The sequence below is a fragment of the Mauremys reevesii genome, linkage group 1, assembly GCF_016161935.1.
Source record: "Mauremys reevesii isolate NIE-2019 linkage group 1, ASM1616193v1, whole genome shotgun sequence".
Lineage (NCBI taxonomy): Eukaryota > Metazoa > Chordata > Testudines > Geoemydidae > Mauremys > Mauremys reevesii.
The window spans coordinates 311,874,266-311,946,354 of NC_052623.1; the positions used below are offsets into that span (position 1 = coordinate 311,874,266).

At 41.6% G+C, this 72,089-nt stretch overlaps 1 protein-coding gene across 1 annotated transcript; it reads right to left on the minus strand.

The window, feature by feature from the left end:
• Window positions 1–6,618: 6,618 nt before the first annotated feature.
• Window positions 6,619–45,196, minus strand: PPP1R3A (protein phosphatase 1 regulatory subunit 3A). The gene is made up of 4 exons (XM_039512658.1): window positions 44,376–45,196; window positions 12,904–12,962; window positions 12,658–12,794; window positions 6,619–10,403 (listed from the first exon to the last, which is right to left on the minus strand). Exons 1-4 carry the CDS (start codon window positions 45,167–45,169, stop codon window positions 7,476–7,478), a joined length of 3,918 nt encoding a protein of 1,305 aa, XP_039368592.1. The 5' UTR covers window positions 45,170–45,196; the 3' UTR covers window positions 6,619–7,475.
• Window positions 45,197–72,089: the final 26,893 nt, after the last annotated feature.

Consider the following 72,089-nt stretch of genomic DNA (forward strand, 5'->3'; position numbering starts at 1 on the left):
AAAATATTTGCATAATTTTTATTAATACTCGTTAGCTCTATTAGGACAGTCACTTAGGAGAGGTGGTTCGTTTTCCAGCTCTGTCACAGACTTGCTATGTAACCTTCATCAAGTCGCTTAATCCATCTGTGCCTCAGATTCCCTTTAATAAAATGGGGATAATAATACTTCCTTTCTCACATCCTTAATGTGTGGTTTTGATATAGATTGTAAATTCTTAGTGCAGGAACGGTCTCTTAGTATGTGTTTGTATAGCACTTAGCACAATGGGGCTGTCAATGTGTTGGGCCCTCTAATTGTTAATGTAAGACAAATAACAACAACAATAATAATACATTTGAAGGCCGTTAGCGCTGAACTGAGTCCTTACTACTGTTACGCCACAAGATTGATTTTTCTTGGAGTTTGCATTAAAAATACATAAGAAAATTTGGGCAAGATCCTCCCCTGGTGTAACTCAGCATGGCTCCATTAAAGTCAACTAAACTCATCTGAATTACACCAACTGAAGACCAGGCATCCCCACCCTCAACGCTTTTTCCTTTGCATTGCAATTTTGATTCTTAAAAAACATCTTATTGGATAAGGATAGTGGGAAGGACTTTCCCATGACAATAAGATCATTGTACACATTTGAAAGCTATAATAAAAAATAATCTTCATAAAGGATCAGATGAATGCCAAATTTTATTGCCATCTATTAGTCAAAAGTACAGCCATATTCCCAGGCAATGCAACATGGTTAAACTGTGTTTTTTAAAATTAGAATTAATGACATAGTTTTCATTCATTGCATTTATAATTGGTATATGCTGAATTTTTAGAATCTTGAGTTTTGTAGGATTAAAAGGAAGTTACAGTCATTACATGACAAGCCACAATATCACCGTATGCAGTATCAGACAAGAAAAAATCATTCTGGTTGCTTCCTACATGATATGTCTGCATTAAAAGTTGATGTACAGCTACAGGTGTAAGTTTGACCAGATCAGCTAGTCTTAAAGGTCATGGCAGCAGTTGCTAGTGTTGAATTTCTTGCACTTTATGCCTTGTAATGTTTGATCATTTCATGCTAATGTGTTGATTTATCTAAACATGTCTTTGCACCACGAACTTCCACATTATTGAAAGAATGAAACAGTATGCTACTATACTTGCAGTTTACTGTATATCTTAGCATGGGATTTAAGGTAAAGGTCAGTGCTTCAGCACAGATGTGGTAGAGTGGTTAATAACTGTCACATGAATTGGATATGTGAAGTATGGAAGTAATATCCCAATCTAAAGCTGGCTTTTAGCATGAAGTGCCACAGACTCTGTTGTGTTTACAGCAGTGCACCTACTGTAGATGTTGTAGGGGCTTGTCTACACAGTGCATTAGTCTCCGCTAAAGGGGTGTAAATTCTAGTGCACACTAGCATATTGTGCACTAGTTGGTCCCTTATAGATCCTGCTGGCATGGACTAAAAGTTTCTTAGTGCGTTTTCATGTAGCATTAATGCATGCAATGGACCTTTTACACTAGGTACTTCTTCACTACATACTCCTTTTGGAGGCATGTAGAGTGCATACAGTATCAGGGCCGGTTCCAGGGGTTTTGCCGCCCCAAGCCGAATTGCCGCCGAAGAGCCGGACCTGCTGCCCCTTCCCCTTGGCTGCCCCAAGCACCTGCTTGCTGCGTTGGTGCCTGGAGCCAGCCCTGTACACTACATGCACCTCTAGCACAGGTACAAATAGCAGTGTAGGTGGTGAGGCATTGCACAGGTGAGTAGACTAGAAACATGCCTGAACTCTTTGGGTATGTACCCCACACAGCTCTTTACTTGCCCATGCAGTGCCTCCCCTGTCTACACAGCTATTTTTAATAATGTAGTGTCCTGCTGCCTCCACTTTGCTGTAGTCTTTTCTCACTGCAAGGAAAGGATCCAGCAGCCAGGAAAGGAGCCTTTCACTGATTCATGTAACTATGCATTTCAGTGTAGCTTCAGACTGCGTTTCACTGCAGTGTGTAGCTACACAAGCCCTACATGCTGCCACAAGAGGTGGGCAGTGTAGATGAACCCTTAGTGCACGCCAGTAGGATTCACAACACACTACTGCACACTAGAATTTACCCTCCTGTAGTGAAGACTAAAGCACCATGTAAACAAGCCCTAAGAGAAAGTGAAGCATATCTTTTACCCCAGAGACTACAGTCCTTCATCACCTGCTTTCTGCTACTGGTGCTTTTATTGTTGTTAATAACATCAGTGGGGAAAAATAAAAGTCCTGGTTGGTGTTGTGCCCTGTTCTGGAGTGGGGTGTGTTTTAGAGAGCTGTGATGTGTTGATCACAAGATCAACCTGAATTTGGAGTAAGATAATACTCCCTTTTAGCCACTATTTAAGTTCTAACACACACATATACACATCCATGCTGCTCTTGCTCTTCCTCCCTCTCTTTCTCTCTCTGTTTTAAGGAACTTTCTAAAAATTCTGCTAAAATTCAACATAAACACAATATAAAAAGGATTCTGCTCTAAAAATACATCACATCACTATGTGACAGAGCATTTTGCATTTTAGAGGCTCCGTTCGTATTCTTTTATTAATCGGGACAGACATATATACTGGATAAAGCTTTATAGATATAAAGTGACAGACATATTAAATAACACTCATTAATCAACCAGTATGGTCTCCTAACTAAAGCAGCTCATTAAACTCAAAGGGCCAGATCCTGACCCCGTTCCATGAAACTAAGAGGTGTGTAAGCCACTTGCTCCTGTGATTGTTGACTGGCTTCATGGAGGCATAGCAGAGGATGCCAAGCAGCTCCTTAGCCACACAATATAGTAGAGCCTCAGAAGAGGATTACCCTGAGAGTGGAGCCGTACTTGTCCCTTAGCTGAGAAGTTCTCAGTCCCCCATGGCCATATATAGCAGTGAGGGGCAGAGTATCTTATCCTGATCTTCCTCTGCATTAGGGTACTTCTAGCAGTGCAAAGTTGATGTAGAACCAGTCACAAAAGGATCCCCCCAGGGGAGAGGGAATCTTCAGGTGATACAGAGCCACCATAGTTGCTTCTTGTGGCAGGTGCTCCCCAGTAGTCCCTGGGAGCCATAATGACCTCCTGCAGCCACTGACAGTTGGCACAAATTGGAGCAGCCCTCAGACTGCTCTAAGTGATTTGAGGGAACCAAATAACCCAGAATGACTTCAGAAAGCACACATACACCATGTGCTTCTTGGTTACAGCTGAGAATTATGGCCTCTGGTTTCATCTCTGTAGCACAGGCCTGGATAGCCAGCCACTGAAGTAAACTCATGGCCACTGAAAGATGGGGGCCCCTCAGGAATTTTGTAGTGTTCTGTGAGTACTGGCTGGGCCACAGAGTTATTGCTGGGTTCCCTACCTATAAAACATTAAGGTCAGGATGTTAACTGAGAGGATCTGTACAGTAATTCCACTAGCTGGAAACTGATAAAAGTGTTCAGGTGCATTAGTGTCTCTCTTAATTTCTGCTCTTTTAATCTATATATATAATCTTGTCTGAACCATTAAATGGTCATGTAATTAGATAAGGGTGTTCAGAAGTCTTGCAAATGACTATTTTCTTGGTACCAATATGCTCCTCCTATCACCCCTCTCTCACACTGCTGCAACACAACACATACCACCAATTCACACATAACCTTGTTCATCAGTTGATTCCATGTCCCTCTTCACTCAGCCCATTCCATCCCCCTCTCAGCTCAGAACTTTTCCAATCCCCACAACTGTCTCCAACCCAACCGACTCAGAACCAACCCCATTCAGCAGACACGCACATACTCACTTGTGTCTTAGGCTGAAAATCCCCCTCTTTCGATATAAACATCTCCTTTGCTCTGAACTAACTGCCTCCCCCGCGCAATACTCCAAAGCACAGAACACCATCCTGATTCCCCTCCCTCCCTATTGCCACCTTTCACTTCCCCTACCCCAATACTCCAGGCTCAGCAAGCCATTGTTAACCTTAGAACCCACCGTCCCAACATACACCACAACCAGATTCAGAACCCTGCTGCCCATCCACCCATGCAGAAGCTCCTCACTTGTTTCTGGGTTTGGAAAAGCAAGGGCAGAGGCAGGAGGGCACATCTGTAGACACTCCTAGCTCTACCTCTAGTGATGAACAAAAAGAGCCCCCCAGAAGCCTGCCATCTCTGCTCTGTCCCTCCTTTCTCTGCTGCCTGTGGTCTGTATGCTGCACAGACAGAAGGCCAACAGTGGCAACCAGCAATACATCAGCCACATAGCACATGTTTGTGACCTTACTGGTGGTTTTAAGCCTCACTGTCATCTAATAACCATTTGCCCAGACACAAACCTTCCTTGAGTCTCTTCAGAATTTTAGTTGAAAGTTACATGTAGACAGGAGGAAATGCTGAAATACAAAAACTGTATAGCTCAGACAGCAGCCATGCGATATTCCCTGATTTGTACCCTTGATATAGTAAAGAAAGACTTTCTTTTAAATTAAATGTGATTTAGTCTCTATGTTAGATTAGTTCTGGGCTTCTCATAGTGACAGGCCTGCAAGCTGTATAGAACCATGCCATCCGTTTTGCTTAGTATGCAGAAGTGGCTATTACTGGCTAACTAGATTCATACTGTGAGAACTACTGAACAGGTTAAATGTGATTTTTTAAAAAAATGCTTAAGCCAATAAACCATTTCTTCTTGAAAATAACTAAAAACACAAAGATGAATATTTTCCCAATGTTATAAGAGTAGCATTTTCAGACTACAAAGAAAGGTAAGAGGATTTTAAAAAGGTATATCAAATGTTAAATAAAAAAAGATAAAATGAGTAGCTTTGTTGTTTTAAGCACATAAGTAAAAGTTCAGGCACCTGTGTTCACAGATCAATCTAGAGCTATGTTTTGCAATCATAAGATATGATATGCTGACTAAACATCGTAAATATAGAATACAGAAATCCCATTTCAAATCTGAGAAATGCTAACAGTATTCCACTTGTATTTGGATTAAACTATGCCCACTCTAACATTCAAATATTTACTCTAAATTTCAACTCAGAATATTTGTACATGTTAAAATGGCAAAGTTTGAGATTCCTAACCTACTGGACACAGGGATGAATGGAACACAGCTATTGGGAGCTAGCTTACAGCAGTGTATATTTACTATATGAAGGGACAGAAAAAAATTAGATATAATTTAGATGATCTTCAGCTATTTGTTTAAATTACATTATAACACAGAACAGATTAGAAGGATGCTGATTTTTTTCTTTTGAATGCATATTCATAAAAAAATTATCATTCCGGTGTAGCTCAAATACATACATATTTATTTGGCTCATCTGTAGTTCGCGTGTACCTATACTCTCCCATGGGCTTTCCCTAGTTTTGCCTGGCTATTGCTCAAAGACTGATCTAGATGAAGTCTCCTGATGTTCTTCCACCCTTAATCCTGGGCCCACCATTTACCCTTCCCTTCCTTTCTCACTGTGACAGGACAGATGAATCAAGACCAAGCGAAGAACACAAAGCAAAGTTTTGAGTTCAAATAAATGAAGGAAGCAACATGTGACCACTAAATTAAATACATATGGCTTCCCAGACCAAAGTGTCCCTATTGTTCTAGCATGGACCTGTTGCTAGTTCAATCCAACAAATAGCAAGAGATTCCTCCAGGTCTCATGCCTCTTGCACTCCCTCAAGATTCAGGGATCGCCTTACCGGAGCTAGCCACATTTCCTTTCATGACTGGATTCCCTGGCTGTCCTTCCAGTAAGGACTGTGTTACTACAAGTTCCCCTGGCAACTGTTCGAAGCCTCTAGGCACCTACTAACATCACCCAGTTCAGGACTGCAGTCAACAGTAGTCCATATATTCAACCACTAGTAGATACATCAGCAGTAGGTCATCAACACCATTCCATACCCACAGAATAGATCACCTCCATGATGCTCCAAAGGTTCACCCTCCTGGAGAACAGGAAAGTCAAGGTCACTCTTGTAGCAAGGTCTCCTAACATTCTGTTACTAGTAAGTGAGCTTTTAAAAAATTGTTTCAGTGCTTAACTAATGATTGAAACAAGTGATTAACCTGACCATTATTTAGCTTCAGCCACATTTTGCTCTGAAGCCTTTTGCAGCCTCCACAATGGCTCAGGTCTTCAGCTATGCAGAGCTGAGGGGAGAGGAACCTATGTGTCTCAAAGCCACTTTTGCCCTTTCTCAATCTCTGAGGTCCCTGTAACATTATACAGCCTCAGGGCTATTCCACAGTACACTTGGTTGCAATGACTCCCCACAGGCTTTTCTGCAGCTAGAAATTACTGGATTGCTGCATGCTCTGGCCACTCCCTTTCCTCCCTTGACATGCTCCTGGCATGCCTGTACACTGGACAAGAGTGTCTTTGAAGCAGTGAATCTCCCAGCCCACCCCCTATGGAGGCAAGGATCATGTCCCATGTTTTCCTTCTAGGTTTATTTTATTGTGCTCTAATGAGACCTAGTTAGCTTATAAAAAAAGGCCACTAAACCCAATTCTGAACACGCCACACACAATCAAATCATTCACTCTTTTTTATTTATTTAATGCTTTGAAGATACGAATGCCTTTCTTAAACAACACTGGTGAAAAACATCATTCAAAAGGTCTATCTGGAATAATTTTGAATTCAATTAAATTTTTCAGTCATGTTACACAGTCTTCATTTACAAAAAATATATAAATATTGTTTGAAGACAACCCATCTATAAATGTTTGTGCACGTGAATGATAACAGTCTCATAGCTGTATTCTTCAGCTCGGTAGTATGAAAGCCACTAATACATTCTGCTGAAGTATTACGTACACAAAGTTACATAATGTTATGGGAGTCTGAGCTTGACATTTTCAGATATGAATATTATTATTGCACTAACTTAAAACAATGAAATAAAAAACCGAAAGAACTATTCAATCTACCAACAGATTTCATCTCCCAAAATGTGTTGGTTAATTACAGTAGTAGATCACCAGTTGCAAGATCAATATTAAAGTCATATTACTTAGTCATAATGCCATTCCCCTGTTATCTACTGTATAAAACCTTAGAAAAACTCAGAAAAAAACATGAAGCTTTACTGCAAGAGAAATTAATGCAAGAAACGGTGTTTGTAAGTACTGGAGAGATATGAAGCATTGCAACCTCACAGCCTGCTAAGGAGCAACATCTGCACTTAATTTTAACTTGACGTGCTTCAGATCTCATATTCATATAGGTATTTAATGATCCAGACATAATGGTCCTATATAGAATAATTATATGAAGGAGCAAACTTCAGCTGTATTCCTTTTAGACAGATGCTTCAAGAGAAAACTTGTTCTGGTTCTAACAATGCATATTTCCTTTTAACAATTAAAATGTTTTAGGGTGGGGGGAAGTAATCAACCTCAAACCTTAAGTACAGTATGTAGACAATGAAACTTAATGTTACTCCTTTTTGACAGACTCCTTGTGTCTTCCTCCCTCCCAATATAGCCAATACAAGGAAAAGAGATAGAGTGCAACGCAAACCATTAAATCATAGTGGTAGATTGTTACAACAAATACAACAAACAAGAGGAAATAAAAGATTCTGTAACTGATATGCTTTAAAACTAGAGACTCGCTAGGTAAACTATGTGCTTCGCTTTTCTGGTCAGAAATATCTGAAGAATCAGAAATGTGCTGGTTTTCGTGCTCTGAGTCATCAGGCCAGTTTAATATTTTTCCTTCAGTTATTAAACCTTCAGATTCAGATCTTGTCTCTTCTATTTCTTCAGTAGGCTCACTAATTAAAATTATTGGCCCTAATGACTCCTCTTGTCTGAACTCTGTTTGATGGAAACACTGGCCTATATTCCTTTCTCTTTCATCACTTGAAGTCAACATGTTTTTATTAATACATGTCATTTCGCTTGGTAGGTTGAAATAATATCCTGACTCAGCAGAAATATTGGCAATGGAGTTGAATGCAGGGGCTGTATATGGATACTCTGTATTTTCTACCTCAGCAGTAACCACCTCAATAGACTTTTCAGAAGTTGTCGCTGGAGAGCTTTCATAATGACAACTGGGCACAATATTTGTATCAGAGGGTGGTGGTTTTGTTTCACCTTTGGCACCTGAATGGGAAAGTGTTCCAAAAATGGTTTTTTCCTTATGTTCTTCAGCTTCGTCACTGTAGAGACACTGCTCGGGATTTGGGGGAGCTTTCAGTGATTCTTCTGAATATAAATCCTGCTCCAAACCTGCTTTTCCTTCTATAGCAGAAGCCCGTAATGTTTCCTCTACAGGTGGATTATTTCCAATGTCATGTTCTGCTTTGGAAACTTTTTCCTTGGTATTGCATACAGACATCATTTCGCCTTGCAGTGTTTCACGTACATGTGCATTATAAATATCTAAAACTGATTCCTTTTCAAATTCGGTGTCATATAATACACCCACTGTATTGCGTTGACAAAGAGTATAATGTGAACCATCATTTCTCCCTTCATGTGTATCAAACGCTGTTTCCTTTTCCTCTGTGGGCATGTCACTTACTGCAGTCTCTTGAGGTAGCTTAGCAATTACTGCTTTTTCACTAGCAGACATTTTTTCTGAAGCACGTTCTGATGTTGTTTTAATTATATAAGCTGTACCTGCTTCTGCTTCCTCTGTATTACCATGTTCAGCTACAGAAGACTTTTCACACCTCACTGTCTCTTGGCAGGTAAACAATTCTTCTGTGGGAGTAACATTTAAATACCTTGTCTTATCCCTCATTCCAAACATGATTTCACCATCTGTTTGCTCTTTAATCTGTTCTGTTCTATTTATCTCACTCTCTCTTTCTACTGGTTGACTTACTGAAACACTCCACCTTTGATTTTCACACACTACCCTACTCTGATCATCTGTAACCATGCTGGCTGATTTCTCAATTTGAAGTTGACAAGCATCTGTCTCCAAAATATTTTTATTTGTTGGGAAATTATCTTGGCTGTACATTCGTTCCTCAAAAAGCTTGTGATCATTCTCCTTAGTATCAGGCATATCCTCTGGGTTCAGTGACATAATACTTGTAGCTCTTGCTTTGTCAGTTGCCACTGCAAAGACTGGGTAACCAGTGGGGAAAGTAGTCATTTTACTCTGAGTGGCATCAGTGTATCTACTGTCTGTTTTCCTCAAGTTGTCACTTAACTCACTATATTCCTCTTTCTCTTGTTTGCCTTCAACAGAGCTTGTGATTTCTTTTCCTGGACTTCTATTGTCGGAGCTTCCCCTATCTTTTAGCCAAGTAAACTCTTTGAATTCATGAGTGTCTTCAGCTCTTCTTTCATCAGCTACATGGGAAATCATCCGGTCTTCTGCTTGTGAAGGCTTGGCTTCATGTTTATTATCTGACGCTGATGGCAATGTTGTGGTTTTTGTTTCAGTAATATATTTTCCCTGAACACTGAAAAGTTTCGGAGCTACGGTATCAACACTCTCCTGCTCTTTAGTTAGTCCAAACTCATTTAACTTGATTTCTTCCTCCTCTTTTCCTATATCAGTGTTATAGTCTTTCTTTGATACTTTCACCACAACTTCTTTTTCTGTATACGGGCTTTTTGAGCAATCTATTGAGATATCAGAATGTGCAAAAGCCTCAGCATATATATCTCCTCTTAAATGTACCTGATCTTTGCTTAAAATCATCCCCCCCTTTTCTTCATGTTTGTCGCTGTCTGACAATACTGATGCTAGCATTAGGTGAGATGTTTGCAGAATGTGTCGCTCTGGAGCTGGATTAGCATTGTCATCCAGTGCTTCGGTTACGCATGTATTTAATTGCATTGATTCATCATACTCTGAAGAAATTGTTTCTGGTCTCATTTCACAGGCCTCTTTGTAGATATCAGCATCATCGTCACTGATGAATAACCGCTCCATCATTTCGCTTCCTGAGGCACTATCTGTTTCACCTTTTGAAATATCTACATGGCTCGTTCCTTGTCTGCTTAAGACAGTATCTTTAATATGGATAGTCACATTTTGTATTGTTCCAGGCAAATATTCCTGTGATAAAAGCATTTCACTGGTATCAATGCATTCCAAAGGCTGCTCACTATTGTTTACAGTGCCTGCAGTAAGTTCCTCTGCTAATGGCTGACTATAATCATATTGTATGGAATACTTTTTGTTATCATGTAATTCTTCTCCTAGCTCTTGTAAAGTATTTTCTGAAGGGGAACTGATAGGCACAGGCTGCCTGAGCAAGTCAGTGCCTGTTTCCATAAGTGTTAGCTTATTCTCCAGTCCTTGGGCTTCATTTGGAAAATTAACTGGCTCTGTTGTGTATAAATTCCTTTCATCTCTGGAAGTACTTCTAGTTCTTGTGAACTGCTGACTTAGCTGAAACAACAGAATAGAAAAGAATGATCAGAATGAGCTCTATAAAAATATTCAAAATGAATGAGGCAGGCTTTCATTATGGAAAATTTTGTTTTCAGTTTCAAAGCTTTTATGGAAACATGTTCTGAACAATTTGCAAAATTTGCATTGTATGTAGTTTTTAACATATGTAATGAGCTTTATAGTGAGTCTGAAAGGAGCAGGACATCAATAGTATTCAGAATGCTGTTTCTTTATTCATGAATTCAGTAAGCTGCAAGTGTATTTTATACAAATGAAACCTAAAAAGAATATTCTCTAAATGGGAGGCTAATCAATTCTTTGCACATTCAGTTCTAAGGTTGTGGGGTTTTGTTTGTTTGTTTGCTTGTTTGGGTTGTTTTGTTTTGTTTTGTTTTGTTTGTAGCAAGAGCATTGATACAGCACATCAAAGCCTGGTTACATTCAGTATTGTCCAGTAAAACAAAGACATGTTGCACACTGACAAATACAGTTAGAATTATCTTTGCTTCATTTCTCTTAGGAACCATTTTGCAGGATTCAAACCAGAATGTTTTTAGACAATTTGGTAAGGCTGACGTTGGAAATGAGATTAGTGAAGTAAAAGGCCAGAAACTAATCATTCTCCTTCCCCCACCTCCCAAATATCATATTGTATTATTCAACTGTGCCTGCTTGTCATTGCATTCTCTCCTCACTTTCGGATACTCACACTGATAGCTCCATGCTGATCAATTAGAGGATAGCTTCTTGGGTACCCCTTGTTACATTTACACTTGCTGTAGATATCCCCATTACAATTTCTCTTATTAATATGTTTTCTGCAAAGCCACTGCAAACTATTAATAGTAAAACGTCACTCAAAGAAAAGTGAGGGAGCTAATGTCTCTGCAAATTCTGTTTTAATGACCCTCTGCCAACTGGTGCTCAAATGTATTTGAGCTCTTCGGTGATGCCAACTGTCAGGATTTAACAGTGAGATGCCTGTGGTTTTTTTTTGCTTCTCATAACTGACATTTGCATGATCTCAATAATTATATGCAAATCTTACGATTTCCCCTTCTTCTCACATAAGGCTCATGTTACTTGTCAACTGCACAGCTGTCTTGTGAGCCAATGCCTGTGGGTTTCAAAGATTTGGTTGTATTTCCATCTATTATAGATATTCATTGTTTATTTCATTAATGAGTGCATAGTACAAATTAACATATAAATTACAGCTTCCCTCTTCATTTATTGTATGAACAATCTCTGTAATTTATAAACAAACTGTTATATTTGAACCTGCTCATTGTAATAGGATAAATTGAGAAAAAGTATGTGATTTTTAGGCCTTTTAAAAAAATTATTTTTTTAAAAAATAAATAAATAAGGAGATGTTGATTTTTCAGGCAGTAAGAGCTCCCACAATAGGTGACAACTTTGAACTTTCTTAAAGTTAGAGCTAAGAAAATTTCATACTTAAGTGTGAGGAAATAATTCTCCTCCCTATCAAAAAGACTGAGTGGCACTCCTCTTCCTCTCTGGTCTGATTCAGCATTCTCATTTTCACAGGCAATAGCCATTTTAAATTATGATTATGAATCTATGTCCCAAAAAACATAAGCTCAGAACAGACACTGAAAATAATAGATGGCTATATATGTCTCATTTACTGCCATTTCTTCCTTCATGGTGCAAAATGCAAGCCAAACCATAAAAATCCCCAAACAGATTGAATATTCACTGAATGTGAAATTTATGATAACAAATTTAATACTAAATACAAGTCTAAAAGAGTCTACTGTAGTAGTTACATAATTTTTCCTTTTAAAATTATAGAAATTGGAATTTTGTTCATGTAGTGTATTATATAGTTAATCTCTGAAACATCTGTAAGGCTCACAGTACCATAAATACAGGAATTTTACCAAACGTTAAGTGTTTATGTTAAGTGTATACTCATCACAGAGACTAGGAAGTGAGATCTTTGAAAAGTCACTGTTCTAATTCTTTGAAACTGTCACTTAGATCCTCTGGTAAGGAAGTAAGAGAGAGAAGTCATTAATTTAAGACCACAAGAACTTAATGAAATTTACTGAAATCACCTTCTATTGTTGATTCAGAGGGAGATACCATGAAAATACAGACCATGGTTTTACATTTGTAAATTAGTACATCAGTCAGTTCTTTTAAAAGGGGCTTTTTCACCACCTTTGATGTGTAAATGGATTCATCTCATCTAACACTGTGGATATAATTGTATAACACTTACCAGCAACTCTAATTCTTTTTCATTATCTTCCTTATTATCTTCATTGCATTCAACATTTATATCTTTTTCATTTTCACGACGCGGTTCAATGTCTTTGTCCTTCTCATGTGAATAAACAATTTGGGGGATGTTTGCCTCTGAAGAGTTAACAAAAATATACTTTAACAGCCATTGGACTGTTTGTTACATTATCTATTTTAATTAACATGTGCAATAAGGAAGAACTAATTAAAGTAGCTGTTGTACCTGAAGTCCTTGAATTATTCCATATGTCTTCATCAGATAGTGCCAATATTTCTTCTTTGCTGTTAAATGCAAAAGAAACTTAATGTGTTATTCTGCAACAATTATTGTTCCAAATCCTTTTAGACCTAAACCTAAAGACAGCTAGTTAATGATGCAAAATCTTTTATGTGATTTGAAATTCAGCAGAAATATAACCTTGCTGGTCACAATTTTATAAAAGAATTTTTTTTGTGATGATGTGACATTAACCCTTGATGAGAGAAGGAATTGATTGAGACATGCTAGTGAATGAAATTTACTGAAATCACTTCTATTGTTGATTCAGAGAGAGATACAATGAAAGCACATAAAGATAAATGCCAAGTGCCCACTTCAATGGGTGTTGATGGCACTTAGGATCAGGCCCTTGTAGGGATGTAATCTCACTAAAAAAACCAGACAGGACTAATGTAAATTATTATAGCAGTTGTGGATTCCATTTCCATGAGACAGAATATTTTTATGTTGGTCTCAGTGATTAAGTTTTGTGAATTGAAAGACCAGTTGTGGGTACTGGAAATGGCTTTCTAATATTTTTCAATTAACTTTTTTTCTGTTCCATTTTATTCAAACTTCATTCAGTTGAACTGATATAACATTACTTTTGTCACCAAAAATTCCTTATTTCAGAAGGAGGATGATACATTTATACTATGTTAAAAGAATTTAGACATCTACTGTCATCACCTTTTCACAAAATCCTGCCTTTACTCCTCTAGGAACATAGGAATTAACATAATAGAAATGTAGGATTGGAAGAGGCCTTGATAGGTGATCTAGTCTAGTCCCCTGCACTGAGGGAGGACTAAGTAGCATCTAGACAATCCATGAGAGGAGTTTGTCTAATATGTGCTTAAAAATCTCCAATGATGGACATTCCACAATCTCCCTAGCTAATTTGTTTCAGTGCTTAACTTCCTTTACTGTTAGAAAGTTTTTCCTAATGTCTAACCTGAATCTTCCTTTCTGCAATTTAAATCCATTACTTCTTGTCAGTGGTTAAGCCCATTACTTCCTGTCCTCAGTGGTTAAGAACAATTAATTTATCACCCTCTTCTTTATAACAACCTTTTATGTACTTGAAGACTATCATCATGTCTCCCCTCATTCTTCTTTTCTCCAAACTAAACAAACCTGTTTTTTTCTATCTTTCCTCAGAGATCATGTTTTCTAGATCTTTAATCATTTTTATTGCTCTTCTCTGGACTTTCTCCAATTTGTCCAAGTCTTTCCCGAAGTGTGGCACCAAGAACTGGACACAATACTCTAGCTGAGGCCTAATCAGTGCTGAGTAGAATGGAAGAATTGCTTCTCATGTCTTTTCTTACAACACTCCTGCTAATACAACCTGGAATGATGTTCCCTTGTTTTGCAACAGCATTACTTTCTTGACTCATATTTAGTCTGTGATCCACTATAATCCCAGATCCTTTTCTGCAGTACTTCTTCCTAGGCAGTCTTTTCCCATTTTGTATATGTGCAACTGATTAGTCCCTCCTAAGTGTATGACTTTGCATTTGTCCTAATTGAATTTCATGCTATTTACTTCAAACCATTTCTTCAGCTTGTCCAGATCATTTTTAATTTTTTAATCCTATCCTCCAAAGCACTTACAACTCCTCCAAGCTTGGTATCATCTGCAACCTTTATAAGTATACTCTCTCTGCCATTATCTAAATCATTGATCAAGATATTAAACTGAACCAGACCCAGGACCGATTCCTGCAGGATCTCACTCGATATGCCCTTCCAGCTTGACTGTGAACCACTGATAGCTACAATCTGAGTATTGTTTTCCAACCAGTTGTTCACCCACCTTATAGTAGGTTCATCTAGGCTATATTTCCCTATTTGATTTATAGGGTCATGTGAGGCAAGTTGAGGTATATCACATCTACTACTTCCTCCCTTTCACAAGGCTTGTTACACTGTCAAAGAAGGATATTAGGTTGGTTTGACATGATTTCTTTTTGATAAATCTATGTTGACTGTTATTTATCACCTTTTTTTCTTCAAGGTGCTTACAAATTGATTGTTTGATTATTTGTTCCATTGTCTTTCCGGTTACTGAAGTTAAGATGACTGGTCTATAATTCCTTGGGTTGCCTTGAGTCCCCATTTTATAGATAAGTACTATATTTGCCCTTTTCCAGTTCTCCACAAGTTCTCAAAGATAATTGCTAGCAGTTTAGTGGTGTTTTCAGTCAGTTCCTTAAGTATTATAGGATGTATTTCATCAGGTGTTGCCAACCTAAAGACATCTAATTTGTCTAAATAATTCTTAATTTGTTCTTTCTCTACTTTAGCCTCAGAACCTACCCCAGTTACACTGATGTTCATGTGCCATTTTGGATTGTATGAAGGATCAGAGCATTTAACATATTAATAATCTGGAGACAACCCTGTTAAATAAGAAACTGAATCACAGAGAGTTTAATGGCCATGTTTTCAGCCATCCCTCTACTGAGCCTCCACTTATGTACAATCCACAAGTACACACACACAGACAGACTGCCGCACTTTGCAGGATGAAACACCTCAAAACACATTCAAACATTTCTAATACTGTGCCTGCAAATGTTAAGGTGCACAACCACAAACTACATAAATAGTGTTTGTGGAGGGCAAATTCTAATACCTGCATGTATTCACAGAACCCAAAATAATAAAAAAAAAAAACTTTCAAGAAATAGAAATGTTTCATTTTGAAATGGTGGAAACAAAACATTTCAACTTTTTCAAACCATATTTCCTCCTTGGGGTGGGGGGCACAAAACTATATGCTGAATTCGACCCTAATTTGCAAATAGTTTTGGTGCTGCAAAAAAAATAATTTTTCAGCAAATGTACTGATATCTGTGACAAACCTGAGGAAAGAACCAAGATATTCTGTCTTTTTCTCCTATGCCTTATCCACAAGAACCTATCATACAAATGATATGTTTTTAAAATGTCAATTTTCCAAAGTCAGACGGCTGGGACAACCTGAAAATCTGGCATTTCCTAACTTTTGAGTGCTTGACTTTCAACCTTAATGTTGAAGCAATGTTTTGAAGTAGTTTTGTATGTAATTTTCTAGGTTTAAAAGCAATCTGAAAAAAACAAAAATTCCATTGTGTGAAGTATTATGATATGGGTCATCAAATGGGTTTGAAACCAAGCTCTTTAGATTCACAACACAGACCTCCCCACTTGAATTAAAAGAACAACCCATAGCAGTAACAGGCTGTTATACTCTTTGTGGCTATAAGGGATCAGAGGAAACATAACACACACTTTGTTTACATGTTTAACAGGAGAAAACTACCTATTCTTCCTAACTTTCTTCTGAGAAATGGATGGATTGCTTTTGCTGAAATTTATTTTAAAAATTCAACCTAAGGCAGAGAGCAAACATGGAAATCTTCAGACAAAATGGTTAAAGATTGGCAAAGTTATAAGCAGCTGAAAACAGGAGCTTATAATGGAAAGTGTTAGGCAACATTACTCTAGGATCGCTACAAACTTCACATATAGTATATATTTAAAAAAACTTTAAATTCCCCAGTTATTCACTGAATATATACAAACTTAAATGATAAATAAGTACATTGGAAAACTAAACTACTTAAAATCCAAACCCTAGTCTTCCTTCCTTTACATGTGACAACTTAATTCGGGGTTCTATGTTTCTTCTGCGATACATATAAGGACTTCAGTTAATACCTAAAGCATATAAATCATTACTTAGGTAACATCTACACTACAGCCCCGTCGATTTAGTGGGTCTAGTGAAGACCTGCCAAATTGACAGCAGATCGCTCTCCAGTCGACCCCTGCACTCTACCCTCAATGAGAAGAGTAAGGTAAGTCAATGGGAGAGTTTCTCCCTCGATCCCCACGGTGTAGACCTTGCGGTAAGTCGACCTAAGGTACGTTGACTCCAGCTACATTATTCACGTAGCTGGAGTTGCATAGCATGGGTCGACTTACCGCGGTATTGTAGACATAGCCTGAGTCTTCCATGCCTCCAGCCTTCTTTCAAGTTCATCCTTAAACTATACTTCTTCTAAAAAGCCTACAAATATTAGTCATCTCCAGGGGGAAATGGTAATTAGATGGGAGAAAATGTCTATTACCAAGAAGAGATATTAAACATCGCCATTTGGTCTCACTGCTTTTCATTGCATCCATTTCCCATTCCACTGTTTGTACATTATTTATCTAGACTGTAAGCCCATCAGGCTATCAACCAATACTTCATACTCACCTGGAAAGTGCCTAGCTCTCTTTGGGGTTATATAAACAATATAAAATATAAATAAAATAAATAAAAAATGCAGCTCCTGTTTTATGTATTAATGATCTCATTGGTATTGCAGGAGACTCACAGGACTCTACATGCATCTCCCCTGTCTTGGCAGCCACAAAGCCTCTGTTTACTTTCAAAATAGACTCATAGACTCTAAGGCCAGAAGGGACCATCATGATTATCTAGTCGGACTCCTGCACATTTCAGGCCACAGACCCTCACCCACCCACTCCTGTAATAGACCCACAACCTCTGGCTGAGTTCCTGAAGTCCTCAAATCACAATGTAAAGACTTCAAGTTACAGAACACTCACCATTTACACTACTTTAAACCTGCAAATGAACCATGTCCCATGCTGCAGAGGAAGGTGGGAAAAAACCTCTACCAATCTGACTCGGGGAAAAATTCCATCCTGATCCCAAATATGATGGTAAATTGAACCCTGAGCATTCCAGCAAGACCCAACAGCCAGACACCTGGGGAAGAATTCTCTGTAGTAACTCAGAGCCTCCCACTTGTTCTCTCCTTGTTTTCTTCTTATTTATAAGGTTATAGAACCTTTTATTGTTGTTTTTAATTTCCTTTTCAAGGTCCAACTCTGCATGGCTTTTGGCAGTTCTCAATTTTCCCCTACAGTCTCTGATTTCCAAGAGGTAACTTTCCTTTCTGATCCATGTGATCTCCCATTCCTTGTAGGCTTTCTGCTTTCTCTTAACAACCTGTTTGAGGTGCTTGCTCATCCAGCTTGGCCTGCAACCCTGCCCTACGATTTCCCCCCCTTGCTTGAGACGCAGGCTTCAGATAGTTTCTGCAACTTTGACTTAAATAATTCCAAGCCTGCTCCACATTCAGATCCGTGAGTTCTTTGGTCCAGTCCACTTTACTAACTAATTCCCTTAATTTTTAAAAAATTGCCCTCTTGAAATCAAGGACACTAGTTGCAGATCTATTTTTGTTTATCCTTCTATTTAGTTTAAACTGAATTATCTCATGATCACTTGAACCAAGGTTGTCCCCACAACCAGTTCTTCTATGAGGTCCTTATCACTCACCAATCCCAAATCTAAAATGGCATAATTTCTTGTAGGTTCAGTGACTATTTGGTATTCCTTTTAATCAACACATGTTTAGATAATGATATGGAGCCAGAAAAGGCCAGGAGAATACCCACGTGGAGTTGCCACTCAGATGGGAAGTCTTTGGGGCAGCATGGAAGGGTAGGTGTCTTGGAGTATGTCTACACTGAATTTTAGAACATGCAGCAGCGTGTCTCAGAGCCCCATGGGCTTGCACTATGGTGCTAAAAGCAGCTGAGTAGGCTGTTCAGGCTTGGGCTCTGAAACCTACCCTCCTCCCCAGGGTTCAGAGCCTGGCCTCCAGCCTGAACATCTATACAGCTGTTTTTAGAGCCATAACCTGAGCCCCACAAGCCCAAGTCAGTAGCCCTGGGCAATAAGACTCACTGTCACAGGTTTTAAAAAGCAGTGTAAATGTACTCCACAGATCTTGGGTATCTACGTGGGTAGGTTGTCTCAGTCAGGTGAATGCAGATGCATTCTGTGTTGGGGAGTGTATCCTACACAAGCTCCAAAAGGGTGATGTGGGCCTGAGACAGCAATTAACATACCAGGCTTCACCTGGACCAAGAGCCAGGCTTAACTGAGGATGAAGCCCAGCTGGGGAGGGGCAGGGAGAGAACTACAAACAGAGGAAGTTGAGAGCAGAAGAGATCTGGAACTTCACAGGAGAGTGTCATTAGCCCAACCCTTTATAACAGCATCATAAACGACCTTCCAAAGATAATGAATACAGGCACAGACATCACATTATTTGCTGATGATTCTGCTATAGAGACCAAAAGCAGAAACCTTGAAATGTCACCAAAAGAATCAATAAGGCATTTCAGAGGAGGACAGAATGAGGAAACAAGTGGGGCTGCAAGTTCCCCATTGACAAAACTAAGGGAATGATCTTCACCACATGGAAGATTAAAAAAAAGTAAAATTATAAATACAGCAAAGTATAGTGAAAAAGAAACAAACTCGTAGGTGTGATATTTGATAACAAGCTCATCTGGAGGGACCATACTGAAAATATCACAGATAAGTGAAAAGGAAGAATCAGCTTACTTATAAGCAAATATGGAAGCTCCAGGGGAGCAGATAAGAAAATAGTGATAATACTATTTGGAGGGCTAATCAGATCTATTACTGAGTATAGCTGGCAGGTCTTTAGGTCAGCATAGAAAACAAATCTGAGAAAACTAGACTGTATCCAAGCACTGGCATTGCAGATAGCATGTGGTGCCTTCATTATTGTGACTCTGTGTGTGATGAAGTTAGTCACCAGAGAAATGCTTATCACTCTTAGAATGAAGTCCCTAGACTTAACCTTTTGGGCCAAACCACTAGGTAACAGTGAAGATGATAAAACTAAGCTAATATATGCTGATTGTTGCATATTAAGTGGAAACCAAGTAGGACAGAAACTCAAAATTCCTCATGTAAGTAAGGTAAAGAAGTGGATAAAGGATCTCAGTGAAAAGAAAGGCTTAAAAGAAGCCAAAATCTATAGTTATGGGAACATACTCTATCACTGGAAAACAATCCCCTCAAGACAGATATGAAATTATATAATAAACAAATGCAAAAGAATGATAAATCAATATACCTGTGAGAAGTGGGGATGCTATTGCCAAATGTATTCTGAGAGCTCCAAAGAGGAAGGAATGGGTAGAGTGGGAACAGCTTTCTGTGTGCCCACATTTAGGGTTAACAAAACCGTAAGACTAACTATCTTTATCTCTGTCTTTACAGCTGAGCTAACAGGGACATTGCTAGCACTAACTTGGTTTTTAGATGTGCAGCCAGCTGCCATGGCCATCCTGTCTGATTCCTTATCAATGTTGCAGGTACTATACAATGGCAAGTCTGACAGCAGAAATTATATACTTAATGAAATATTACTGCTAACAACCGAATTAGCACAACTGGATATGACCATAGCAATAGAATGAATCCCTGCACATGTAGGGATAGCCGGCAACAAATTGGCAGACAAAGAGGCTAAAAATGCTATTAAGCATGAACAAGTTGACCTAGAGATCCCCTTAAGCAAACTGGAATTTAAACACTTAATCAAAAATAAGCTAAGGAAGAAATGGCAAGAACTGTGGGCACATGAAACAAAGGGGAAAAAATTTCATGAAGTATGCCCAGTAGTTGAAATAGTTGATATAATCCAAGACCCTGAGAGAAAGAGTAAAATACCTCTATTTGGAATTGTAACAGGTCATTGTAGATTAAATAGTAATCTATTTCTAATAAACAAACAAGGATGGACTATACGAAACATGAAAGATCCAGGAATTGACAGATCATCTGTTATGGAATTGTAAAGATTGTACCAGTGAAAGGAGATACTTATGAGCAGGGGGTTGGACTAGATGACCTCTAAGGTCCCTTCCAACCCTGATATTCTGTGAACATGGCTATATGGAAAACTCAGAAACCTCAGAAACACAATTTTCTTTGCAACACCTTTCCAGTGTACCAGTGAAAGGAGATACTTATATGGAAAACTCAGAAGCCTCAGAAACACAATTTTCTTTGCAACACCTATCCAGAATATAAGAAAAATGGGGCACAATTAAAAAAGCAATTCTGCAATTCTGTGAATGGAGACAGGTTATGACTTAAAGTCTAACTACAAAGTCCAGTGAATGGCAGTCATAGACTCAGGAATTGAGTATGCTGTGCCACAAAACCCAGGAAAAAGAAGAAGGGGGATGCAGGGAGAATAGCTGCAGTCACTTTCTTGGATGACAGAGAGACACCGAGAGGGACTAGGAGGAAGCCCGGGGGCACACTAAACTCTGTGATCGTCTCCTGAGTATGGAAGCCTGGAAGGAGGCCAGAAGAGAGGTGAAGCAGCTACTGGGTGCAATGCAGGCTCCAGTGGTACACCCTGGAAAAAGGGCCTTGTCCAGACTTCCAGGGAGAGAGCTCTGGGGAATGTTCAGTGGAAGACCAGCAAGAGGAATTGAAGAAGCATGAAAGGCCAAGCCCAAGGAAAATGGCTTGAGTTTGTACATTTTGTTTTGTTAAGAGATTCAATGAGAGGGCCCTGAGAGTCCCAGCCCTGACAGAAGGGTGAGCCTAGAGAGGTTGTGGGGCAAAAAGTTCTGAGAAAGACTGAATAGGAAGACTCCTAGGGAGGCAGCAGTGAGGAGTTGGATGGAGCAGCCCATGGCTGCTAGTTGTATGGTCTCTGGACTGTAACCCAGTGTAGTGGAAGGGCCCATCCCCTTCCCCCATTTCATTTTAAGAGCTTGGCTACTTGAAGAGACACACTATCAATGGCTGACTAACTCCTTCCATGGTTACTACTCTAAATAGCATTAAATCCTATTTGATTATAGGATATAATGCAACAGAGAGCAGCTGCTCCCTCCTCCCCTTCTCCTGCCCCTTGCCTACCCGCAAATTCCATGGAGTTCTGGCAGATGAGCTCTCCTGGGGTCATAGAAAAGATGCCAATGATGGTGTAGAATTAGCACTCTCTCATAGAGTACATCTCGGTCCCCTCTGCTGGTATAAGGGGAAGGGACAATCTAGCTCTTAAACAGCAAAACACAACTTAGTTTCCAATGGAGATACACATTTGGAATGCAAATCTTGGATTTTCAAAGAGTTTCATCCTGACTATCCTTGGGTTTTGAATTTTCATTGAGAGTACTTAGCACTACCCCTATGGGAAACCCCCTGAATTTTTTAGCCACTATAACAAATAGCTAAACATCTCAAGGAGTATGGGTTACAGAAAATTCTGCCTTTGTGAGTTCAGCCTTTTTTCCTTCTTAAAATGAATGAAGTACCGGTACATCTCTAATGACGTATATCAGGATCTTAAGGCACACCACTGTATATACAAAAGATGCTTATGAGCATATGATTCATCCCTCAATTGGCTCTTCTAAAGTTGTGTTGAAAGGATTTTCAGGGGTACACACTCACTTAATTTACAATAAGATTAACAATAACAAAATATGACTATGCAAAATGTTAATGTCCCTGAACGGAGATGACACCTGACTATATCTGAAGATTTACATGTCGTGCAATACCTGCAGGGAGATTAGAGTGCAAAATTCTCTATTCTTTGGTTTTCATCTTGATTTCTGGATCACAGAATAATCCAGTACTTGATTTCTGATCTCTGCTGCCATTTCCCCATATAGTTATGTATATATCTGAATGGATAGCTATGCTTTCTGTGAGTTCTAATGTAACTCCTTTAATACAATCTATTAGCGTTACCTTCAAAGACCATCCAGAAGGTTCAGCTAGTGCAACATGTGGTTGCCTGCCTCTTAAATGGTGCAGGTCAATATGAACATATAATGCTTGTGATTTGTTTGTTGCACTGTCACATATCTGCTTCCAGGTACAATTCAATATTTAATATCTATAATATCCTGACTGTCTTAAGAACTAGATATTTCAGAGGCCCTCCCTTTACTAGCCTCTAATAGAAATTTTATTCTTCTAGGATGCTGTAGGGCACTCCTAAGGTCTAGGATTGGGAACAGCTGGCAGTGTGTTCTTTATAAATATGCTACTAGTAACTCCCAGGATAAATTTTCTCCAGTGCACAGTTCACCATGGCCCAACACCTGAAAACTTTAGAAAGCAGTGCCAGTTGCATTTGTTTGCTCTGATTTCTTAGGTTTGGGCCTACAGCCAGAGGCTGCTAATCTCTGCAATGGGTAGTATTGGTAGAGGTTGTAGTGGTTTTAATTTACACAAATAGTTGGCAGAAGTTTGTAGTGGTTTTAATGTATACAAATAGTTGGCAGAAGTTGTGTCTGTATGCTCGTATGCCATGCTCCCACCAATCACAATGAGAAGTGTGATAGTCATAAATGTTATATCTTATACCTTTCTAAATTTAGATTTGTTTTATGGAACTCAGAGGCCAGGCTCCAGCTTGAGCTCAGACATCTACAATGCAATTCGATAGCCCTGCAGCCTGAGCTGCACAAGCCCAAGTCATTGGCTATAGGCCAGCCACAGGTTTTTATTGCAGGGTAGACATATGCTTTGACACAAACATTAGGAGAGCCCATTGAAAGACTCTATAGAGTAGCTGTTAACTTGTTTTAGTAACGGTTTAATATTCCTAAAAAAACCCTCTAATTACTAGGTAAAGTAAAAGAAGTGAAGAAAATCTTTAGATTTGGCTGGTATACTACTTAAGAAAACAACCACAGTTTCAGATGGTATGTATACTCCTGAACAAAAATGGGAACCAGGAAGACAAGAAGTAAACCGGCATAGCTAAATGGCAAGAATCAAGAGGTTATTTGAGCCAAACAGAAATCCTTCAAAATTTGGAAACCCTACCTGAGTGCAACCAGCAAAAGCGGCATATATTACAGTAGGCAATATGTCGGAAGGAATTTGAGAGCTACAATGGAATTTGAAGCACAAATAGCTAAAGGTATTAAAACAAACAAGAAATTACTTAAGTATGTCAGAAGCAGGAAGCCTGCAAAAGAAATGGTGGGTGTTCCAGGGGCTGGAAGTTAAGGACATTGCTGAGAAACTAAATGATCTCATTGCATCAGTCTTTACCACAGAGGGCACTGGGGAGATGCTTACCCCGACGTGCTTTTCTCATTAACTAGTAGCGCTAGAACAAGGATTTTCTGAGGGGGACATATACCCCCTGCAGGGTTTCTTGCACCTTCCTCTGAAGCTTTCTATCCACACTGAGAGACTGAGTTCCCAGTGGGGGGGTCCTTTTGGGGGGTTTCAGGCTCCTGGGGGCTCTTGGTGGGGGGAACCCTTTGGGTAATGTAATGCCAATATTTAAAAAAGGCTCTCGAGGTGATCCCGGAAATTACAGACAGTAAGTCTAATGTCAGTACCAGGCAAATTAGTCAAAACAATAGTAAAGAATAAAATTGTCAGACACACAGAAAAACATAAATTGTTGGGCAAAAGTCAACATGGTTTCTGTAAAGTGAAATCATGTCTTACTAATCTTTTAGAGTTCTTTGAAGGGGTCAACAAATGTGGACAAGGGGGATCCAGTGGACATAGTGTACTTAGATTTCTGGAAAGCCTTTGACAAGGTCCCTCACCAAAGGCTCTTACAAAAATTAAGTTGACATGGGATAAGAGGGAAGATCCTTTAATGGATTAAGGACTGGTTAAAAGACAGGGAACAAAGAATAGGAATAAATGGTAAATTCTCAGAATGGAGAGGGGTAACTAGTGGTGTTCCCCAAAGGTCAGTCCTAGGACCAATCCTATTCAATTTATTCATAAATGACCTGGAGAAAGGGGTAAACAGTGAAGTTGCAATGTTTGCAGATGATATTAAGCTGCTCAAGATAGTTAAGACCAAAGCAGACTGTGAAGAACTTCAAAAAGATCTCACAAAACTAAGTGATTGGGCAACAAAATGGCAAATGAAATTTAATGTGGATAAATGTAAAGTAATGCACATTGGAAAAAATAACCCCAACTACACATACAATATGATAGGGGCTAATTTAGCTACAACGAGTCAGGAAAAAGATCTTGGAGTCATCGTGAATAGTTCTCTGAAGACATCCATGCAGTGTGAAGCGGGAGTCAAAAAAGCAAACAGCAAGCGGGTGGTGAAGCTCTGCAGTGGGTTACCTAGGGAGGTGGTGGAATCTCCTTCCCTAGAGGTTTTTAAGGTCAAACTTGAGAAAGCCCTGGCTGGGATGATTTAGCTGGGAATTGGTTCTGCTTTGAGCAGGGGGTTGGACTAGATGACCTCCTGAGATCCCTTCCAACCCTGAGATTCTATGATTCTATGGTGCTGGCCACTGACAAAGACAGTATAATGACAAGACTCAGAATTGTCAATTTGCTGACGGCAATTAAGCACTAAATTAAAAGTAGATTTCACTGATTAATTTTTCCTGGTCTAATTTTTAGGCCCTGTCCTCCAAGTGGGTCCCCAAGTAAGCAAACACCAGTGCTTGTATAGAACCCTGTTGAGTTCAGTGGGGCTGCAACCAGGTGCTGGGATCTGTCCATGCAAGATTGGGGCCTGCTGGTCTGCGTTAAATGGATGCCGTTTTTCTTTAATAAGGAATTGCTATGTTAACTGCTACTGTTAACTAATGCAATCTTAAACATCTGCACTGACCACAAAATTCAGGAATAGGAATTTTAAACAGAAGTATCTTTACTTTCACTAAGCACTTTGCAGATGTGGGACTTTTTCCAGCTCCCACTGAAGTTAGTGAGAATCTTTCCATTGGCGTCAGTGGGCTTGGAATAAGGCTTATAGTCTGCAACATACTTGATCCTGGAGTGATAGCAGAGGAAAACACAAAATGCTAAAACAATAGATTTGTGAGACTTAAAGGTCACTTTTAGAGGGGGCTTAGCAGATCCCCCCACTCCAAATGTTTCTCCTAGACTTCCTGTATCGATCATACCATTAGATTTAACTGAGAGGTATTAGCTGATGAAAGGAGCATCATAGTTAGAAGATGCCACTGAAACAAGATTAGAACAAATAAAACCTCTCCTAGATCTAGAAACCAAGATCTAGAGAGGCTGGATAAAACAGAGATCAAATCTCACTCACCACCCAAAACAGGAGGAGTCAGCCAGTTTCCCCATCCTGGAATTTCTCTCTCTATATAAATATATACTTAAAATTGTAATTAATGTACATGAAGCTGTAAATGTATACGTAATTAAGGCCCTACTTAACTTGTGATATTGCAGAAATTGCGGATTCCGCAATATTATGCTTCCACTGTAATTTTGACATCGGGATCCCTGCCATGCGTGGGGCTGACAGTAGGAGCCCCATGCAGCCGACAGTGTGAGCTCCTGCTGCCAGCCGCAGGCCCCTGCTCTCAGCCTCAGGCAACCAACAGCAGAAAATCGTTGAAAAGTAATCATGGACTTTATTACCACAATTAATAAGGTCCATTATTACTTTTCCACAATTTTTCTTGGCTTCTCTGCACCTCAGCTGCAAACAGCTCACAATTCAAGTAGGGCCTCATGTATAATTACAATTGTACAGCATCCACTTTTCACTACAACTCTTATACGGTGCACCTTGTAGGGTGCATAGAGGGTGAACCAATGGTACTAATGCTTCAATAAAAATATAGAACATTCATTAATCTATCCCGCTGTTACGGCTTTCAAAATATCACATCATTCAACTCCCACATCAGTACCAGCAAATAGGTTGTATTAAAGAAATTCAGAATCCACAAATAGGAAAAAAATTCCCATGAAAATATACAACAACAGTAGTACTGTAGGAAGACACAAAGTATACATACAATTCCAAAGAGAACCCCAGTATATATGAACATAAGTATGATCTCTCAGACAAAAAGGCCAAATTCAGTTTTATCAACATTTCTTGAAACAGAGTCAGTTTACTTGAAAATCTCTGATTAATTTTTAAATTATTTTCATATTTTTAAATTAGTATAACATTTCAGTAAACTTGGGCCTAACATAGTGAAAGAAACTAAGGGAAAAAAACAGAAATATTAGGTAAAACTAATCTTAAAGCAAGCAAGAAAGAAGTGGTCTAGGAGTAGTATTATATGAATGGCAATATACAGGGACCAGGGGTTTGATTCTGATCTCATTTACCTTGGTGTAACACTACTGCTTACACCTAATTTACACCAATGTAATTTACATCAGAATCATGTCTCCTGTCTTCCTCCCTTTGTACAGCACCTAGCACAATGGGATCCTGACTGTAACTGGGGCATTTGAGTGTCCTTGAAGAACACATATATATACTTTAATTCCCTTACTGTAATGGGATTCCTCATATATCAGATTATTTTTTGTTATTTGTAATCCTTATAGTATGTTATGATAATATGGATTTAGCCTGGAACGACTAAAAATAAATGGATTCCTTGCATGCGCTCTGCCTTCATAGGGCCCTAATCCAATATTCCTTCCACCGACAAATCTCCCATTGATTTAAAAAGAGGTTTTGCTTGAGCAAGGAGTCTGGGATCAATGTAATAGTTTATATAGTCGACTATATAGACTTTTAATTCAATGGGTTGCACAGAGTGGATCTCATTTTTGAGCACCATTGAACTCTTGGAGGTTTTCTCCACTTGGTGTGCTACAGCTCCACAGCGTAGATATCTCCCCCTCATCTTAAGTAACCCATCTCCACAAGAGGGGGTAGCTAGCTCAAAGGAAGAATTATTCCATTGACCTAGTACTGTCTATACAGAGGGTTTCGTCATACCCCTGGGTGACATAGTTTGGTCGACCTAACTTTTTAGTGTAGACCATCCCTATACCGGCATACTTGAAAATTAGTTATTTGGGGGAGGGGAGTCATTAACTCCTGGGATTAGTAATGGGTATTGTGCCTTTCATCTATTGGTTGTTGGCACTGTTATCTTCCACTACCAACTCCCAAATACACTCCAGGTCAGAAGTCACCAGGAATAGTTGTCATTTGATGGCTGATCAGTGACTTGTGTAAAACAAAGGATATTTACAAAGCCAAGTTATAAAGTGTTGAGGACACAGATTTACAATCCACACGCTGCAAGATGTCTTATCATGTATGGACCCAACACTCCTATAAATATTGGCCCACATACTTTTGGCAGCCACAGAGTGCACAACTCAGGAAGGGGAAGTGCAATGCTGGCTTTAAGCCAAGGCTGGTTGTGCCCTGGGCATAAGTTAGAGCAGTCTGAATGCTACCCTGACTTGTGTCAGCTGCCATTGGTCCCAAGGAGATGATAGAGAAGCTGAGAATAACCCGGGCACAGGGAAGCCCTGTCCATGCCCCTTTAACTCCTCCTATACTGGTAGCCAGGGTACAGCATAGGAAACAGTATGCCACAAGCTGTTCTGGAGCGTTCCTGACATGGTCAGCACAAGGTGACTGCCCCACAGTGCAGCATTTGGCCCATTACGTATTGATGCTTGAAAACACCTCCTAGAGGGATCCAGAACAGCTGTAAGGTAGCATAACCCCATCGTTCTACCATAAGGGGATATCCCTATGGAGAAAGTTTGGCTGGGGAACTTTGCAGCCATCTGTGTGTCTTGTAGCTGAGCTCTGCAGCATTCTAGTCATCAGGAGCATGGAGGGATGGGGTGTGACTAGTGGGCCAATGAACTGCATGGATCACAAACATGGATATATGGAAGCACTGGTCTATAGCTTCTGCATTTGACCATTCCATGTGGTACTGCCCACACAGCAGAGGCATAGAGGCTACTGCAGGATGGGGTTGTAGAGCCTATTCGGCAGTTCTACCCACAAAATCCCCTTCCCCAAGCAATGGGTTCTTTTCAAACATTGCACCCCAGTAAGGGGAAAGGTGGACATTCAGTATAAAGGTAAAGAGGGAAATAATTGTTACTGCAGGAATCAATGTATATTTCTGATTTACTTACCTCTAAATTTTGCCTAAAATAAAACTGAACATTGCTTGTATGAACCGTATGCTCCCATTTGGAGCTGACATTAATGAATGCAAGGCCCTTTTCTCTCTGTTTGCAACATCAAATTAATTAGCTCCATTCTGACATTGGTATTTTTTTCCCATGCAGTTCAGGGCTTTAGCATTTTTCTTCCTTTTTCCAAAGGGCATCTTTAGTGCTTTTTATCTACCATAAGAAGAATGCATCACTTCTGTGTTTCAAGACTAAGACTATCTATTATAAAAATGGATTGTGATGTGATGACTTGGGCCTGTGCTGGCAAAATGCTTTTCAATTGTTATACTACATGACAAATTGCCCAAACAATTGCTGTAAATGCATGAGCCATAAACTCTACTGCCAAGGACACTGGTAGGTTAGCTCCAATAAAAGAAACAATTAGAGTCTTGAGGTGAAAACAACAGAGATGAGGTGACAGTTATTGAAAAGGCAGAATATCTAATTTAATTATGTAAATATAGGTTTGTGGATAACACTGATACTTTTAATGTGTTCGGGATTTATCAAGTGGAATAGAATATTTTATAGTTTCAAAATGGGACCATATTTTTTGGGGGTGGGTGGGTTATGTGATGTCTGATTAGGCTGACCATATTTCCCTATGCTGAATATGGGATACCTGGTAAAATTACTCGTATTCGAGCAAGTTCAATGGCAATCAATCAGAACTATGTTGCACAAACATTCAAATTAACATCAAGTTGACTGAGCCCCTGTTAAAAAGAAATGCTACGTAGTTGGATTCTTTTTCTTTACCTTCTTAGCTTTAAGGCTTTAGGGTTCACATGGGAAAGGGGTGACATAAAACCACTACCCCTCACACACACACAGGGAGAGATGACACACACACACACACTCCCATACCCCTCTCTCAAACGGGGAGGGTGACTGACCACACTCCCTGCCCGACTCTCTCAGCCCTCCATGCCTGGCTGGGCCCCTGGAACATACCCACCTCTCCTGGTACCCGGCACCGTGTCTTAGCAAGGCAACACGTGAGGGGCACACATGGTCACATTCCCCCCTCCCCAGATTTCTGCCAGGGTTCACACCAGAATGTGGCCAGCAGCAGCCTTTTGGCACTGTGCAGGAGGGAAGGGACAGGAGATGCTTCCAGCCATAGCAGAGGATGTGGGGGGAGGGGGATGAACTCTGTCTTTGCAGAGTTCATCTCTTCTCTCCCCCATCCCCCTGTGTGACTGGAAGCAGCTTCCTTCCTGCCTCCACAGTGTCAAAAGCAGGGGCTGCTCCCGGCACCAGCACGCCAAGCGCGTGCTTGGGGTGGCAAGCCACTGGGGGCGCTCTGCCGGTCGCCGCGAGAGTGGCAGGCAGGCTGCCTTCGGCAGCTTGCCTGCGGAGGGTCCGCTGGTCCCGTGGCTTCGGCGGACCTCCCGCAGGCATGCCTGCAGAGGGTCCGCTGGTCCCGCGGCTTCAGTGGACCTCCCACAGGCACGCCTGCAGGAGGTCCGCCAAAGCCGCAGGACCAGCGGACCCTCCGCAGGCAAGTCACCGAAGGCAGCCTGCCTGCCATTCTTGGGGAGGCAAAATGCCTAAAGCCGCCCCTGGTCAAAAGGCTGCTGCTGGCCACCGACATAACCAAGCCACCTCCGTCTACAGCACAGGCAGGATGCATTGTTCACCAGGGTCCAGGGAACCTGACTGCAGGGGCTTCAGTGAACCCAGCCAGAGAGGTGGCTTAGCAAGGGAGAATGCCTATAGGATGAAGCAGCCCTGCGCTCCCTGGGGCAGAACCCAGGGTAGATGGGGATGGGTGAAGAGGGCACTAAGCCGCCCCGGGGGCTGTGATGGAGCCTGCAGGTTCAGGACACTAACAGGCTGGGAATCTCTCTCCCCACTCCTACCCCGGCCACTTCAGAGCTTAGCTGAGAGGCAGAGAGGCTTCCCAGGGGCTTGGCTCCTCCTGGCCAGCACCCCAGGCCAGAGGGTCTTGGGCTTTCCTAGTGCGTCAGCCCAGCCAGAGGCAGTGGGAGAAGGAAGGAGCCTGCCGGCCAGGCTGTTGGTGAGCTGGGTGCTCCGACCAGGGGCTGGTTCTCTGCACAGCATTGGGAGTGGAAGACAGAAAATGCAGGACAATTTGTCTGTTTTTTAGAAAAAGTCGGGACACCTGCAAGAGGGCTTAAATACAGGACAGTCCCTTGAAAAATGGGACTCTGGGCACCCTATGTCTGATGCATTTGTGAACAACTCTTGAAAACGTGCTCCCATTATACTAACTCTGCCCCAATTATTAACCTCCTATTCATTTTTTATCTTTTTTAGTGTTTTGTTGTTCTGGGTCTGATTTGACCAAAATATTTTCTCTTGAGAACCTTGTAAATGCTTAGGCCTGGTCTACACTGGACAGGGAGGAATACGCAACTTCAGCTATGGGAATAGCACAGTTGAAGTCGACGTATCTTATTTCGACTTACCTCCCATCCTCACGGCGTGGGATCAATGGCCGTGGCTCCCCCATCGACTCCGCTTCCACCTGTCACCCTGGTGGAGTTCCAGAGTCGACGGGAGCGCGTTCGAAGATCGATTTATCGCATCTAGATGAGACACGATAAATCAAACCCGATAGATCGATCGCTACCCGCCGATCTGGCGGGTAGCATGGACATACCCTTAGAGTATTACAGCAATCATTATTTCAGTTTCAGTCTCCACACTTTGCTGCTTTATCATCATCGTTAGAAAAGTTTCATCCTTCAGCAACTCCTGCTGAGACAGTCTTAAACTCAGAGAAGGTAGCAGACAAGAGACACTTTTCTTTATATGAGACTGTATATAAAGGTATTGATGCAAATTTGCTAGAAATTAAGGAAGGACACCCTTCTTTGGAAATCACTTTCTCTTTCTTTCTACATAGGCACTGTTGCTAGGAAGCAAAGTTAATGTTTTTTGTGTTTGTACCTTTTAAGCTGCTATTAAATGTTTTCCAGGTAAATATCTTGTAATTTTTTTAAATAAAACTCTAAGAAAAATGGTAAATTGGGAAACACAACAGCATATTACCTTTAATATAGACAAGAACTAGGTAAGGCATATTCGTACATTGATAGGTTCTGCATTAGTTCTTACTTCTCAAGAAAAGATCTAGAAATTATAGTAGAAAGTTTAGTGAACCCACCTGCTCAATGTACAGCATCAGCCAAAACGATTAGATTTAGCTGTGTTAAAAAGTAATACAGTGTTAAAAGGTAAAAATTTTGTGCCATTGGTGGAGATTCTATGACATTGAAGTCATATGTAAAATTTGATACCTTATTGCAAGATTGCTTTTCCAGAGACTTATTGTAGTACTAGGATTTTATGTTTTATGTATTTTGTATAATTTAGAATGAAGGCTAAAGAATAATAACGTAGGGTGTATTAAATGTATTGATGTATGATATGATTTGACCATATTCTGCCAGCCACCCTTTCCGAAAGCAGAAAGCAATGGCCTACTGTGCCATTGGTAAAGAAGCATTAGCCAGAATCTTATGTCTGAAACTGATTTCAAGGCAGTAATACCACTTTGTTGTAGGTTTAGCATTTTGAAATAAGTAAAAGAATGCAATTATTGTTTTCTCCTGCATTGCAATTTGATGTTCCTGTTCAAATGCTTTGTGTAAATCAATCCTGTTTTGTGTGTGAATGAGGAATGTGTGTGTTAGAAGATAAGTGTGAAGGCCATCACTGGACCAGATGTTCTAGAAAGGAATTGAGGACGGACGTAAAGGTGCCAGGAGATTGCAACACACCCCTAATGAGATGTCAGAGGAGGGCAGATTGAGGACACTAAAAGATGTGGCAGGCATCCATCAATGGGGACAAGATAGCTGTGATCAAAACCAGCATGGGTAACTCCCTGAAAGACTGATGAAAGAACAAGATAAAGGATGAGAACAATTTAAGAAAACAAGCACTCGTCAAACGACAATTGATTACAGCATGATGGTGCAAAACTCATTGGTCCTAATGAAGGAAAATCACTATATAAACAGGGTACTTTGCCATGAAACTTTGGCTTTGTCCTGCCAAGACTTCCCCAAAGCATCGTGCCGTGACCAACAGAACCCGGCTCCTCTCTACCTGTGATCAACCTAGCTGGCCAGTAGATTGATCCAGACTCTGGACTGGTAACTATAACATCGACTAGCAGGACAGCGTGTGTGTGTGTGTGATTGAATGCATATGCTAATTGTTGTATCTCCAATAAACATGGCATATTGCCTTTTCCCCTGAAAAAGATCCCGTTTGCTTCTTATAAGCATAATATTATTACATGACCTTCAACTACCAATAGTCTCAGAGGGGACTCAGTCTAATTCTTAGTGGATAGATATCACCAAACAAACAAAACAACTGCCACTAATTAGCTTCCATGTTGACAGTCATAGCATAGAGGACAAGGACTGAACGGGTATGGAGGCCAAATGACTTATCATCAAAGGACTAAGTCAGGGTGGAGATACACTGGTAAGGAAGTGAGAGGAAGCTTGCATTGCTTCCAGTTCTGTGAATAGAGGACTTTAGTATCCAGGACAGTCGATTCGGTTTCTTTCACAGGCATTAAATCTGCACAAAAATAAATCAATCAAACAAGGTACACAATCATAGGGAGTCTACGGCTGACTGTTCCCATATGTAGAATGAGTAAATTATAAGATTATATAAACCATTTTGAATGTGTTTCCCACTTTTGGTTGCCTCATCTCAAACTAGGAAGTGAAACCAGAAAAGGTCCATAAAAGGGCAAAAATATTATTATTGGTTTCCAAACAAGGAGAGATTAGAAAGAATGTCTGGTAGCAAATGACTAGGTGAAGATACTGTATGTAAAGGAACATACAACAATGATAAATAATATTAAGAGGGCCAATTGATCCAGGGAGCAACTGTGAGGGAATTGAATGTTTTTTGCTGAATAAATAATACCCAATAGGGTTCAGGCAATGTTTGTAACAAACCTATTTTTGATTAAGATTATTTGGGATAGTGCTTCCTGGGGGATTATTGCTTCCAATTGCTAATATTTTCTTCTTTTTTTAAGTCTTAGTTTATGATGGAAATGGGAAGATAGATGGCACAGAACAAAGTGCCTTGGCCAGGTCTGGGGATACAAATAATTATAGCCCCAAAGCAAACATAGTTCCTGGAAATAAGGTTTTATTTTCTAGCTCATTATAAAAGAGTTTAAGTTTAAGTGGCAAGCCTGTGCAATCTATAAAATTTAGTATATATCTACGAAGTCAAGAAGCTTTCTAAGTTGGAGACTTCTGTACCATCAAATCCAAACCTGAATCCTAGCCTGGAACTAGTCTCAAACCTAATTTTTTAACCTTAGCATGGTCCATCTCTAATTTTTATGGCTTATCTTAGAGTTATGATGCTTTTGAAAAGACGCAGGCAGTGTATTGCTCATATCTTGAATGAAGCTAGACTAGCCATATATATAACTCTGTATCTTACCAGATATCACTGTAGCACAGTCATAGAGCATTAAGATATGGAGCATTATGGAGATAGCTGCACAAGAATAATATAAAGAACCTAATCCTGGAGACATGTTACACCACTCTTTGGAACAGAGAACTCTCAGAAACCAACTTCAGTCACTCATACCATGGGCTAACTTCTGGAGAGACAAGGTCTGCATGGTGGGCAAGGGGAATACTAAAAAAAAAGACAGGCGTAACAGAGCTGCTGGGGATTGTGTTAAGGAACCTTGTAAATTATCAATACTATTTCCTGTTACCAGTGTGCCTGTCCCCAGTCCATCTGTTGAAGATGTGTGCTCTCCCCTTGTATAGCTGCAGAGAGGGAGAAAGTTGAGTCAGTGGTTAAATTTCAGGAGCGTTGTTAGTTTTTTAAGCTTGGTATGAGAGTGAAAAATGTGTCTCTTTCCCAGATCACTGAACGAGGTAGTGGACCTCTGGAGGGAGTATGGGCCCAACCTCAAATTGCTGTTGTGGCAAGGGATTGGGGAGGGGTGTGAGGGTCCCATTCTCTTGTCCTTCGTGAATGCCATTGTGGGGTTTTTATCCTCTTATTCATCAGGCTTCTTCATGTTAAATCTATTTTGGAAAAGTCAGACAGGGAGAAGGTTTCAGGCTACGTGACCTCCTTTAAAGCATTTCCTGCACTGTTAACTAGAAAAAAAACCAACCCTCAGCTACCATATCAGGAGAAGTATTTTAAAAGGTTTTTAGCTTTCTCCAGTCATTTCCAGAGCTCTCTGTGTTGCTCGAAAGCTTGTTTCTCTCTCACCAACAGAAGTTGGTCCAATAAAAGATATTACATCACCCACCTTATCTCTGCAGTATACCAAGCCACTTCTGTAAGAAGGTGACAGGTGCCATAAAGAAACCATAGATAGATATATGGCAGTCAGGTGAGACAGAGAGACAGATAGTGTCCTTGTGAAGGGGTCAGAACTGGTGACCATATAAAGCCCTATTCTGCCACTTGTGAGTGGGGACTACCTGAGGACAGCTCCCGGACTTTGGCGCATGGGAGGCTTAGAAAGCTTGCATGCAGTAGAAACTTGGAAGCAGGTATGGGTTGAATAGGGCTCTGAATGTGCACAAAAATACCAAGATATGATCAATACTAAGGAGTGATTTTTATTTTTCTTGCATCACTAGAATTAAAAAGAGAAGGCAAATATGAGATATCTATCAATATATCTATTAAAAAAGCTAGGAGACCAAGGAGATTTATGCCAATTGTTCTCTTACACTAATAGAAAATAAGAACAGGAGAGTTTAATACACTCATTTTCAGGAACTCTGCCACAAGGACAACCAAATACCTGCCTATGCACTCAACAGCCTGCATAGCAAAGGGGAGCGGAGGTTCTGACTCTTGTGTCTAATTCAGTGGTGCAGGGCAGCATCACATGCAGCAGCCTGGTACAGTACTCTTTGCTGCTGCTGTCAGCAGGCACCAGGGACAAATAATTGGTCATTAGAGTTGGTGGGCAGGGCCACCTGGGGGGGGCAAGTGGGGCAATTTGCCCCAGGCCCCGGGCCCCGCAGGGGCCCCGCAAGCCCTGGCTCGCCGGCGGTCCGGGTCTTCGGCAGCGGGGGGGGGCCTTCAGTGCTGCCAAAGAGGCAGAGCAACTGAAAGGCCCCCTGCCGCCGAAATGCTGCAGAAGACCCAGACCGCTGCCGGGTGAGTACAAGCGCCGCAGCTCCTCCACTTTGCCCCAGGCCCCCTGAATCCTCTGGGCGGCCCTGTTGGTGGGGAGTTTTTCAAGACAAAGCTTTTCTTTTTTTCCCCATTGCAAAATGGTGATTTGCCAAAACTGAAACTGTTTGTGGGAAAGTGCCTGTTTCAACAAACTTCTCATCTCAAAGAAATTTTGGAAAGAAAAGATTCAGAATTGTCAAAATATCCCATTGTGACATTTTCAAAATGAAAAAAAAAAACAGTGTTGGGTTTTTTGTTTTGGTTCATGATGAGTATTCATTTTGAAATTTACCAAATACATAATATATATGTGATGGAAATCAAAACAAAATGTTGACTTGCCCCCAATTTTATTTTATTTTTTGGGTGGGGGGTGGGGAGGGAGTTGTTGATTCGCTAACATTTTTGAGATTTTGCTTTGTTATTCCAAATCAGGAAAGGAAAAAACTTTCCAGGACAAGAAAACTGTTTCTTGCCCTGCTCTAGTCACAAAGTCAGCTGTTTCTTGCAGCTGAGGACATACACCAGTTAGAGGTATCTAGAAAACCATGCCCCTATTGGTCATCGGTATGTTAGCCAGCCACATCACCCAACATTTTCTTGTGTGCCACTGAAGGATTATGGACTATATAGCCACTCCTAGCACAGACATGGCTGCTTGTTCTCATTATTGTAGCTGTCTTTCCCCTTCCCTCATCACAGGACATGGGCCGTATTTAGCTGTTAAAGTGCCTATTTTACTTATTTTTCTCTTCTTCTATTTGGCAGGGAAAATCCAAGTTTTATGTTTAAAAATTATATGTGGTTAGCCTTCAGTAATTATTTCAGAGCAATTGAAATCTATTGTCTTCAGCTTCAGAGCCAGAAGGCTGTGGCTGGATCATGACTTAAAATTCTTCATCAGAATAAACAGCTAGAGTGACTCTAGTAACAAACCCGCTAATTAAATCTGTCTCTCATGCTGCCAGGCTGTGTTTCATGTAAACAAATTTTAGGCACTTTAAATGTTTACTCATAGATACAGAAAAATATAACTTGTGATGTGGACACTTCCCAGCTGACAACTGGACTGAGACCATAAAACAGTTCACTGAACAGCCATCAGGTTACTAATAATTTTTGATCAGTACTGAACTAGGCTGGATTTGAAATAATGACAACTTTCTCATTTTTTGAGACTGTATTTAAAGAACATTTATGAATCGCACAAGAATGGTTGGTCGAAGACAATATTGAAATGTTCATTATCATGTTAGTTCAGTGGGCAAACGGACTTTGACAGACAATAGAGACAATGAACAATGGAGTACAGCCATTCATTTCAGCGGTATATTTCCATTTGTCCTAAAATCCTTAAGCAGTGGCATGAAAGACTGCAGACACAGGCCCTAGTTCTGCAAACACTTACACACATGAGAAGTCTCATGAAGTTCAAAGGGACTACCCAGATGCATAAAGTTGCTCATGTGGATGTTGCAGGATCAGGCCCATAGTTATTATAAATGTCAATATAGTGATATCACCGAAAGAAGCCAATGAAATTATAATGGCTGCAGAAGAGTCTCACACACTTAAACAGTTCAGCATGCCTAAATGTAAAATTAAAGATAAATAATGTACAAAGAACTAAGTTAGATGATTTGGCCACTGAAGTAATAAAACCAGTATGGTTGAGAAAAGATAGTCAAATTGCAAAACACCTGTCTTTTTTAATCAAGTTTCACACATGACCAATATTCCTCATACTTTTCAGTACCAATTACCCAAACTTAAAAGGAAAGTCTACCCTGATGGAGATGGTGTTGTCATTACAGAAGCAGACCAAAAATAGGTTTACAATTATATATGAAAATGAATAGCAGTCAGTACTGTAGTCCTTAGCGGCATGTTGTTTATTTTGTTGGTTCCTTACATTTATTTTTCTATCCCCTGACTTCAGTTTTGAATATGCTGCAAACTTTTGTAATGACAATGCCTAATTTCAAAATAAAAGTTGTCAGGGTGGACATAAGCAGTGAGTTATATGGGCCCACGGTGTCCATGCTCCATCAATATTTAAGAACATGGGCCGGGCTTCACCAATGTATGGGCTTACCGCACTTTGGGGGGCCCCACACTTCAGGGGGATGCGGGGTCCAGGGCAGCCTGGGGAGTTAGCAGGGGGCCTGGTGCCGGCAGCAGTGAGTGACCCAGCCCCAGCCCGCCCTGCTTTACTCTGCTCCGCCAGCTCCCATCGTCACTTGCGGGAGGGGGCAGAAGCCGGAAAGAGATGGGGTAGGGGTGGCGGTTTGGGGGAAGGGGTGGAATGGGGGTGGGGAGGGGGCGGAGCAGGGGTCGCTTGCAGCTGCTGGCGCCAGGCCCCCCGCTAATACCCCAGGCTGCCCTGGACCCTGTGTCCTCTTGAAGCACAGGGCCCCACAAAGCACAGAGCCCGGAGCGGTTACCCCAGTCCACCCTATGGACAGAACAGCTCTGGGTCCAGGGCAGCCTGGAGGGTTAGCAGGGAGCCTGGTGCCAGCAGCAGCGAGTGACCTGGCCCCAGCCTGCCCCTGCTCCACCCACTCCCCATCCCCATTCTACCCCTTCCCCCAAGATCCTGCCCCACTTCTTTCCGGCTTCCGCCCCCTCCCCCAAGCGACGCCGTGAGCCATCGGGGCAGAGCGGAGCAGGGCGGGTTGGGTCTGGGTTGCTCACTTCTGCCGGTGCCATTAACCCCACAGGCCACCCTGGACCCCACATCCCCCTGATGTGCAGGCCCCCCAAAATACAGGGCCCAGGGCAGTTGCCCCAGTCTGTCCTATGGACAAGACAGCTCTGCTTGAACCCATTCTGGGCCTCACCAAAAATTATACAAACCTGGCACACATGGGGGTGGAAGCTGCAAATTTTGGCAGGTAGGTAGCTGGACATTGGTTGTTTTGGTACTTGAGAAGGCTTAGGAACCTATTTGGGACAGTGGTGTAGGCATATTAGCTAGATTTTTCTGCTAAAATGAACAACTCTCAGATATATTGTTTCAGGCTGTCTGCAGACTCAGGAAGACAGCACTCCAGTGTTTTGCACTTGTTTCACATTTTCAAGATTTGCTTCAAAACCATGAGAGCTAGAAATAGCATTTTTTAACAAACGAAACCTTGGATTCATGAGCACAATTGTGTGGCAAGTAGTGAATTCCACAGCCAGGGCATGATGGAACTGTAGGCTCTGACTATCATAGACTTTAATGAGGGCAAGACTGGGCTCCGTGAGCATATCATCACTCTTATTGGGGGCATGACCACTCTAGCTGTGAGAACTGCCCTCCACAGATTTTGACCTGTAGTGGTAGGAAGAATATAGAGAGCAAGCTGGGAACATCAGGGCTGGCTTGACAACAGCAGTAATGCAGCTCTTTCAGCTGGCTCCTTGTGAATGGACAGCCTGCTCTAACAGCAGTAGGGAACAGCTGCTCTCATGATAAGAAATGTGAATATAGTTATTTCCTAATAATAGTAATGAGCTTTAGTCAAATCCCCATGTCTGTATGTTGACCGAGGTGTACACTTACGATTTAAGATTCTCCATAACAACCTTGAGATTAAACAGATGTACACAAAGCAGGGAGGGGGTGTTTTAATACCTTTTTCACTCACTGTTTCCCTCTTTCTGATTGTGATGTACAATAATCAAAAGCAAAGATTAAAAATTTAAACACATTCTTTTTGATATGGCATCTTGTCGTTCTACCAACACTCCTGGAGCAAACATGCTCCAGAGTAATTCTCAGGTTCTTCCAGCCTTGATTCTCCACTCCCTCCCAGCCACACTCAGATGGGGAGGCAAAGACACAGGGAATTGGTTGGAGCTCATTGATTCAGAACTGTCTGACCCTGGCACAGGCTAGAGCTGCAAAGAAACAACATTGGCCCTCAGGGATCTTATGCCAGCAGAGGATTGGGCATCAGGGAGCTCTACCATGTTATGTCCCCCATATGCCTTCTTCTTTCACTTCTGCCAGAAGAGGGGAGCAGCTGGAGCAGAAGCCAGCAGAGCAGCTTCTGCTAGCTGCCCATCAGCAGACAGTTGTGCAGGAAGACTCACCACCAGCTATCAACAGCAGCTTTAAGGCCACTCTGCACTTATGCAACTCAAAATGGACAAAATGGACCATCAAATCTGACCCTTTAAGCTTTCACCTATTCACTACATATAACATAGCCTTTATCCTAGCCTTTGTCCTTATTTTTGTTTCTGTTTCAAACTAGCATCACTTCAGACAGTCCACAGAGAAAAGTCAATTGATGTATTAACTCTTGAAGAATGCTACAATAAAACAATTAAGAATCTACTTCTAGGAAAGAAAGAACAAGACCAACCAACCAGCTTACTGAGCTGCACCATCAATTTAGAAAGTACCATTTTGGGGAAAGAGCGAGAGAAGCAAGTGGGTGATATCTCTAGCAGTTATGATAAAAATGACAGTATCCATCAGCTATTTCAAAGAGGGTAGGGAGCCAAATGTGCACACACTGCCATCATGAATTATACTGCACTCATGCTTACATGTACTCCAACTGTTTCCATATCTGTTTCTTGGCATAATATTTATGCCATTCAGCCACATCTCTCATATGCTTGCTACCACTGTTCCAATGACTTCAGGCAAATAATGACCAAAGACAGTATTAGCATCAATCCACTATAAAATCATGTACAAAACTCTAGGACCAAGGGCCATAGTTCAGATTCATTGTCTGTGCCTTGTTGAAATATAATACAAATTGCGCCTTACTGAAAGTGTTTCCACAGCTCATCAGATACTTGCTGCTATGTATTACAGACATTTTTCTTAGGTACAGTCTAATGGAACTAATAGGAAATCAACTTCTATTTAAGAAAAATGGATTTAAGATACCCGAGTGAGAGGCACAAATTGTCAATTTTCACTTCAACTATTGCTTATACAATGCTATATTTGTTAATCTGTTAGGATGCATGTGATTCAAATCATATGCATTTTCCAACTGTTCTCTTTTCTAAATGCTGACCTTCAAATGATTAAATGCTAGAATGTAATTAGTTTGAGTTTAATATTCTTTTTCCCTTTCTGTGACTTGTATACTTGTGGGACTTTGTAAGGCAACTGCACAACCTCAAACAGGCCAACAAATAAAAAGCAAATAACGTGCATTATAAAAACTCCTTTGAATGAGTTTTTGAACTATTCAAAACTCCATTGAATATAAATGATTTCTGAAGCTTGCAAAAGCATCCTATTATAGCAAGACATTTTCTACATATTATACTGTCAATTCTGATACAGTTTTTGAAAGGTGTTATAAATCAGATATTAAAATTCATGTTTGATTGAATCTCAGCATGGAAGGACACAGAGGAAGGCAAAAAGTTTAGAACAGATCTGTTTAGCCATGTTTAAGTACAGAAGTGTGTGTGGGGGGGACAACAGTATTGTGCCAGGATTTTCAAAAGCACTTGTGTGTTTCTGATAATCACACCCAGGTGCTTTTCAATTTTTATAAGTCAAGAGGTTCACTTTTCATTATGAACTTATGGTATGTTGAGCCCATGTTGAGGGGTCCAGTTTCTTAAAAATAATCATGTTGCAGGGCCCATTCCTGCCCTGACGCAGACAAATAGTCCCGACTCATGTGAGTAGACCCATAAAGTGCCAAAATGGGTCACTATTGTGTATCCTCAGTAACTTATTTCTGACAGTGCATGCTATCCTTTTCTTCTTATTCTCACAAGTAGTTCACACTGAAGTCACTGCATTAGGCAAGCAGGGTTCGGCCCACAGTTGATAAACCTATCTGGTTAAAAATCCCTTTTTAAAAAAGTTCTTAAATACTTATCTATCTGAAAGATACATGATCTGTCAGGCAAATTATCCATGTTTTGAGATGAGATTTAAAGACTTTTAAAATTTGTCCCTAACGTTAGGCATCTGTTAGTCCATATATAGGTACCTAAGTGCCCTGATTTTCAAAAATGTTGACCAGATGTTCTTATTGATTTGGCCTTGGTGTCTGTCTGATAGAAAAAAACACTCTAATCACATTAGATGCGATTTAACATTTAAAAGTCCCTGTTTTCATGACTAGGTAGCAATAACCCTTAGCTATGGACGTACTGCATGCACTGTAAGTAATCGTGCTTTCGGAGCCAGAGAGCCCGAATCTGATCTCGCACCAGTGAACATTCAAACGTCTGTTAGTCTATAAGGTGCCACAGGATTCTTTGTTGCTTTTACAGATCCAGACTAACATGGCTACCCCTCTGATACAGTGAACATTGTAATTCTCCTGAAGTCCATGGATTCACACTGATGTAACATTAGATTCAGGCCCACATAGTCTCTCAGGGACCAGAGAGAATTTTTAAGACAGCTTATATAGATCCTTTGAGAGTGCTTTTATTTACACTAAGGCCTCTTTACGCTGCTCTGGTACTTAAAGTGGGTGTCAGGGCAATTTGCTGATGTCATGCAAAGGGACCTTCATGGGACTGAGGCAGCAGGACTTTTATTTATACTACCACAAAAACATACATCCCCTGTGGTTCCCTGCTACATGGTATGGGAGGGAACAAATCCATATGAAAGTCATATGGGGCATTTTGGAGAGGAAGGTGGCTAAATGGGATGCTACTCCCTTTCTTATTGTTCATTCTTCTGTCTGACCCCAGGTCAGAAGTTAGCATATACAGGGATGGCAGGGAGAATCCATAGCATGGCATGCTTCTTTCCCACACCCTGATTCTAGGCAAGCCATAGGAGAACTCAGAGAATTAATGCCTGCAGCACCATTAAGTCCCATTGCATGCTCTTCCATTCAGTTATTGCGAACAACTGGAAGTGGTAGATGCTCATCACAGCGGTTGGGTAACAGAGATAGAAGAGGTATTGCCCTTCAAGTCTGGCAGCAATCTGCAGGGTTAGGGTCCTCAACTGACTTCTTTCTCCCTGCACCTCCAGCCCCAGGTCCAGTTGGGGTACAGGTATCCTGCCCTTCACTTTTGCTCACACGGGGAAGTATAGGCCATATGCATTTAAAACCACAAAGGTAAAATAGCATTGTCTGGGAAGTTACATAGAAAATTAAGGCTGAAAATTCATCATTAATTCACCTGTTGTGCCTTGATATTGAAGAGAGAACCTGAGGACAAAACATGGTCCTGATCCTGCTGTCCTCAGTCAAGCAACATTACCATTGATTTCTACTGGGATGGTGCCTGAGCAAAAACTGCAGGATTGGGCTTCATGGGCTTGATCATGCAATGGGAGTTTTGCAATTGACTTCAATGGGAGCAGGAGCAGAGCCCATATATGTGCTGTTTTATTTATGTTTAACAGGTTGAGTTAAATAGAAAATAGGAATCCAGAAGTTCAGATATATTCCTGAATTTCCTTGAGTTTGTGAGTTTAAGTCATAATTTAACCATTAACTTTTTGCTTTCTAGTTACTATAGTACATGTCTGCAGACATTGTTTTAAAATAAACCAACAGATTTCCATTATAAGGCTTATTTTAACGTGCCTCTGTTTGTCTATTTTTTTTGTATGTCACTGTTAATCTCCTTTGTATTCTCGCCTGTTTAGTATTTTTTCAGTGCCCATAGAAACATCCATCACTGCTGGGAAGAAGATCTCACTACAGGCCACTGGCAGCATAGCCCAGCCAATGACAGAGAAGATTGTTCCAGCTGCTCTGAGTGAAACAAGTCCCCTCCCTGAGTTATTAGCTTCCTGAACCACCATTACTGGTTTTTGGTTTTAGTAATGACATTTAGAAAATTCCATATGAATTCACAGTACACACCTATTGTGACATATATCATAAAAAATCTGGGTATATTTTCTGCTTTAGAAAGGTTTTTGATATGCCAAAGAACTGAATTTAAAATTTTTGTGACTATAAGCCCACCTCAGTGTACAGCCAAATTCCCACGGATATTAATTGTAATTCCGTGCCGCAGAGATTAAAAGCAGCGTTTACCCCTTAATTTTTATTATTTCATGTAGCTGCAGAACCCACATTTACCCAACCAACAGCAAACGTGGCATATTTAGTAATAATAACGTTTGACTTCATGACTTAACACAATTGTATTAAATAAGTATGTGTTTTACTGAAAACAGTTCTTGAGCAGAATGGTTTTACTAATCCTGGACAACAAGTGGAAGCAAAGCTTAATGGTTGCAGTTAAAAAGTCAGCATTAACCAGCAGATACCACAAAGTTACCAATTATTCTCTTTTCTCAAATATGGAAAAACTGGTGTCTCAGATACAACTGTGTCACAATAAATTGTCATTTATTTGTGACAATAATCACAAAAAAACTGTGTGATTATTGTTGACAAAATGCTGACTTTTAAATAGTGACTGTTGTATTTGAGGACTTTGAAAACCAGTGAAAACTAGTAAGAAGTCATCTCACCTGCTTGGTGATGTCTTTAAGCAACCTTTGATGTATTTGTCAGTAGCCTCTTCATGAGATGCATTATCCACCTCCTGAACAGTTTCTTTCTTATGACAGAGTAGTATGTAATTTTTGTCATCGTTGTTTGCCCAGAATGTACCAACAGATGTCTCATAACGTATACAGAACTCAACTTTAGCTCCATTTCTCTGATAAGGAGGAACCAATGAAATCTTAAAGAAGAACTGGTCAGTTTCACCATCATAAGAATTAGGCACATATTCTGCTAAGATGTCATAATAAGTTAGCCAGTCATCCAGTGACATTCTCACATATATCAACTTTTCAAAAGATACATTTAGAACTCGAATAATGCCCTTCATACATGTTATCCCAGGTAGGAATTCAATTGACTCTAGCAGTACTTTCTGTACACGCACTTTTTGCAAAAGGTCTTCTTGTGAGGCAGGTAATATAAACAGAGGAGAGAGAAAATATTCCTCCGCAGTTAAAACTTTAACTTCTAAGTCATCGTTTTGTGATGTGATTGGAACATCCCAGGTATTAAACTCTTTAACAGACACAAGATCAAAGCCGAATGCATCAGCAAACGAAACTTTTCTTGCAATGGTAGATGGAGGTTCTGGTTCCATGTCTTCTGAAGAAGCAGAATTCCGCCTTCGGGGAAGGGGGGAGAAACGAGGCTTAAGGGTTCCTTTAATATCTTCATCTTCTGAAAGGGAGTCATTTAAAGCAGGAACTTCTAATAAGTTATCCCTTCTAATCTGACTGGGTTCTTCAAAAGACTCCATTGGGCTCTCTGATATAAACTGAAAGAGAACTCTGCAACTAGTGGCAGCTGATATTTGAGACACTATGATTTAAAACAAGGATTAATGTTACAGTTGACATTGAAAGAAAAGGGAGTCAGGTCTATTAATAGGTGCAGTGGTGTGTAAACTATGTTGGACTCTTCTCCAAAGGCTTTAAATCTGATAGCATTAGCGTTACAATTTCAGACATAAGTTTTAAATAATGCATCGACCTTTTTTTTTTTTTTTAAGGAAGCATCTACAGGCAAAGCACAAAGGTAACATTTAAAAATCTGACTTCTTTGCATTGTCAAAATGTGATAATATATATATTTTATACAATGAATTTACATTGTAAATCAAATGTATAACATAGCACAAATGTAAAACCATAAATGTCCCATTGGGATACATGTTCTGTCAACAAAATGTTTTCTTTACTGTGCATAATTTCGACTTTACTTCTTAAGGACATTATTTACATTGTGTCCAAATACAAAAATGCAAGGGACACAGAGAACCAAATTCTGTCCTGATTCTATACCATGCAAATTCACTGGGCCAGATTCTGGAGCTATGCCCATTTACACCAGGATCTTGTCATCAGAAACATTTGCCAATTTTAATACAGCCATAATAATAAACATTCCAATGAACCCAGAATGTAGTTAAAAGTTTTAGTGACTAAACTGGAGATCAAGTTGTGAGGAACTACTGGTTATGCTATAAGATCTTTTAGGGCTAAATTGTAGCTAGCCCTTATTCAGCTGCATGGATATGGAAACAGGGACCCCTGCCTCCTTATGCAGCTACCCAGAATCACCAACCTCATGCTGGCCAGCCAGGGAGGTGGAAGGAAGTGTGCTTCACCCCTTAAAGGGGTATTGCTCCCTCCACCTTTTCTGCAGAATGCCTCCCAGTGCTCCCACTGGAGTTAAATGGCTCTGCATCACCCTCAGCATGGGATTGTGGCTAAATGCCAGAAATGAGCCATTAATCAGTCAGCATTTGGATATCACTTTCAAGTCACTCTGTACGTAGAAACGTACAATGTTACACTGATCAGGAGGCAAAGCCATGACCTGGCAACACCACTGTTTCCCTATCATGTCTACTAACTGTCTTCCCCTACTGCCCCAATGTCACTCTCTTTCCCATGAGCCCCCTTTTCTGATGATACTGCCTCCCACACTGTGAGTGCATCTCCATTCCTGTTTGCTATTTCTCCACTATTCTCACCTCTGCCATTGTCTCATCCATTGCTGTTATGCCTCCCTACTCCCCTGTTGTCACTGTATCTCAGTTGATATGTCCTCTTGTGACAGGGCACATAGAAGCAGTGCTTCCCTTTATTTAAAAAAAAAAGTAAAGTATTTTACCATAAATGCCTATCCCGCCAGAGTATCACTACTGTAAACTGCAGAATTTGGGGCTATTGCTGTAGAATAATTTTTAATAAGGGGGCTACCATGCTCTGTAACAAAGAAGGAGATGCTGCTTAGAGAGCCTCTGCACACAAGACAGGAGATCTGTGCAGCATAGGCCTGCAGAGAAGTGGTGACCGCATGCCAAAGATAGAGAGGAGGGAGATCTCTGTTGGGAGCCTTTTGGGGTCCCACAGGAGCAGCCACCATCTTCTCTCCCTAGGTAAGTTCTCATGTGACAGCAGTTTCTCTTCTGCCCTTGCTTATGAGGAGCAAAAGCAGTGCATAGCTGCAGCAACCTATATCCTGGCAGCTACATGCCCTGGGCCATTTTGACTATGTGCAATTTGGGTCATGTGAGGCCTGTGGTAAATTGTGGCTGTCTCACACCCTCTCTGCCTAGATAATCTAAGAAAATATTCCAATAGCAATGGTATAAACCACTATAGCTTACTTACAGCAGTACTACTGTAATGATTTGGTCCTTTTCTGTTACATGCTGCAATTTTCCCCTTTTATTGGTTATGAAAGCCTTTTTGAAAGTTTCCAGAGACCCAGTAGCTTGCAGACAGGGATTAACTCCCTGGTGAACTCTCTGGCAGACCACACAGCTGGGAAGGGCTGGGCTAGTAAGGCAGAGCTCCTGAGTGAAGGAAATCAGGAGTTCAGGGCTTATCTGGTACCAGTGAGGCCTTTTAAAATTGGTTCACTCTTAGATAAAAAGGGAAGGACTGAGGTGAGTAAGCAGAAGGTTACCAAAAACTGTGAAGGCTGAAACTCTTGAAAGACTATAGGGAAGCCTGAATAGAGATAGACTTGGGGGTGGGGGAGTTAAGCCTATTAATTCAGAAAAAATGCTCTGTCTGGGCCTGCTCCAATGCCCAAAGAGTAAATGGGAATCTTTACATAGACTTCAGTGGGCACTGTTAGACTGTCTTGGCCAACTCTGCCAGTGTAAAGCGTGTTACATCACATGACAAGTAACTTTGCATTACAAGGAGCTTTAAGTAAAAAGCATCATCCTCATGTCTGGATTTCTATGCTCTTGTCAGCATAGGTCAGACTTTTATTTGCAATTAATATTTGTTCTCTTCAGTTCCTTCTGGAAAACAGAAATAGACATTGGAGGGCAAAACTTTTCCAAACCCAAATAACATCAGTCATGTCAGTGTTTTAACTGAATGGGATTAGTCTGTGGTTCTGAAACTCTACCCTACCACTTGTGGAATTCATCCCCCAGTTGTTTCAAAACAATCCCTGCTTGGGGATTACTTTTAGTCTTGATTTAAAGAGAGACAGCACTTCTGAACTGAGGAGCAGTTTATTTCCCCTCTGGATTGCACCGAAGGTATTTTCAAACCATTTTCCTGGCGCAACTTGCCTGGGCCCTCCTTCTCTAGGGCTCCAGCTTCCCTTTTTTATTTACCTTTGAATATTATTAAATTCAAATGCTGAATTAAGATTTAACCAGTTTCCGTATATTCTTAAATGCTAGTTAAGCAATATTCTAACCACTACAAGCAATTGGGCCAGGAATGGGATCACGGTAAAAATTAACATGTCCCAGTAAAGCTTTCACAGCAGTACAGGGACCAGCTTCTCCAGCACAACAAACTGTGCAGTGAGCATTCCAGGAGGGGCCTCATGGAAGCATCTTTATTAAAGCCACAAAAGAGGATTTCAGGCCAACTGACGATGAGCAGCAGGAACCCTGGTCAAACGGTATGTTCCCCAGTGGGCTAGAAAAATTGCGTTCACCTCAGTCCAGTTCAACCCAGAGTATGAAGCCTAAGTAATAGGTGGAGTAGGGTGAGAATATAGGAATGGTTTCTCCATGAAGAACAGACTACCTCAGACAGTTGCTGGATGGTCATAAAAGCTGGAGGAGAGATGGTTAAAGGCCAAAAAGGTTTAGAAAACAGGGTCTTGGCATACCCTGAGGAATATCCTGAAATCATTGTTTTTTTTAAGTCTGTGGTCTTAAGAAAGAATGCACACATCATGTTCATCTGTGTTCTGCCAAGATATTCTGGCCTCATAAACAGTGATTTTAAGAGAAACAAGTTAATAAAGGCTGTAAGAGCAAAGTTGTATCTGTGCAACTCTTGCTATCTTTATATTCTGCCCCCAGTTACAGATTCTGAGTATCTCAATGGAGCTGCAGAGAATTTGGACCTGCAGTGGCCAGTTGGTTTTCAGTTCTGTTGATCTCTGTGAGCCAGCATAGAAACCAGTTCGTTCTCTGAAACCTGTGCTGATTTTACAGTGCTAACAGAAAAAGTAAAAATATTTTAATAATAAAATATTATATATATAAATTTGTCACTAAAGCAATGAGATATTCTGAATACACTCAACACATTGCAACCAATAACAAAACTCCCATTTACTGCAGTGATTCCAGGTTTTTGTCACAAGGACCAAATCAACTGAGTGAGAAAGCCCCATTCTTACACAGTCACTTGTCAGAGTAGAATTGCCCATTACTGTCCCAGTATTCACCAAGGCTATCTTTCCAAGAAATTTCCATTTATAGCAAATTATAACAAAATCCAATTCAGCTAATCCACCCCTTGCCCATTACATAATTGTATGATAACTTTCTTCTTGCCATACCTATTAGTCTTTGACTAAAGCATTATCTGAGTTAGCCTAAGATTTTTCTCTTCTTGGTCAGGATGTATTGATGCAAAGATGGAAGCTTCCAATGTTCTATCAGCACTTTAGACAATGCATTCCTATATGCACTGATAACAATAATATGTATCAGCACACCACCATGCCCCTATGTGTGTTTGAGGAGCAACCTGCTGTTAGCTACATATTGGAAAAAATTGATACTGTCACAGAAGATTCTTATTTATTTGTATTACCATAGCACCAAGTAGCCCTAATCATGGACCAGGACCGCATTGTGCTATTCAAACACAGAACGAAAAGATGGTCCCTCTCCCAAAGAGCTTACAACATCCTTTCTCTCTCCTTGGTTCATGGCCTCAGACAATGGGCCAAATATGAAGAACGAAGACTGTGACAGCAGTTTCTCACATGTTGACCCTGCTTTATGCACTATTTCAACCTAGAGGTGAAGAGGTTTGTCCAAGATAATGAGCAAGTGAAGACTATTCCCACCATAGCCTGAGAGTGTTGCAGCAATTTTAGACAGTTTTCTGTTGCATGTTGACTTCTCAAATGAGGCATCAACATCTCTGCCATAGCATGAAGCAAGGGATAGTAACAGAGTGGAATTCCACCTGCCACATAATCAACTAATACTATGAACAGCACATAGTCATCCAGAATTTCTACCCACACAGCTCCACTCCAGCCCAGAAAACAGCAGCCTGCACTTGGCACAGAGTGACCACTGACAGCGACTCTGTGTAACATCCTGAGGCTTTTCCATTAACTTACAAGGTTCGTCAATGGGGATGATGCCAGTCTGACCCAGGTCATACCAATGATCTATGAAGACACAGCTCTATGATTGAGCAGGACAAGAAAGAAGCTGACACTGCATCATTGGCACAAAAAGTGCTGAATGCACTGAGACCTATGCAATATAGCAGTGGTGCCCAACCTTGTTAAACAGAAGGGTCACATAAACCTAAGCACAACCTTGTGTGGGCCAAACAGATTCTACATATTTTAATAATATCTAAAGTCACCTGTATTGATTTATATTTTAAGTTCAGATTGTTTCAGATGTATTTAGATAGGTTGTTTCTATGTACAGTATGGTCTATTTACACACTTGTGTAAACTAAAATGATGAAAACATGACAATAGAACACCCGTTAGTATATTGTGTTGAAGCCAGCCCTGAGCCTTATGAAATGCTTTGGTGGACCGTGTATGGCCCATGGGCCGGAGATTGGGCACCCCTGAACTTCAGCATTGTATTGTAATGTATGTTGACTCCTGATTTAAAAATAGTGGGTTCCAATGACTAATTGAGATAAAGGCTGGTGCATTCAGAAGATCCATAACCTACCAGTGTTGTGCCACTCTGAGGGACTGTAGCATCAGCAGCAGAGTAAATGTGTCAGATCAGGTTGTCAGGGTCAATCCTTGTGGTACTTTGGCTTTGTCAACGCGGTCCTGAGTTCCTCGACAATGATGAGGTGATATCTCTAGGTTATGTTTGTTGTGTTTGCCAGTACAGACCCTTTATTGTATTGGATGCTCAAAAAGTATCTGTGGCCACGCCTATTTCCCATAGTTGTACAACACCTAAACTGTCCTCCTTCAAGTCTATATCATGAGTAGCATTTTAGGCAGGCAGGTAGTAAGCTGCATCCAGAAAACCACATGCAAGAGCTCTTGAGGGGCAATGTGACTCTGCATTGCTCCTTAGAACGGGCTCCAACTACATGGCAGGCTCATGCCCACAGACAGTACTTGGCTCCTTTTCCCCAGTGACTGTTTGGCTTCAGTTAGTTTATAAGTGGTTGAGGTGGGGAGGTGGGTAATCCTGTGATCCTTACAATTTGAGTTAATTCATGCACTAATTGATTCTGAGCCAGGGCCTGCCCACATCCCTTTCACCCAAACAGTCCTAATTTGGGTGTTTTTACAGCTGCCCACAAGTTTGAGCTGCTAATGCTAACAACCCGGAAAACCTGAAAATGTCAAATGAGGTTTATTCATTGTAGGTTGGGAACAGCAGGGGCGGCTCCAGGCCCCAGCAAGCCAAGCGTGTGCTTGGGGCGGCATGCCTGCGGAGGGTCCGCCGGTCCCGCGGCTCAGAGGTCCACTGGAGCCGCAGGACTGGCGACCGGCAGAGCGCCTCCCGCGGCATGACGCCATGCTTGGGGCGGCGAAATGTCTAGAGCCGCCCCTGGGGAACAGGGTCATAGCCTGGGCAGCCAAGGGCCTGAAGCGTTAGCATCAGCAGCCTTAATATTCTGAGGACTCTCTTTGTCATTGGTTGCCAGAGTTATTACCTGCAGGAAGGGTTTTTCAGAACCCACAGAACCCTCAAAATGCCAGGAGCTCCAGCTTCACAGGAATGATCCTCACAGCTGTCTCCGCAGAATCATTGTTTTCTATCGGAAACACATATCTGAGCACAGGAAATGCCCAAATAGAGGACAAACCTTTTAAATGCTTAAAAGTAGCCACAGGGAAGAGCTGAAGATCAAGTTTCTTCAAACTCTTGTAATGCTTCACCTGCTTTTTTTTTTAAATTATAAAACATACTGGAGACTATGTAGTGAACTTCCCCAGCCACTCAGATTAGATGAAGTGACAGTCATAAACCTATCCTACGTGGTATCAGATCTCAGAATGCCCTAAATTGGCTCTTAATGTAATGATGCAGTTCATGCTGCACTGTATGTTCTGCCGGCCCTACTGTGCAATGCCTACTTACTCTGAGTGGTACTTACTCACATAAGTAGTTCCTGGGGTCAGTGGGACCAATCACATGAGTAAGTACTACTCAACTTGAGGAACAGTTACACAATTGGGCCCAGAGAATTAAGAATAAAGAGTTGTGCTTTAATTCAATTTCATGTACAGTAGGTAATGTGCAGTACTGAATATGACACCATGTTTCATTTCATACAGTACTTCCTTTTAGTGTGCAAAACAAACATTTATTGTACTAAATACAACATATTTGACTAGTGTAGAACACAGAAACCAATGTGTTGATTTCAATTTGTTCTGCATATCAGTGAAGGGTTCAATCTTTTCACAATGCTATCTAACCACAGTCATTTTTTCATTAATCATTAGGTTTCAATGGGGAACACTGAAGGGTGTTTTCCCAGATCATAATGAAACGAAAGGCTAACACCATGGTCTATTTATCTTCATACTTAACGTATTATAATTATTTTGCATTTTTTATTATTCAGCTATGATTTGTACCTTGATTTTTGTAAATATAGGCAGTTCTGTTTTCATTGTTTAGGATGTTGACTTAACACAGTATAAAATAGGAATCTGAACAAGTTACAGCAGCACATTTTGTGCCTAACATTTACTTCTGCTGCAGTTTAGCTTCAATGAACAAATTCTCTCATTAAGTTCTTATGATATAATACCAGGAATCTTAAGGTAACCGTCACACTGCTATAATGACTCACAGTAGTCTTGAAAACAATGATGGAATTAAAGACACCTGTAAAATGAGAGGAGAAGAAGAATTACAACTGGTTCCTGGATTTCCATCCAACCCTTCCAGTTCTAAATTGTGGACCGACAATTGTCTTTCCACCAGCAGGAACGAAGAAGGATTTCTGGAAAAACCACCTTTATCTTACATAGCCTTAATTGCAAAGGCAATTCTCTCCTCCCCTACAAATAAGCTGAATTTAGCTGCAATTTACAAGTATATTGAGGATAATTTTCCTTACTACAGGAACAAAGATCAAGGTTGGAGAAACAGTGTGAGACATAACCTTTCACTAAATGATTGTTTTATCAAAGTGGGAAGATGTGAGGATGGGAAAGGAAATTACTGGAGCATCCACCCAGCAAACTTAAATGATTTTGTTCATGGGGACTTTAAGCAACACCGAAGAACACGAAAGCGAGGGCGTCAAAAGGATTTGGAGCCTTATCTCTCTCTGAGTTACTCCATGCCAGGGCAAAATTGTTCCTGTTTAGCACAAAGTTCACTTTACCAAACACATTCCTATTTTCTGGACCCTGTTTGGAAAATGCTTTATGCTGACAGTCTGTATTTTGCACATGAATATCAAAAGTGGAATGTTAATTATGGTTTCAGTATGGGAAAGTTTTCACCTCTGATACAGTTTGATGAACCAAAGTGGAATTATATGGACTGGTTCTATGGATTACATACTTCATCAGCTACACAGCAGAATATTTTTCTAAATGTTCAACAGTCATTCCCTAATTCCATTTTTTTCTCCTCTGACAGTCAGCAGAAAAGTTAAGCATTCAGCCACACTTGTGAGTACCAGAAAGAATGTCACTTGCACTTGAAGTGCAGTAATTTCAAAGGCAGCTGTATTAATGAACATTTATATAGATATAATGCCATAATATATAATGGTGTGTGTGTGTAGAGAGAGAGAGAATCTTACCTAGTTACCTAAGCCAATGATTAGCAATGATTATGAACTAGAGTATGAGCTTTTGCAATTATAACAATTAATGCGCTTTTTAAAAAATTTCTACTTGTACATCACTGGTGTTGTATAGCCTAAAAAAGCATAAGAGTAAATCAAATATGACTGATCTCTCAACAGAACTAAACTAGAATTGCTCTATACCAGTAATACTGTTATATAATGCCATGCTTTTTTAAACTGATGCCATTATACATGCATCTATGTAATATGCTTACATTTACTGAAAAAATCATGTATAGTAATAAATATTACAATATATTCCCTTCCCCATTACTGATATTTCTGAAATGCTATAATTGTCACATACATTTTAAAATACCACATGAATTACCCTTCTGAAAGTTGTATTTGATATTGTTAGGCAAGACTCGCTTTATATTATTTATGGTCTGGCAGATTATGTTTGACAGGCACCATACATTTATATAGGTCTTTATTACTGGAACTCTACTTGCTTCGCTTTATATAAATATCCAGATGAATAAACTTTTTCACAATCAAAACATTATTTCAATTTAATTTTTATTTGAAAGAGCCTTTACATTTTGATTTTGGTTCTCAAACCCACAACTATATATTGTGTAACCTCTTTAAGTAATTAATAGCTTAACCATTAATTGTGTGTAACCTGTTTAAATTACAAAATTTACACTTTTTTATAATGTCACCTGAATAATAATATTGTTTACCAAAATAAGAAGCAGTTTTGCATGGGGTTGTGTGAATATTTTTCTCAGTTTATACCTGAAATATGTTAATGACCATCTAAACCACACATTTACTTTTACTTGATAAACTATTTACATCTACTTAGCAATGTGTATTGTAAAATAGTTACAACATATTCCAGCAATATATCTTAAACCACCATGTATTTAATGTATCTGACATAGTTTCTAAGTATAAAAACTGAAATTAATCAAACTACATTATAGACGGAAATGGCAGCACTGCCAGTTATCAATGTTGCTCGACACTTCCAATGATAAGAGCCTGTTTTCCTTGCTTATAACTTTGCCATACCTTACTTGTTCAGGCTGAAATTTTCCAAGCTGGTGTCTGTTTCAGGCTGAATTTATATGGAAAATTTCAGCCAAACTGGTTTCAGCTATTTCTGAGAATGAGGCTAGGAAAATGCATTATTTTGCCCATGTTAAAGAATTTTGGCAACTTTTTTTAAAAAAAATCTCTAGCAACCCCCTGCTTTGGAGCAGGGACTTAAAATTTGGCAGAGAGAAGCCTTTTTGTCAACGATGTGCCTTTTACTGGCCTTGTGAAAATCTGCCCAAATTTGATGAAGTTATAAACCTTTGAAAAATCAGTTTGCACATACTCAATAGAGAGTTAGAACTTAGCCCCTAAACTTCCCAAAGATTCCATGTGAACTGAGCATGTGCCAGCCTAGAGATGATCAGGGGTTTCCCTACAATTGTACTTCTGGGCTGCTGCAGGTCGGGAGGCAGGGGCTAGGTCTAGGCATCTGAATTGAAAGCAGGGGGACTGTCTCTCCTGCACTCTCCATGAGTGTAGTGGATGGGAACTGGGACTGCAAGAGGGAGAGGGAGAGGGAAACTGAAACTGAGAATTGAGGTGGAAGGGGAGACTGTGACCGGATGACAAGTAGCCTGGGACTGGTCCCCTGGAGCAGAGGTTTAGATTGAATGTGGAGGGCAGAGACTGGGACTAGGAGCCATGGGCAAAAACTGGGAATGGCTGGGCAAGAAAACTGGACTGGGAGTCGGGGGGATACACTCGGATAAGCAGGGCCGGCTCTAGACCCTGCGGATAAGAGTTTGCTGGGGTAATCCTAGAATGTGCTGGGCAAGAGGTCTGATAATGAGATGGCTGAGATGTGCAGATTGGGACTGGCTAGGTGAGGAGAATGAGGCTGGAATGAGGAATCATAGGCTGGGGAAGAGACAGGACTTGGATAAGGGCAGATTGGAGGGGATTGGAGAGAAGGAATGGAAATTCCTTTGGGGGAATTGACAGAAGAGCAGGGCTGGTGCAACCCATTAGGCAACCTAGGTGGTCGCCTAGGGCGCTAGCATTTGGGGGATGGCATTTTGGGTCCTTCGGCGGTGACCGCAGTGGCCGGATCTTCGGCCGCCCCGGTCGTCGTCGGCATTTAGGCGGAGGGACCTGGGGCAGGGGGACATGGGGAGGGCCACCTGCAGCAAGTAAGGGGGGGCACAGCACGCAGGGGAACCACTCCCCGCCCCAGCTCACCTCTGCTCCGCCTCCTCCCCTGAGCACACTGCCCCGCTCTGCTTCTCTCCCTCCCAGGCTTGCGGCACCAAACAGCTGATTGGCGCCACAAGCCTGGGAGGCGGGAGAAGTGGAGGGCCGATGACATGCTGTGGGAGGAGGCGGAGCAGAGGTGAGCTGGGGCAGGGAGCTGCCGCACAGCTCCCCGGGCTGGGGGGAGCTGCTGTGGGGGGGCACCTCAGGGCAGGGGGGATGGGGAGCTGCTGCGGGGGGCGCACCTTAGGGCAGGGGGAGGCAGAGAGCTGCCACAGGGCTTGGCGGGGGGGCTCAAGGTGGAAGTTTCACCTAGGGCGCGAAACATCCTTGCACCTGCCGTGCAGAAGAGTCTGTGCCCAGTAGAACACACTCCCTTCCAGAGCCTAGAATGGAATCCAAGATTTCTGAGTCTCACCATTCCTCTGCTGTCAGCAAACATCAGCGAAACCCACTGACAAAGTGTCCCATGCCCCTCTACTGCTGGTCCAGATAGAGAATGACAACTTTCTACTGCTATGAGTTACTCCATTAGCTCAAATTACAGATGTCTGTTTGGTGGATCTAAAAGTTCTAAGTCTGCTGATGATCCAGACTGGTGTCAATGTGATGGCACATGATTGAATTTCTGTTTTTTTCAGTTTCCTTTTTAAAAAACCTAGGAAATTATACACAAAAAACGAAGTTAGAAGAATTCTATTAAGATTGCAAAGACAAGCACTCAAATGATAGGAAATGCCGAAATTAAGATTTCTTATGCATCTTAATTTGGCATCCTTGTGCATATGCATTGTGATAGTTGTTATATATCATCATATATTATTTATTTTAACATGACCCCTGCCTCATTCAGTGCACAGAATGGATGCTGCTTGCTAATAAACAGATATTTGATATTTTGCTTTCTCTTAATTGTTCAATAGGTGGCCCCAGACTGTTTTTATTGCATACTTTTCAAACCCTGCTCTGAAGACAGAATTATTAATTTCCTCTTGGGATTTCTTATGGTGCTAACCACTATATTAGCCGAGAGCTTCACAAACATCAGTTTATTTTCACAATGCTATGATATTATCCCCATTTTACAGATGGAGAACTGAACCACAGAAAACCTGTATCCTCTAGTATCCACTAGTTTGCGGGACCCAATTTATAACACATTGGACATGATTTTTTAGAGTAATTAGCATTATATAGCACATTAAACTTTCAAAGCACAAGTATCAGAGGGGTAGCCATGTTAGTCTGGATCTGTAAAAGCAGCAAAGAATCCTGTGGCACCTTATAGACTAACAGACGTTTTGGAGCATGAGCTTTCGTGGGTGAATACCCACTTCGTCGGATGCAAGTAGTGGAAATTTCAGGGGCAGGTATATATACCTATATATATACCACTACTTGCATCTGACGAAGTGGGTATTCACCCACGAAAGCTCATGCTCCAAAACATCTGTTAGTTTATAAGGTGTCATAGGATTCTTTGCTGCTTTCAAAGCACAGCTCACATTGACTTCAGCTGCAACAGGAAATGCTTAGGGTATGTCTACATTACCTGCTGGATCAGCGGGCAGCAATCAATCCAGCAGGGGTCGATTTAGATGCAATAAATCGACCTCCAAGTGCTCTGCCGTCAACTCCTGTACTCCACCGGCGCAGGAGGTGCAGGCAGAGTCAACGGGGGAGTGGCAGCAGTTGACTCACCACAGTGAAGACACCACAGTGAGTAGATCTAAGTACGTCGACTTCAGCTACATTATTCACGTAGCTGAAGTTGCATAACTTAGATCAATCCCCCCCACCCAGTGTAGACCAGGCCTTAGTAATTCTGCAAAACAGACCTCAGGATCTCAAGTCAGGCACTCAGAAGGTGAGGAACACACAGTTAGTGACTACATGTCCAAAGTTGGTTTGCATTACTTCTCTAGAATCATACGGAACTCTGTGGCAGGGGCTTCGATAGACACCAGTTCTCCAGGGAAGCATTCAACTGCCTTAACCATGAGACCATCCTTTCTCTTCCTACAGTCCCCTGCCTCCCTTCACTACACACTCCCAATTTCTGTAATAGATGAGGCAGGGGGTCCTATGGGCAATATGCCCTTTCACTACACAACTCTGATTCATCCCCAGAGCAGCTCAACTCTATGTATTCAATGAGGCAAGGGTCCTGTGGAAAAAAATATGCAGTCATGTAATTAAAGACTGCATCATAATGCATATACACAAGGGGGCAAATTAAGATTGCACGGGCAACCTTTATTCTGGCATTTCCTAACTTTTGAGTGCTTAACTTTTCAAAATTAATCATGTTATTTTACTACGAGGGGTGTGGGCGTGTAATATTATATTGGGACCACCAGAGGTGAAGTTCACAACTGAAATCAAATTTAAAGATCTAAGAAAAGACCACATTTTAACTGAATTTCAAAAACCAAAATCCATCCAGTATATGAAAACATATAATTTTCTGATTTTGAAATCCTCTCCTATAATTAGAGAGAACACCAGATTCTTGATACAGACAATTTTCATTTGATGTGAAGCCACCAATGTTCCTGAAAATTAGGCAGCTGCTGACATGTATACTTGTATGGAGTGTCTGAGGCAGTGCATGTGATGTAAGGGGCTCTCTTGGAAGTGACAACTATCACAAGTACAAACTCTAAATTACACAAGATGTGACAGTAATACAATATTCAAAACTTACATATTGACAACCTTAATATTTTCCAGCTGAAATGCATTAATGAGGTTGGTAAAAACAAGAGGAAGCGAGAGAGAATCTCAGCATTTTGACTGAGCCTCTTCTGTTCTGCCCATAAATAAGACAGAGGTCATCTTTTTACAGGAGATCTACTTCTGGAGTACACAGATGAAATGCCAGTGTATGACATAAATAGCTAGAACTGAGGTCATGTATGCACTTATAAATAAATACTGTCAATTGCTCTTTTCTTCTTGCACCAAGTAAAACTTCCCAGGCATAATGAAATGGTGTATCCAATAATCACATATTGGACATCATTTGACATCCTATAAATTATATTTCTTTCAATAATTATAACTTAGCTGTATATTAAAAGAATTAGACCTGAAAGTGAGAGCCTGTTATTGGCACCATTTAAACTAAGTCATTTTTAAGCCATGTAAATAAGATTCATTTTTCGGTTGACCTTGCCCAGCTTATACAAACATTGATTTCTGAAGTACAATGCAATACCTAATTTATGCAAAGCAATTTAGCTGATAAATACAATAACTAGTTTACAAGTCTCGGATAAAAAAAAAACTATAGTCTTTCTAAGAGCATGAATGAAGGATTTCCTAGGAAAAAGAAGCCCCTAACTTTTGTATATATTTCTCTTCACAAGGCAAGCATCCAAATCGTGCCCACTGCATCAGTGCATGCAGGAAATCTCTCCCCTTCTGCAAAAAAGCAAAGCTTAGACATCTCTTCAGGCTTTACTAAGGCTTTTCCACATGGATTCCTGAGGATCTGCCAAGTTTGACCTGTAGTGACACCATGATAGAAAATAAAATCTAATGTGTCTTTAAAAATCAGTAGATAAGACTACAAACACTCAAATGCCTTAATCATAATCACACGGTTATTGCATGGCATCACCAGAGGGCAGAGTTAAGTTTGTTTAGACACCTTAACAGTACTTTCCTATAATTCAGCTTGTTTGGATTTCTTTTAACTCAGAATTGCCTGGGTTTTATAATGCTTTGTTTGGAGCTAATTGCAACATCCCTGTGACTTATTTTAGTCTAATTTATGATACATACTCTTAAACTCAGTTCCATTTTGCATTTTGACATAGTTTGTGTGAGTGTATGTCTGTGTGTATATATGTATATATATAACCAGATTTTCCACCATGTTATAACCACTTTGAGCCACTCTGCTGGTACAAGAGGCTGCTATCCAAGCCATCTGAGGAGTCCTCTGGCATGGGGCATCCTTGGGCGGTTTTTGGCCACTGTGAAACACCTCCTGTGCTACTCACCACCACTTCAGAATCGGAAGAAAGCATTGCTGTTCTCCGATGATCCCTGAGGCTACATTAGACTATGTTCTGGACTGGTTTAGCAGATAACTGGCTCCAGGATCCATAAATGACCCTTTGTGTCTTGCACATCTCAGCTGTGCCCAGTGCTTATCAGATGCAACTGAGAATGTGGCCCATTATTATTTCATTACATTTTCTTCTCTTCCTCCTCCCCACCTCTGCTCCTATTATACAGTCTCTACTTGTTTTTCACTTTGTGAGCTCTCTGCACCAGTTTCACCCTGCTTTTTTTCACTGAAAGTTTTTCCCTTGGCCCTATACTGTTCCTTTTTTTCCGCAGGTGACTTGATGAGGAACAAAAAGCCATAAAAAGTCAAGTCTAATTTCAGAAACCAGGCTGTTTGAGTGCATTAGGATTGAGAAAAAGTTCACAAACCCCTGTTATAATCATATTTTCAATAGCTGGTGTGATGGAGCAAGGCCGGATGGCTACAGGAAAGTACTGAGGAGCAGGTATGTTAGCTGCTAAGCAAATCCCTAGTACCATGGGAACCAAAATGGCAGTTGCTCCAGGCTAATCAAGGCACCTGGGGCCAATTAAGAACTTTCTAGAAGGCACTGGAGAGAGCTACATTGATTGGAGCACCTGCAGCCAATCAGAACAGGCTAATCAAGGCACCTGGGGCCAATTAAGAACTTTCTAGAAGGCACCGGAGAGAGCTACATTGATTGGAGCACCTGCAGCCAATCAGGACAGGCTAATCAAGGCACCTGGTATAAAAAGGGGAGCTCACTCCAGTCTAGAGAGGAGGAGCCAGAGGAAAGAAGTGCGCATGAGGAGCTGGGAGCAAGAGACACAAGGAACTAAGAACTGAGAGGGGGTACTACTGGAGGATTGAGGAAAACACCATACAATCAAGCAGCATCAGACACCAGGAGGATCCTGTGGTGAGGATAAAGAAGGTGTTTGAAGGAGGCTATGGGGAAGTAGCCCAGGGAGCTCTAGCGGTCAAGCAGCGGTTACAAGTAGCACTATAGAGACTGCTGCAATTCACAGGGCCCTGGGCTGGAACCCAGAGTAGAGGGCGGGCCTGGGTTCCCCCCTAACCCCGCTACTCCTAATCAGACATAGGAGTAGTTGATCCAGACTATGGGTTTCATCCAAGGGGAAAACCACTGAGGGGAAGAAATCCGCCAATAAGCGCAGGACCTACTAGAGGAGAGGAGGAACTTTGCCACACTGGACACAAGAACAATGCAAAAAGAAGATATGGGGCTGATTCTGAGCACAGTTACAACTGTATAGATGGATTAATTCCACTAAAGATAACTGAATTACACCAGCATGAGAATGGAGTGACTGAGATCAGGACAGTGGTGTCAATTCAGATATTTTTTGGAGGGGTTGGGAGTGAAGGGGAGAAAATTCTGGTCCCCATTCTGCTCCTCCCGCAGTAGGGACCCTATCTCTGTCTCTGCCTCTCCACCCAACCACCCCTCTTGCAAGGATCCCAGGTCTCCCTCTGCTGGGAAGTCTCCCCTCTCTCTTACCCACACAGTGCATGCAGGGGCGGCTCCAGGCACCAGCGCAGCAAGCGCGTGCCTGGAGCGGCAAGCCATGGGCAGTGGGCTGCCGGTCGCTGTGAGGGCGGCAGTCAGGCAGCCTTCGGTGGTGTTTCTGCGGGAGGTCTGCCGGTCCTGCGGCTTTGGCAGCAATTCGACAGTGGGTACGATGAAGGTGCGGGACCGGCAGATCACCCACAGAAACGCTGCCGAAGGCTGCCTGACTGCCATGCTTGGAGCGGCAAAAACCATACAGCCACCCCTGAGTGCATGAGTTGGTGCCACACAGAGTAGGATGGCCATATTTCCCAAAGGGAAAATCAGCCACTACGTGGGGCTCGGCTGCTTGCCCGAGCCCCCTTCCGTGTGGGGGGCTGGCCTTAGGGGACACCCCTTCCCTGCACACGGGGATGGCCCAAGCCACCTGGCATCACTGCTTGCCCAGGCCCTGCCGTGCAGGGCTGGTGTTGCCACTTGATCCCCCCAAAAAACGTTTCTCTACACCCTACTAAGGGAGCATGCCCCACTTTTTGGCCAAACCTGGGCCTGTGTCCCATTTGATGATCAGTTGGCAAAAGCAAATGGGACATGGGCCCAGTTTTCCCCCCAAAATTGGAGCAAGGTTAAAAAGGGGACTGTCCTGGCCAAAATGGGACATGTGGTCACTCTAACAGAGAATCAAGTTCTCGGCAGACTGCCCTGCACTCCATTGTACAGGAACAGACTTCCCTGTGCACCAGGTCGCAACACCACTCACTGATTTTTGGCCTGGCTACTCCCTGTCTGTACGGCGGGATGGGAGAGGTGACTGAATCATATTTTGGTGGCATTGGGACCACGCAGCTGGAATGACACTCCAGACTGCTCTGGCAGCAGCTGAACTGATTTAGTGCAGGACCACCGCTTAAAAGTGGTCAGGCCCTGACCCACTCCCACCTGCCCCTAGCTCTGTGGCCTGTGGAACTTTGAGCAAGTGCAAAAACCTGTGGGAGGGAGGGAACATTCACTGCTCCCCTCAAACATCTACTAATTGGCGCCACTGGATCAGGATCAGGCCCATGAAGTTTATTCTTATCAAGAGAAATGAAGTACTAATTCTCCAATGTCTCTTTGTAGGGAAGTACTGTGGTTAGCCTAAGTTAACATGATAGTTCAGCAAATGTATGCCTTTGGTCAAAACACAGTTGTTTCTGGGAACTTCAAGTCTGGTCCCTAGACCGAGCTGCAAATCCTACAAAAAACGCTTTCAGTAATTTCTGTAGAATTTTTGTTTTGATGTAATAACATGATTTTTAGTGATGTGTTTTCATCTGTCAGAACCCTGTAAGGGGATGGCCTGTCCCAGGCTACTGTTATGAGGTATTGGCCTCTTTAAGGCTTGGCCTTCAAAGTGTTTATAATCCTGAGACGGAACATCTGGCTTAGTGAGAGCGTGTGATTGAAAGCCAGGCCTGATGGGATATAGAAAAGGCAGGCTTTCCTCAAGGTGAAGGAGTAGCTGGTTGGTTCCTGAGTGTGAAGGTAATCAGGAGATGCACAGGATTTTTCTTAGGGTCTGGGCTTGTGGGAGAGCTAGGGTAGGACATAGCCCTCGAGTGAAGACAGGATCAGTATATTGAGGCAGGAGCAGATGGCTACTCCTGTGAACAAGGTGTGGGGCTAGGGCCTGGGACAGAGATAAAGACTGAGTTCCCCTACACTTCAGCTATGCCACCTGGAGGTGGTGAGTGGAGACCCCTGTAGCCGAGGAATGAAGGGACTATTTGGAACTCCAGAAGCCAGTGAAAGTACTTATTTTATTTAAGAGTCTTGGTTTATCCCTCAAAAATGAGGACGTGTCACACACACACACAAAGAATCACAGAACTGGAAGGGACCTCGAGAGGTCATCCCTGTCCTTTGACAGCAGGGTGAAAAACACCAATGCAGCCGACCAAACCCTGGGAGGCTGTTATTGGTAAGGAAACTGAGGAATGAAGCTGGATACAGGAGATGTACATCCATGTCTTCACAGTATCTAAATAACCATGAAGTCAAAAAAATTAAATACAAAGAACTCTAAGAAGTAATTAAAGCATTAATAAAGAGCACATTGCCCTGCACAAATCCAGAGTAAAACAAACCTTGCTTGGGAACAAATATATAGAGATTAGGAGGGATGGAACTGGCTTTTCCACCTGTGGCTAGAGCTCGGAATAAGGGCCACTTTGGCTATATTAAAGGACACAGCCCCTGTGCATCCTGCAGGACTACGAGATTGAAGAGGTATTGGTCAGGCTTCTCTCTCTCCCTGCCTTGCCCTGCACCTGTCCTCTACACTGATTTCTGTGGAGTTGGCAGGGACTCCAATTCTGCATACACAGGGTTGCACAGTTCCCCTGTGTAAGTGTCCTGTAGCAACTCAGTTGACACATAATAACTATGGATATAAGTGAATTTCACCCTACATTAACTGAATGGACAAGTGATTTGAGTGCTTTACCATATCCAACTCCAATTCCTCAGGAAAGTCTCCATTACAAAAAAAAGGAGGTAGTTGTACAAAACAACCATTCCACTCTGTGCTAATCCAAATTGGCCAGTCCTTGAAATATTGAGGTCTGAGAAACATTTAGTATAGTATATATTTCCGTACTATGAAGAGATTGTAATGTTGTATATACATTCAGAGCAGGCTTAATAAGAATAATATATGACAATTGAATTACTTTGTTATGATTACACAATAAAAAATCAAAGTCTAAAACAATATCATTGTGCTGAGCCAAACACCCTACAAAATATACAGGGTCTCGGCACCGTTTCAAAGAGGTATCCATACCATAAAGTCGTATCAAGGGTATTCTATTGCCCCAGGAGAATTATGGGAATCCTCCTGTGACTAAAAGCCTCTCCCCTCAAAACTCGGAAAGTTTCTGGTCAGAGCCCAATATACTTAACACCTCAAAAATTAATTATAAAGCCTAAAACTCAATCAACACACCAGGATTTCTAGGTGCTATGGTAATACTAATAAATAATAAAAGCAAGCAGTTCAGAGAATGAAGTAGCCCGTAAGAACAATCTAGCTGCATTGCAATATTCTAGTGTTCCCAGCCTTGTATAGCCAGTAGGAAATCATTTGCACTCAGAATTCATCCTTGCCACTGCTTCAACCCAGAGACTGAGCTATATGGATCAATAAACTTTCTAAGAACCTGTCTACAGACATAATTAAGAGTAAAAAGAACACGAAAAAACACTCAAGTATCAGCTGATGGACAACTAGGGCAGTGGTAAATGAAGCAGTCACCTCTCAGTTAATCAAGCAGTTATAACCACATAAATTTGCTTCCATGTGTTATAGTTGTAGGGGTTGTTATTTATATACAATCTTGTAGCTGAGTTCACGTGGTAAATAATCACCTCAACTTTCACAATAAGCCAAAAATCAAGCTAATCCCATTTCAAAACAAGGCCAAACCAAGCCAATCCCTAAGAACCCCAACACTCTATGCGATTAGATCCCCCGGCCTGCAGTCTGGTACTGTGGTGGGCCCACTGTGCACCCCGACTCTCTCCCCAATTTACCCCTGCTTGCCCCTTGCCCCTGCTTGCCAGGAGCCAACAAAAATACAAAAAGAAGCAACAAGCTACAACAAGCTACAAGCCAAACAAGTGACAAGCTACAAGCCAAAAACTAGCCAACAAGCAACTCACAAGCCAATTAAGCCAAAAACAAGTCAAATTTCTGTGTTTTTTTCATGGGTTTGGAATGTCTGGCTGGGATCCTTTCAACTAGATGGATAGTCCCTAAACCTGAAAGTTGAGAAGGAGTCCAAGAAAAGCATACAGGTGCTTTGGAGCAGATATTTTGTCTGAAAATAACCTTCAGAGATCAAAAGAGTATCTCCTTGAAAGCATGCACACATCAAGCTTCACAATGTGTAAAGAAAACAAAATGACTATGTTAAGGAAACAAAATTACACATTGATTAAACTATTGCCATTTCAATACAAGGTGAATTTTAGCAGTTGCATAATAAGCAATTCACAGGGGTGATTTAATATGGAAATACCTACAGACCTTTAAGGTCCACGTATAAGGACACTCAAAATCTCGACATATGCTTGAGTGGTTGATCATTCTGCATCAGATTCTGCAACTAAACATCAGAAGAGTAGCAGTTATAAAGGAGAAATCAATGATGCTCCCAGCATTAACAGCTGAGATATCTGCTGTCTTAATTTCTTCACTAACAGAGAAGCTAGAAATGCAGAGATGATTATTTCATTATGTGAGTACTAACTGAGTAGCATCATTTTGAAGATGAGATTACAAACTATAATTCTGTTTAATCCCTGTAGCCTGTGACACAACAAAAGAGTAAGAGGTAACAAGAACACAACCCGCAGATCAGAAAGAATAAAAATAGTGTCATGAAGAATATGCAGACACTGAAAACCTCTACATGGATGTCCCAATGCTGCATACTCAGATTATTTCATAAAATATCAGAATCTTAAGTATTGGGTGTGAAGAACAATTCTGCAATGCAAGCAATCCAAGAAATTATACAGCACATAGCAAGAGTCATAATCAATCAGGACAGAATTTATGTTGTGCCTAAAAGCCTTACTAGAATTCATGTAGCAATGCTTCAGCTGGTAGATCTTTTGTTAATTGAGATGCAACAATGCATTCCAAAATGCAGTAAGAAATGGCAGATGTGCTACTGGCTGATAATTTCTCTAGAAATCAGAATCAAATAATAGCTTTTTAACAATTAGAGTAATCATAGTAATTTAAGAGTGGATAGAACAAGGATGATATTAACATCAAGTTTGTGATATTATAAAAAATTTGAATTAATACTTGGATAAGCTCCATCATTAATCAAAGAATAAATTCATCTTGCAAGTAGATTTCTTGAGAGCAGTTAATAACTGCCATCACACTTTTCTGAGACTACAAATCAAATATAGCTAGAAGAGTGACTGATATTAGTTGTCTGAAAGTGACAATTCCCCTCTGAATATCACCAGAACAATGTGACCTGTATAGTATCAAGATTTGAAGTTAAATGATCTTATCAGGAAATAATTCAGGAGTCAACTTGATAAGTACCCAGCATGACGGAAACAGAGAGATCTGAGACACGTCTGCTTTATTTCAAAACTAAGTGAACACTCACATTTTTTATGCAAATATTCATTTGAATTCAACAGTAAATTCCAATTCAACCCTGTTCACTGCCCTTTAACCTTCTGTGTTTAAAAATTGCACTTTTACTGAAACAAATACTTTCCAAAGCAAATTTTTAACTCAAATGCCTGAGAATTCACTAAAAGCAAATCTGAAACTCATATCTGATTGTCAAATTTTCAGTTCACGTGTGTCAATTACCTGAATCCTGCAGTGTTGTTTCTGTTCCCTGACTGCACAATTTATGTAACTAATCAACATGATCTAATGTGAAAATACCACACTTGAATTTGAAATTCATGCTGTAAACCAACTTTGACACTTTGGAAGGAAACATTCCCTAACTGACTCACATATTTTAACCGAGTTCTTCCAGATGGCTTCCTTGAATCAGCACCCATAGGTAAGAAAGACACTCCAGGGACACTAAAACATTGCACGCTACCCTGGGAAACCAGCAACAACTGATTGGACAAGAGCCAGTTTAGTTCTTTTAAAAAAACCTTGAAATTAAAAATTTACAACTGTGTTACAGCAGGTGAACTCCCCACCTGCTAATATTTGTACTTTGCTCCCCTAATACCTGGTACCGTGGAGGCTCCTGGCGTCTGCCTCTCCACCAAATTCAAAGCCAGTAGATGAGGGCTTTCTAAGACCCATATTATTCATGCTCATTGCTGGTAACACAGCAGGATAGTGTGTACGTGCAGTAGTGTGTACTTGAACCTAGTACTGAGAGTAGGTATTCGTTTCCTAGGATGTTTGCAGTTCCTTTCAGGGACAGATTAAGATTAAATGTACCCCAGATTTACCAGCCCTTCAAAGATGACTCACCTGTCTAGTAAATAGGAGATCCTGGGTTCAACTCCCGGTGATGCCTTGTTCTATAGCTTCAAATGGATAGGAGAAGACCTGACCACTCCAAACAGCCACCAGATCTTTATTCTGAGCTCACTCATGGCTGGCAGTTAGCTTCCTCATCTCCATCAGAAGAAGCCAAGCACTGACCAGTTCATTCAGCATGGATGGAGACAGGCCTGATATGTGAGCTGATCTTTACACACTCCTTGGCATGCCAGGTTCTGAGTCCCAAATTCTGAGGGTCTATTCAAAACATTCACCTGATTCCTGTCACTCTGTATATAGAGAATCAAATTATCCTGAGAAAGAGACTAACAATGCATTTATTTTCCCCAAGGAGAGTATACTGTGCACTTGTATCCCATCAACACAGCGGAAGTTTCTTTCTCTGTGCCAGTAGTCACAGCAATAATTACTGGGACAGGGGACCACTGGGACTTCAACCCCAATTTTCAGCCACAGGGATCCATCCATCTATCTCCCTAATTTCCACCTTGTAGCCAAAAGGCAAGGAGACAAGCCATGAGAAGGAGGAGAGGCCAGCCATTCTTTGCTTTGTCCAGCAATACTGAAGGATTGTCTACATTACAAAGTTCCACTAGCTTAACATGCAGGATGTAATTAAACTGATGCAGCTTACTCTGTGTGTTCACACTGTTGTGATTGTATCAGTATAAACTACCTAACATTTGTGCCATGTGCCCACATTGGATTGGATTGCATCAACTTCCATATGGTTAGGTATTCCAGGGTTTCTGGAATTATGTCCAGGCCTGCTGCATTATGGGCACCTTTCATACCAGATGGTGGCATTGATGTTCCTGAGGGAAGGAGAATAATTTTCCCTGCTGTACCCCAGAATTTACATAGTTTCAGCAACATTTCCAAACTGATCACTCTTAGCATGAGAAGGCCAAAGGGCATGCTGTGATCCGGTCAACTACAGAGTCAGAAAAGCAGACCCTGGGATATTTGAGAGCCCCTGGCATTCAGTATTGCCTGCCTCAAGAGATCAAAAATAATTAAATTTGCCCAAAAAATCATGAGATTTTTTTAAAGGACTATATTGTGGTTTTTGGTCTGCCTTTTGATGTCTGAATCCCCCCTGCCCATCCTCAGTGTGTGTGTATGTGACAAGTAATGTTGCCCCCTCTCCAAAATGTATTAGGTAAGGTGATTTTTGGCCCCTGCTGTAGTACCTCTCATCCCCACATCAACCCGTCCCCTCCCCACAATCCTGCCCGCCAATCAGTTCAGCCCACTCAGCCCCCCAACTCCTCAGTTCAACTCTCCCCCAGCCTCACCTCTATTCCTCCTGGGGTTCTTCACCCCCCTCTTCCAAGTCTGGAGGGGGCTCCAGCAGGGTCTTTTCCAGGCTGGGAGACAGCTCCAGGCGCTCTTCACCCCCCAACACACACTCCTTCCCAGCCTGTGTGCTGCACAGGGCCAGCGTTAGACTCGCTGGGCCCAAGGCAGAAACTAAGGAGTGGCCTCGACCCCTTCTTCCTTTACCTGCTCACACATTGGATTTCTGCAACGTTTCTGGAGCCCAAGCCCAAGCTCCACTGCATGGGGCTTAAGCCGAAGCCCAAGTCCCATCACTCAGTGCTGAAGCTGAAGCCTGAGCCCCATCATGAGGGGATGAAGCCTAAGCCTGAGCCCTGCCATGTGGGGCCCCTGATGGTGTAGCACTTCGAGCAATTGCCCTGCTTGCTACCCCCTAATGCTGGCCCTGGTGCTGGAGGGGGCAGAAGCAGAGAACTGTCCTGCCCCAGTTGCTCACAGGAGGGGAGGAGAGAGGGGGAGCAGAGCTTCCCTGAGCCAACTTTTTAGCTCCTGACTCTCTTCCTGTGAGACTAGCTTCACATTGTGGGGAAAGAGCTCTGCCTGCAGCAGGTCTGACTGTTATTTTGCTCCAGAAGGTGGCCAAGTGGGACTGACAGCCAGCCAGATGGCTCAAATTCACTAGAAGGCTGGAACTTCTCGCACCATCATGCCTGGCTCCAGCCCAGCCAAAATCTCATCACTCACGAAAAAAATCGCCAGAGGTGGCAACACTGAGAATGGCAACTGTGGTGGCAGCCAGGAGCCAATGGGAGTTTTAGCAGCTGTTTCAGCAGATATACAGGGGAAAAAAGGAGGATCTAGAGATCAAATCTGTGTGATATGATGAAAGCTAGCTACATTATTCTATGATCTATTCTATGATCAGCTACACTATGTGGAGTGCTGCTTGGGGCACAGCAATGAGCACAGAGTGGTGGTTCTGGATAGCTCTGGAGACCTGGGATGTCTAGCAGTGAGTACAAAATTTTGGAAGTGTAGAGAGATGTTCATGAAAGATTGTGATTTGGAGATGCTCCCTCATAAGGGATTGTATTGTGAGTGTGGGAATTTGGAGATGTGCTCTGGAGGTGGGGGTTGAGGGCACCCACATGGCTTTGTGCAGCCATTCACCAGAGCTGCTTTCCAGTTGGTTTTATTAAAGTTTTATTCCTGTCTCATTTAATGGTTTGTTATTTAATTAACCCCAATATTGTTACAGAAAAGTAGAAGATGACTTTCCTGGATCTCTGTGCTGAACTCACTTAAACCCTGGAGCACCAGAAAATCAAGAGGAGAGTTGCTCTTGATGTGAAGAGAGTGGCAATCACCCTCTGGGAGCTGGCCACCCACTGTTGCTACCTGTCAGTGTGGAGTCAACTAGACTAGTGTTGGTGGATCCACCACTGGACCTCTGTGCTGGAAGTGTGCAAGGTTATTCTGTGTGTGAATACTACAGGCACTCATGATGGACATGTGCAGGAGATAGGGTTGCCAGGTGACCGGTTTTCAACCGGAACACCTGGTTGAAAAGGGACTCTAGTGGCAGGGGCAGCTCTATGTATTTTGCCACCCCAAGCACGGCAGTCAGCCGGCTTTCGGCGGCACGCCTGCGGGCGATCCGCTGGTAACACCCATTCGGTGGCATGCCTGCAGGAGGTCCGCCGGTCCTGCACCTTCGGCGTACCCACCGCTGAATTGCCGCCGAAGCTGCAGGACTGTCGGACCTTCCGCAGGCATGCCGCCAAAGGCAGCCTGATTGCCACCCTCACGGTGACCGGCAGGCTGCCCCCCGCAGCTTGCCACCCCAGGCACGCGCTTGGTGCGCTGGTGCCTGGAGCCGCCCCTGTCTAGCGGCTCCAGTCAGGAGTGAAATCTTAGCTGCTAGTCTTGTGGTCAGACAAGTGGAATACACCTCACTCCAACAGTTCTACTGAGGGCAGCAGTAACAGATGATGATAAAGGAGTTCTGGAAGGCAAAATATCTGGGGATATAACTAACTCAGCACTAGATCTACACTATCTGGGCTTCCTTCAAGAATTAAACTGCCTTCCCTCCAAAAACGAAGGACATACCTTTATGGTATGATACACGAGACAAATAGCACTCCGGATACTCTTTGGCGGATACTAGTGTTGCAAATGCAGATCTAGTGTAGATCCACAAAACAGATGTGTTCAAAACAAGATATTACATTGCCTTCCTACCACAGGATATCTTATGATTGACAAAGGCCAACTTACATGAAAATGGGGAGGGATATTTTCTTTGTGTTATCTGCAATAAATATTGTGCTTAAGGAAAGACATTGGGAAGAAGGCATATTGTCATGGCTAATGATGAAAGTCATTGTGTCAAACAATGTGGAAAAATTGTTCCAGAACAGACTGCCTTTCTAAAACTGTGATGGTCAGGGACTCCTACTGTACTGGTTCTGTGAACTGAACCAACATTTTCAAACTTAAAGTTAGGCACCTAGAAAAAGCAGCTTAATGTTCAGAGGTACTGGATTTTCCATTCTGAAAAAAATCCCACTATGTGAATGAGCTGACAAATCAAAACTGGCCATACAAAAACCCGCACCACAAATCACCACCAAAAATCAAACAAAGAAAAAAGGGGATCACCCAGTCGCCCTGAGCCACCTTATAATGGCAGTGCTGCCAACTCTTGTGATTTTTCTCTTGAGTAACATGATTTTGGCCCTGCTGCATGGCCAAATGATGTAAACAGCTACAGCCTTCATGCAATTTTCAGACCTGCCAAGGAGAAAAGCACCTTTGATTGGCTGGCTTCCTCACCCCTCTACCTTCTTAGAAAAAGAGGAGCATCCCCTTTCATAAAAGAGTTGACTCTTCTCTGCTTCCTTCTCCTCCATTACCACCAGGCCAGGACAAGGAGTGAAGAGGACCCCTGCAGCAACTTGCCTCTGCCCCAGATATGAAGAGCCCCTGGAGCTGGTCAGCATCCTATCCTGGAAGGTGAAGAAAGAACAGAGGTGTGTTGAGGGGCAAGAGGCATATGTAGGGCTGAGTGAGCAGAGCTGATGTGATGCTGGAAGACCCATAATCACTTGATGTAGGGTACATAATTGATGTAGGGTTTGGAGGGATGTTACAAAATTAATTATCATTAGGGCTTAAGGAGAAGCTGGAAGCTCTGCATTTTCATGCAGCATTTGATGTAACTTTCTGCCATTT

Excerpts from the sequence above, each read along its gene's own strand:
- PPP1R3A (XM_039512658.1), bottom strand. The coding sequence starts at position 45,169 with ATGGAGTCTTTTGAAGAACCCAGTCAGATTAGAAGGGATAACTTATTA. Across the intron at positions 12,795-12,903 it reads GAATAATTCAAGGACTTCAG|AGGCAAACATCCCCCAAATT; the intron begins GTACAACAGCTA and ends TTAACTCTTCAG. Across the intron at positions 10,404-12,657 it reads AAAAAGAATTAGAGTTGCTG|CTAAGTCAGCAGTTCACAAG; the intron begins GTAAGTGTTATA and ends CTGTTGTTTCAG.